At 37.0% G+C, this 72,089-nt stretch overlaps 1 protein-coding gene and 1 pseudogene across 1 annotated transcript; one reads left to right on the top strand and one right to left on the bottom strand.

Annotated features, from left to right (window-relative positions):
• The first annotated feature begins 30,183 nt into the window (after positions 1 to 30,183).
• Positions 30,184 to 42,094, top strand: LOC123459405 (mineralocorticoid receptor-like). Its single transcript, XM_045146021.1, is given in 3 exon segments — positions 30,184 to 30,278; positions 30,280 to 32,029; positions 41,997 to 42,094. Coding segments are annotated over 3 exon segments (1,905 nt in total). The 5' UTR covers positions 30,184 to 30,221.
• An 18,263-nt stretch (positions 42,095 to 60,357) lies between these two features.
• On the bottom strand, positions 60,358 to 60,844 carry LOC105944605 (annotated as a pseudogene).
• Positions 60,845 to 72,089: the final 11,245 nt, after the last annotated feature.

The raw sequence follows: 72,089 nt of genomic DNA, 5'->3' as shown, positions 1-72,089 counted from the left end.
GAGTAGCCTAGCTGGAGGGGTGGAATTGGAACTCCAGAGACTTGTTGCTGGTTAGAGTTATTGTACTTGGAGTTACAGCTTGATGTTTGCCCTGGTTGTCTTAAGTCATGTATTGACTGAATGTTTCTGTGATATTCCCAATGTCATCTTCTGTAGTGTGAATGTGTATTCTGTGCCATTATGGTTTTTGGGGGGATTTTTTTTTTATTATGGCTGTTAGAAGATCTTGGGATATGGGGATGATTGAACATCATTGGGATTGATTAAAACTATGGGGACTTTTAAAGTTGAAATGGATGCATTGTATTTTATATCATGTATGGTTATCTGTTTATGGGGCCAGTGGTGGAATGTGGTGGTTTGATTCAGGTGTCCCCCATAAACTTCTGTGTTCTGAACACTAGGTTCCCAGCTGTTGGGACACTTGGGAATTAATGCCTGCTGGAGGCAGTGTATTTTTGAGGGTGGGTTTATGGGTGTTATAGCCAGTTTCCCCATGCCAGTGTTTGGCACACTCTCCTGTTGCTATTGTCCATCTTATGTTGGCCAGGGGGCGATGTCCACCCTCTGTTTGTGCCATCGTTTTCTCCTGCTATTGTGGAGCTTCCCTTCGAGTCTGTAAGCCAAAATACACCTCTTTTTCCCAGAAGCTGCTCTTGGTTGGGTGATTTCTACCAGCAATGTAAACCTGATTGCAACACTCTACTATATATTATTTGGAATTCTAATTTTTTTTTAAACTAGGTTGTAAAGTATCTCACTTTTAAAAATAATATTTAATTTATAACATTCTTGACATATTTTCAGTAACATTTTACCAGTAAATATTTCTTTTTTTTCATCACTCTTCAAAATAATTGCTTATCCAAATTGACTTTCTACACATTATTCTGGAATTACTTCCACAATAGCAAAATAAAATAATCATTATTCTGCAATTAGCCTTATATTCAAATAATTGCACACTGGAATTATAAATAGATGTCTTTGATTTGACATGAAAGTCAAACAAAATTACTTATGCTAATGTGAGATAGGAATGATTTACATTGGATTTGAAATCTAATTTAATTTTCTATGACAGTGGTGTAACTATAAGTCAGCAAATATTTTAGCAATGTGGGGAGAAATATAACTTAAACTGATTTATAAAGTACTTTCTTTCTCAAAAATAAAAGGTATGCTAATTCTTATTTTAGTGCTAACTATGTAACTACACATTAAATAGCATTTATAAATTAATAGTTTTAAGAAAAGAATGATATATTAATTTCTTTGACTTCTTCAAGTAGAATATGTATTGAAATTTAACTTTGAAAAATATTTTATATTTAAATTTATGAGAGAGAGAGAGAGAGAGAATTTGCACACCAGGACCTCTAGCCACTGCAAATGAACTCCAGACACATATGCCACCACGTGCATCTGGCTTACATGGGTTTTGGTAAGTCAGGTAAGCAACTTCACTAACCAATTTCTCCAGCCAAAAATTCAAATCATTAGTGAACTACATTCTTACAAGTTTGAAACACTATTAATATTTTGAAAATACTTTTTTTCTAAAATTTTTATATAATTTGAATTTTGGCATAATTTAGCTGAAAACGTTAATAGAAAACATATGTCTTAATGCTATTTCCACTGATTTATAATATCATGAAAGAACTTTGACTAGGAGTAGGATTCTTGACTAATGGAAGGTAAAAGCCAGGGTGATTCATTGTGTCCTTCAAGTAGGCTTTCTTCATAACTTCAAAAGAGCTCTTGGACAAACTTGAGACCTGGAAACAAGAGCAGTGAGTGTTGTAGTAGTTTTTATTCTTTTTTTTTTTTTTCAATTATCTGTCTTTACTAAACTCTGTTGCTCTTCAGTACTTAACTTCAAGGTCTTTCATATTCCATATAAATTACCAGAAGAAAGAAAGAAAGAAAGAAAGAAAGAAAGAAAGAAAGAAAGAAAGAAAGAAAGAAAGAAAGAAAGAAAGGGGGAAGGAAGGAAGGAAGGAAGGAAGGAAGGAAGGAAGGAAGGAAGGAAGGAAGGAAGGAAGGAAAGGAAAGGAAGGTAGGAAGAAAAGGAAGGAAGGGAAGGAAGGAAAGGAAGGAAGGTAGGAAAGGAGGGAAGGAAGGGAGAAAGGAAGGAAGGAAAGGAGGAAGGAAAATGAAAGGAAGGAAGGAAAGAAGGAAGGAAGGAAGGAAGGAAGGAAGGAAGGAAGGAAGGAAGGAAGGAAGGAAGGAAGGAAGGAAGGATACTGCAGAAAACCATCTAGTGAAACTATGAAAACCAGCCAGCAGAGAGGAAGCTCTAGCTCAGTTCAAGCCTGACTTTTCCATGTCCTGCTACTGGAGTGTCTGCTCATTTTGAGCAACAGAGAATGATTAGATCGTTCTGGTGACAATGAAGCACAGTGTCAATAGCCTGTATTTAGTGAGTGGCTTTGGAGCAGCTTTATCCTCAGGTAACTTTATTCAAAGTTTTTTTTTTTTTTTAACTTATACTTTAATTAGCTTAAAGAGTAGTAGGTTTCCTTATGAACTTATCATTCATCTTTAGTTTTGGTAAGCACACTCTTACTTCCATAACCTCCTATGCATTTTATACTGAACCAATCTTGCATAAACCTTTCTTTCCCCAGTATTCATCCCAAATGTCATGTCATGTAATCAGTTGCCCCAATCCTATCAAAAAAGCTATTGTTGAGCTGGAGAGATTGCTTAGCGGTTAAGCACTTACCTGTGAAGCCTAAGGACCCTGGTTCGAGGCTTGGTTCCCCAGGTCCCACGTTAGCCAGATGCACAAGGAGGCACACGCATCTGGAGTTCGTTTGCAGTGGCTGGAAGCCCTGGCGAGCCCATTCTCTCTCTCTCTCTCTCCCTCTATCTGTCTTTCTCTCTGTGTCTGTCACTCTCAAATAAGTAAATAAAAGTGAACAAAAAAAATTAAAATCAAAAAAACCTATTGTTCCCTTCCCACACAACTCCTTTCATTATTTCAGGCCTCTACACTTATTCTGACTCAAACATACAAATATGAAAATTAAAAGCACATGAGAGAGAACATATAAGTTTTGTCTTTCTGGACCTAGGCTCTACCAGTCAGTAAAATATTTTCCAATTCCATCCATTGTATGAAAAATTTCATGATATTTTTTCGTTACAGCATCACATTCTCATTAAACATTTATCAGTTGATGGTCATATAGACTGAAAAATTATTTAATAATTGTGAATAAAGAATCAATGAACATTAATGTGCAAGTATTTCTATATTTGGTTGTTTGATTTTTTTTATTATTTAGTTTTTTTTTAGTTATTTGGAGATTATAGATATTAGGCCTTTGCTAATGGTATATCTGGAAAGCTTTTCTCTCATTCAGTGGGTAATCTATTGGCTCAACTTATGGTATGTTTGTCTATGAAAAGGCTTTTTAGGGGGTTGGAGAGATAGATTAGTAGTAAAGGCATTTGCCTGCAAAGCCTAAGGACCCAGGTTCTAGGTTTACTTATCCAGGTCTCACGTAAGCAAGGTGCACAAGGTAGCACATATATCTGGAGTTGGTTTGTAGAGGCTAGAGGCCCTGGCATGCCCATTCTTTCTCCCCTTCATGTATGAGGAATAAAAATAAACTTATCTACCATGAACTAACTATGTGTAGATATTAAAAAAAAAGAAAAAGAAAAAAGTATCCTTTTGGCTTCATGAGTTCAATCCTATTGGTTGAGTGATTGTTTAATGTCCTAGGATACTGTGGTTTTGTTCAGGAAGTCTTTCACTGCTCCTATGTTTTGGAGAGTTTTTTTAATCCATTTTCATTTGACATTTGTGTATGGTAAGATGAGTGGGTCTAGGTGCACTTTTCTACTTATGGTTATCTAATTTCCCCACCACCATTTGTTGAAGATGTGTCTTTTCTCCAGTGTAAATTATTGGAGCGTTTGCCAAATGTCAAGCAGCTGTAGTTACTTCACCTAAGGTATGAGCATCCAGTTCAGCTGCATTGGCTTATATTTCTGTTTTTTGAGGAAAGTACCATGCTGTTTTGATTACTATGGCTTTGTAATATACCTTTAGGTTGGGTATGGTGAGACATCCAGGGTGTTTATTTTGTTGAGGATATATTTGGATATCCAAGGCTTACTGCCATTCCATATGAATTTGGCAATCATTTTACAGGAAAATGCAATAAATGCCTTCACAGCTAAAACAGAGAGATCTCAAATTAATAACCTAAATATCCACCTAAAAGAATTGGACAAAGAAGACGAATCTAACCCTAAGAACTCCTGGTAGAAATAAATAATCAAGATCAGAGCAGAAATTAAAATTAATGAGTTGGAAACTAAGAAAACAATTAAGAAAATTGATAAAATGAAGGACTGGTTCCTTGAAAAAATAAACAAGATTGATAAACATCTGGCCAATTTGATCAAACAAAAAGAAAAGAGAAATCTCAAAAAAATCAGAAAAGAAAAGGGAGAGGTCACAACAAATATCAATGAAGTTGAAAGAATCATCAAGACTTACTTGCAAAACCTCTATTATACCAAATTGGAAAATCTGGAAGAAATTGATAAACTCTAAATGCACACCTACTACAAATCTAAACTCACAGCAGATTAATCTCCTAAACAACTGTCACATCTCTTGAGATGAAAAGTAATTAAGAGGCTTCCAAAAAAGAAAGGTCCATGACAAGGTAGCTTCTTAGACAAATTTTTGCAACTCTTTATTGAATTACTGAAACCATTTTTTTTGTTGTTGTTTTCAAAATGTTTCATGTAGTTAGAGAACAAGGAATACTGCTGAGCTCCTTTTATGAAGCTAGCACCACCCTAATACCAAAACCACACAGAAATACAACAAAGAAAGAAAACTATAGGCCTAATTAACTTAGATGAAAAGATCCTGAACACAATCCTTGCAAACAAAATTCAACCATATATCAAAACCATTATTGAGCTTGATCAACTAGGCTTCATCCCAGGGATCCAGAGATGGTTTAACATATGGAAATCAGTCAACATAATCCACCACATAAATAAACTTAATCATGAGAACCACATGATCATTTCAATAGATGCAGAGAACACCTAAGACAAGATACAACATCATGTCATGATTAAAATGCTGGAGAGAATAGGCATGGAAGGTATATATCTCAACACAATAAAAGCTATATATAAAGCACGTAAAGCCCAAATAATACTTAGTTAGGAAAGACTTAAGTAGTTCCCACTGAGATTGGAAAGGAAACAGGGAGGCCCACTCTCACCACTGTTATTCAGCATAGTCGAAGTCCACCCTCAAGCAATAAGAGAGGAGAAAGAAAGGCAAGAGATACAAATTGGAAAGGAAGAAGTCAAATTGATCCTGTTTGCAGATGACATAATCCTATACACAAGTGATCCGAAATTCTCAAAAAATTCTCATCTTTTGTTTATTTTTATTCATTTATTTGAGAGCAACAAACAGAGAGAGAAAAGGCAGAGAGAGAGAAAGAGAAAGAGAGAGAGGGAGAAGAGGTGCACCAGGGCCTCCAGCCACTACAAATGAACTCCTGATGCATGTGCCAACTTGTGCATCTGGCTTATGTGGGTCCTGGGGGATTGAGCCTCAAATTGGGGTCCTTCCGCTTCACAGGCAAGCACTTAACCACTATGCCATCTCTCCAGCCCTCAACACTGAGACTTTTAAATTTGATTAATTCTTACAGCAAAGTGGCAGAATACAAAATCAACACACAAAATTCAGTAGCCTTTCTACATGCAGTGGACACATATACAGAGAAAGAAATCAGTTAGGCTCTCTTATTTATCAATAGCCACAAAGGAATTAAATATCTTGGAATAATACTAATCCAGAGTTAATATACTAAATATGCTCAAGAAAGGAATTGAAGAGGACTTGAGCAGATGGAAAGAATTCCCATGCTTCTGGATATGTAGAATTAACATTATAAAAATGGTAAGTCTATCAATAGCAATATACAGATTTAGTACAATACCAATATAAATTCCACATCATTATTCACAGAGATAGAAATAAATGATCTCAAAATGGCAACAGTTATGCTTCTTCACAGTGTGGATCATTTTATATATTTGGGAAAAAAATGATGATTTTCTTTCATAGTGGTACAATAGCTGAGGTCAATGATAAGTGTTAGTCCAGTGTTAGTTACATTATACTATACTAATGCATCCACGAGTTCTCTATAAACTGTGGACTTCTTTCTTTCCAAAATTGCATGTCACATGTGGGATGTATGCTGATGATACAGAAGATGCTTTATTTTTCAGTGTCATATGGATGGAGTATCATATTTTTCATGACACCAGCATTCTGTATATGATCTCACAATACAGTTTGCTATCAGCTAACAAAATTGGCATTGAAAGTCACCTTTAAAATAATATTTCATTTGGACAGAATTGTAAGCCCTCTCACAGATAGAATTTGTTGCACTATTATAAGATGGCAGTATATTATCCTTCATATAAGTAGACTACCAAACACTATGCCACAGAGATGTCTCTTTTCATTCCCATAACTATAGAGAAATCAAACCCTGAAAGCCATACAGGCCTAGAATATCTGGAAAAGTGTCACATGTGGGCCCACTGAAGCCTGGGTGCACTGTAAACTGCACAAGCTATTGCTTCTCTTCCTATTGTTAGAGAACAGAACCTGTTTCTTGTTTATGCATCAAACAAGTGTTTTGCATGGAATGCTGTGTGGATAAAAGAAGAAAAAGTTAATTCTTTGATAATGTTACAACAAACCTTATACCTTGCAGGATGCTTTTGGTTGTATTAGTTGGTATTTTGGAGACTTTTCTTAAAGGGCAATGGGCAGTGGGCACAACACAAATATATATTGGCTAATAAGCAATCTCATTCATGATTTTGTTCCCAAGCAATAGAGGATTTCTGCTGTGCTTTTATCACTAAACATATAATACATAAGTAATCTATCATCTCAATGGGAAGCAACTGAAAAAACTATCCAAACACTACATTCAATTCTCATTACATAATATCTGGCCACTATGAAGTGGTTTTCAAAATTGCTATAGCACTGCTTCCCCCTACTCTATATACTATAAAAAATGGGCACATTTTCTTCACAAGCCCTCAATATTATCTGGTGAAATGTTCCAGACACAAGTGTCCTATATAAGGTGGAAAAAGCTTAACCCTAAAACCATTGGCTCAAGATGGGTAGTCCCAGGTTCAAAATGTAGTTAACCTTCACAGTGAGCTGTTTACCATGGAGAACCATGAAGTTCATAAAATAATGCAGGTCTTTGCTCATTACACTTGATTACCTGCAGAGCCAAAAGGTAAGGCCCTATTGCTAAAGACCAAGTAGACTCTGGCCATGGGTCTCCTCAATACCATGCTGGAAATGAGAGGAAAACCAGTTCCCTTTCAGAAAGTCCTCATAGTGTAGGAAAATGCTATGGTAATAGCTGGGGGACAATGGTCACCAAGAGAGTGAATAATCAGGGGACCCTGCAAGCTACAAAATCAACCAACCTGGCAAATAGTACACACTTGTGCAATAGTGGTACATAGCCTTTACAGGTAACTATCTGTTCTCACATTGGACATGAGATCTGCTCAGTGGAGGAGAACTCACATCTGCTACTGGAAACCAAGTCAGAATCCCATGACCAAGAAACTTTCAGACTCCTAAGGAAGCCTCCACTGCTCTCTGAATAGGAAGAGTGAGTTTACACACCAAAACCTTTCCAATAACTATGCATATCCCCGTTAATCTGAGCTACTCTCCCTCTTGGTTGGAGAGTTTGTTTTATTTTAATGATGGCAGAGAAAACAGGACATTTGAGATCCACCAGCATGAGAAAGAAAGATAGCAGAAGACATGTCACATCTGCCACATCTGTGGGGGCCAAAGAGAACTTGCAGAGGAAGCTTCCCACTGCTAGCCTGGCCACCAGGTCCGGGGAAAGGCAACAGACACTGTGATCAACCAAAACACATCAAACCAGAAACCCAGAAGCTACAGAGAATTCAACATCAATCCAGACTGCTAAGAGACCCATGAAGGCTCAGGGACCGATGCAGAAGAGAGGTAAGGAAGACTATGAGAGCCAGAGGGTGAGTAGAAATATCCCAAGGCACAGTCATTCCCTCCTCTCCCCATAAAGACAAAGAAAATGAGATTGGGTTGGAGGGGATATATAAGAATACACTTTATATAAAAAGAAATGAAATAAATAAGTTATAAAATAAGAGATACAAGAGATATTTTACCAATTGTCCTGAATAGCAAGGGAACATGATATATCAATAGTCACAGCATTTCAGCACGTCTGGAATCCTGGGTCAGCATTGTAGTCGCTCAGTGACACCAGATAATCACAGTCAAGGTCACTATTCTGCTTTCTATTTTAAAGCACATTCTAGGGTGGCTATTTTTCCCCCCTTAGTCTTATTTTTACTTAAAAAGAACACACCAAATTTGGGCTTGTTCAGGTTCCTAAGCTCATAATCAATTGAAACAATGAGGTGACAGACATCTTGGGTTTATTCAAGTTTATTTATTTATTTATTTATTTTGGAGGCAAGCCCAGAAGAATGTCTTTTGTTATGAGAGAAAGAGAGAGAGACAGAGAGAGAGGATTGGCATGCCAGGGCCTCCAGGCACTGCAATCGAGCTCCAGATGAATGTGCCCCTTGTGTGCATGTGTGACCTTGCATCACTGTGCATCTGGCTTTTGTTTAACTTGGAGAGCTGAACATGAGCCTTAGGCTTGGCAAGCAAGTGCCTGAAATGCTAAGCCAGCTATCCAGCCCTTGAGTTCAAGTTTTTTTTTTTTTTTTATTTTATTTGTTTAAGAGCGACAGATAGAGACAGATAGAGGGAGAGAGAGAGAGAATGGGCGCACCAGGGCTTCCAGCCTCTGCAAACGAACTCCAGACGCGTGCGCCCCCTTGTGCATCTGGCTAATGTGGGACCTGGGGAACCGAGCCTCAAACCGGGGTCCTTAGGCTTCACAGGCAAGCGCTTAACCACTAAGCCATCTCTCGAGCCCTGAGTTCAAGTTTTTAAATTTATGATTAATTAAAAAGTTGGGGGGGGGTCAGAAAGAAAATGTCTTATAGTCAAGAGTTTTCTAACCAGTATTTCAGGTTTTTACTTGATTCAGCAAGTTTTCTCAAAACAGATCAAACTACTTTATATGCATAATATCAGCTCACTTCAAATAGCATTAGTAAATATTAATACCCCTATTATGCATGTAAAATTTCTTATGCTCCCTCACATTCTGTCTTTAATTTTGATGCTGGTAAGTTGAAATCTTAGGTTTCTGTGGAAAAGAAAAACTCTCAGATGCCCTAAGTAACTTAATTTTATTTTGAGTTTTAACTGTCCTCCATATCCTCAATCTGATCTCTGCCCTGAAGAACTTGGCTCCTCTGAGATTTCTTTTAACAATAAATGGGAAAAGTACTCATCTATTCTTGTCTTGCCAAAATGCTGAGTCTCAACATGAGTTCTTTTTTTTTTTCCAAACCTTTATCAATGATGTCTCTGATTGTTTAAACTTTATGCCATCATGATCCGAAGTCCCAAATGAAGTTTTCATTTCTTTTGTTTCAGCTGTTCAGCAATCAACTTCATTCCTTATCTTATCTTTCTGCTAACACCTGATAAAGTTTAGTCAATGAAAGTCCCAAACACTAATTTTCTCTCTTTTTTTTTTTTTTACTTCTTTCCCTTCAGCTGTAAAATAGACACACATTCTGCCTCATAAGACATTTCTGTTATCAAATACACTGCCTTTGTTTAAGAATGACATTGGCTCCACCCCAAGTCACTGCTTTCTTAGTCCCAACTTAAAATGTGTCAGCAATGATGGTCTTGGATTTACAAATATGACAACATACTCTTGAAATCAGTGTCCGCATTATGCAATTGCATATCATGCTATAACATCACAGAAGTTGAAAATGTAGTGGTTTAAAATAAACATAAACTTTCTGCATGTGGCTGTCATGTCTTTGGTTAAGCTACATCCTTCAGAGTGACACCAAGTCCAAAGGTATTTGAGCAGTGGTAAGCTACTATGGTCATAGGTAGCTATGGTGATAGTTAAGAGAAACCACAGAAGTTACGTCAATGACTCTCATTTATTTGGTCACTAGATGTTAGAACGTGAAACTAAGGGACTTGTAATTTCATGTCAGGCTGTATTGTAGGAAAATTTCCTCTTATCTCTTGGAAACATTCCTTTCGTATAGTATTCAGTATAGCTAACTGATCATTATAAATTACTTACCTGTTCTCTGAGATACAGATGAATTTCAAAGACTTACCTGTCTAACAATCTTATCATTATTGCACTCAGGGGCAAGTCTTGCTCAGTGAATCAATCTGCCTCACAAATATATTTATTCATTATTTAACTTGGCAGTAAAAGGCAGTCTATGAACAGAAGCACATTTGGTCAAGTGTGGAAAATGAGTGACTGGTGATTGGTAGACGCTAAAGAAGACAAGCAGTTTCCCCTTCAAGGCTGGAGGGGATTTTGTGAAAGATGTGATAGAAAGGATGTAAGAGCTGAAGGATGTGAAATATTGTGTGGAACAACAGAGTCCAGACATGAAAAGGCAATTGTGCTCACGAACTCATACCAAATGCTGGACCCACACTAAAGCTCCTACACATGAGAGGGCCAATGATCATTGTCTTAAAGATGCGGGAAGGACTTCATGAAGCCACACCCCTCCCTAAATGAGGGAAGGAAAGTTGTCAAAGGAGAGTGACTTGTTCTTTTCTGTGTAATAGCTGTAGGGAAGTGATGAGGAGTATAGTGAGACTGAGGGACAAGGAAGGGTAATGTAATCACTGTGCTTCACATATGCATAGAATGTAACAAAACAAGGGCTGGAGGGATGGCTTAGTGGTTAAGGCATTTGACTGCAAAGCCAAAGGATGCAGGTTTGATTCCCCAGGACCCACCGTTAGCCAGATGCACAAGGCAGCTCATGCTTCTCAATTTCATTTGCAGTGGGTGGAGACCCTGGCAATCTCATTCTCTCTCTCTCTCTCTTCCTCTTACTCTCTGTCAAATAAATAAGAAAAAAATTTTAAAAAGTTACAAAACAAAATATATCACTCATTCAAACCAGATAATGTAAACTATGGTGACTGACTAGCAACAGGATCATGACTCAAGAATATAACAGGAAAGTCATGTGCTAGGGTTCTACCTCAGTTGTATAGTACTTTTCAGGGTCTTTAGACCATTTCCATGAAGGCGTCTTGGGTGGCTAATCTTATAGATTGCAAAATATAAGCTGATCTGCAAAAATTTAGTGTCTGATACAAAAGAATTGTTTTGTAAAGATGCAAATTTTACTTCAAATTGCTTATCCTTTTCTTTTAAATAAAACTTTTTAGCAAAAATAGCTTCAAATTATTGCACATTTTAATATTTAGCCAAATATTATATGTTGATTTCACAAGAAATTGTTGCTGAATTGCTATCTTTTACAATACTCCTGTTAACTTTTACAATTTCTCCAGGATATTATAAAAAATATTGCAGAAGAAACACTTCAAAAATTTTATGATACTTTATGGAGATATTGGACTTAACCAGATAATTAGAATAGGGGTTTTTAGAAGATATATTTACATATGACTTTGTGAAGCATGACTTCATTTAGATCAGAAAATTGTTCATGTCAGTAATATTCAAAAATATAGTTTGTTTCAATCTATGTTGCTGAAGAGGATCTGATTTTTCTTCTTAATTGCTGTTCATTTACTTTGCTAAACTAATCATTCTCTTCTGTGTTGCATCTGATAAACATTGAGATTATGTCTTTGACACTTGAACTACTTCACCAACATTTTATTTTGCATCAGGCAACCTCTGTGGCTATTGTTGATACAGTCTTTCTCCCCACCCACCTTTCTTCTAAAACTGATGCTGCTAATGTACTTATATAGTACTAATTAGTAGATACTAAATCATATTCATCACAACTAATTCTTTTATGTGTATTTTATACTTATTAAACTCAATCACAGAATAAAATACTTATTTTTTTTGATTTTCACACTTTTAAAAATTAATTAATTAAAATTGTTTTGTTTATTTTTATTTATTTATTTGAGAGCAACAGACACAGAGAGAAAGAGGTAGAGAGAGAGAGAGAGAGAGAGAGAATGGGCATGCCAGAGCCTCCAGCCACTGCAAATGAACTCCAGACACATGTACCCCCTTGTGCATCTGGCTAACATGAGTTCTGGGGAAATCAAGCCTTGAACCTGGGTCCTTAGACTTCATAGGCAAGTGCTTAACTGCTAAGCCATTTCTCCAACCCAAATTTATTTATTTTTATATTAATTAGTTTTGTACTCAGTGAATACAGACAAGTTGGTACCATTGTTATGCTCTTCCATGTCTTAACCACTCCCTCTAGACTCCCTCCCCTTTTGTTGAGGTATATGGCTTATGCATTGTGGAGTTAGCCCACGGATATGGGTAGGAGAAATGTCTCTGTGTATCATGACCCAACATGTGGCTCTGAAAATTCTTATTGAGTGGCTCAGTCTTTAGGATTATTGGATTCATTCATTGGATCTATCAAATTGGCCACTACTCTAAGATTTTACACTCTGGTATGGAACTAAGAGCATAAAGTCAGGGAATGATGAAAACATGAGTAGGTAGGTAAGTAAAGAGATGAGGGGATACAAACTTTGAATATTAGATCTAACATTTTACGAAGAATAAAGATCCAAAAAAATTTATATGTGTGCTTTCTTATTAAATTAAGATAGCTTAGAATACTTTAACCATTCACATATGCATATTTTTATTTTAACTATGTTCCAATTTTTGTATTCAATTGATTTGTTTCCCTTTATCTTCTAGAATCAGGTAACATATTTTTCAAAGGCTTCATTTTTTTCTTTATTTTTCTTATTACATAAATATTTCAGAGGGGTAGAATATACCCTTATAAAATATCATGAAACCTTTGAAGTGAAACTTTAAGAATCGTGTCATCTATAATAACCTTTATGTTCTCCTGGGAAAATGTTATAGGTTGATGACTTCTTTGGTCACTTTTCAAAATCCAAATATTCACCAATTCAAACATGTGGAATATTAATTACAGTTGTTACATGTAAAGCATAAAAAAGACAGAAAATGGCTGGAGGGATGGCTTAACTGCTAAGATGCTTGCCTACAAAAGCAAAGGACCAAGGTTTGGTTCCTCAGGACCCACATTATCCAGATGCACAAGGGGGCACACACATCTGGAGTTCGTTTGCAGTGGCTGGAGGCCCTAGAGTGCCAATTCTCTCTCTCTTTCTCTCTCTCTGTCTGTCTCTCTGTCAAGTAAATAAATAAATAAATAAAATATTTTAAAAAGACAGAAAACCCTTCCTTTAGACAAGCTTTTACACTTATCTGTGTGAAAGTGGAAGAAAATAAATATGAGGAAAAGAAACAACTCTGAAGTATTGTTTCTGTTGGTGAGTAAAGAAGTTAGGAAGGGGAAGAAGAAAAAGGTGACAGTTCTAGAACTAAGTGTCATACTGTCATACTAAAATATAGAATGAAAAAAGTAGGTCCATTCAAGACTAAGATTAACGAGAGTTTGTTGTTGATCCTAGAGATTATGCCTCTGTCAGTTGGATAATCAGCAAATATTTTCTCCCATTCTTTGGGTAATCTATTGGCTTTGCTTATTGTATGTTTGTCTGTAAAGAAATTCTTCAGCTTCATGTGATCCCATTCTTTGAGTGACTGTTTAAAATAATGTGCTACTGGGGTTTTGTTCAGGAAGTCTTTTTCCATTCTTATATCATGGAAAGTTTCTCCTATATTTTTTCCAGTAGTATCTGAGTTTCTAGTCTTATATTGAGGCCTTTGATCCATTTGGACTTGAGTGTTGTGTGTGGCGAGATGTGTGGATCAAGTTTCAATTTCCTGTATATGGTTATCCAGTTTGTCCGGCACCATTTGTTGAAAATGTTGTTTGTTTGTTTGTTTTCCCTATATTGTTAGGGCCTTTGTCAAATATCAAGTAGTTGCAGTTGCTTGACTCAAAGTTTGGGTTCTCAATTCTATTCCATTGATCTATACTCCTGTTTTTATGCCAGTACCATGCTGTTTTTATTACTATGGCTTTGTAATATAGCTTTAGATCAGGTATTGTGATGCCTTCAGAGGTATTTCTTTTGTTGAGGATTTGCTTGGATATCCAAGGTCTTCTGCTTTTCCATATCAATCTTTGTGAAAACAATGTAGGGATTTTAATTGGAACTGCATTAAATCATTATATTGCCTTTGGTAGGACTGCCATCTTCACAATGTTAATTCTGCCTATCCAGAAGCATGGGAGGTCTTTCCATTTTCTCAAGTCCTCCCTAATTTCTTTTTTGAGGGTTTTTATGTTTTCCATTGTGTAGATCTTTCACTTCCTTCATTAACATTGTTCCAAGTTATCTTTTTGTTGTTGCTATTGAAATGGGACCATCTCCCTTATTTGTTTCTCAGTATCTGTGTCATTTGCATATAGAAAGGCTACTGATTTTTGCACATTGATTTTGTATCCTGCTACTTTGCTATAGTAGTTAATCACCTTAAAGTGTTTGGGGATGGAGTCTGTCGGGTCTCTTACATATACAATCATGTTATCAGTGAATAGAGACTGGTTTGATCAATGGCTACAAGAGGGTCTATACCTATTAAATTCTCTATAAAAAAATAAAGGTTGGGGCTGGAGAGATGGCTTAGTAGTTAAGTGCTTGCCCATGAGTCCTAAGGACCCCAGTTCAAGACTTAATTCCCCCGTACCCACATAAGCCAGATGCACAAGGGGGTTCATGCATCTGGAGTTTGGTTGCAGTGGCTGAAGGCCCTGGCATGCCCATTCTCTCTCTCTCTCTCTCTCTTTCTGCCTCTTTCTCTTTCTCTCTCTGTCTGTCTATTACTCTCAAATAAATAAATAAAAATAAACAATACATAAATAAATAAATAAAGGTAATCCCGTTTGTCTGGTGCTAACTTTACTTTCCGTTGGAGAATCTGCTTCTCTTTTTCAGATGGATGCAGACCTGAAGGAGAGAACCACTCCATCATACCTCAAAAGGACCCCAGCTGAAACTAAGAGCAAATGGTGAAACAAGCAAGGGTGCTCTTTTCTTGGTGAACCAGGTACCAGCACAAGGGTGATGGAGATCAACACATAGAACAATCAACTCCTACAAATCAAATATCCAGAGACACAGAGGCTCCCAACACCTCATCACTGAAGCTGACCAAAAATGAACCCAACATGGCTCAGGGAAATTTTGCGGAAAAGGGGGCAGAAAGAATGCCAGAACCACATGTTGGGTCATGATTTGCAGAGACATTTTTCCTACCCATAACTGTGGGCTAACTCCACAATGCTTGACTCTTTTCTCTGGCTCTCCAGAATCCCCACTCCTGTTTCCTCAAGGCCTGATCCCCATGTGCTTAAGAGTATGTGCAAGTGGACTGAGTAGCCCCAAATTCCCAGTTCCCCAGGTACATTTGTTGCACTTGTAATCTCCACAATCTGTGCATCTATGATTACAACACCATCATACACCAATCCAGTTCACACTTTAAACAGAATATCCACTGGATATCCTATAAAGACTAATACTTGCTTCTCCCTCAACAGAATAAAACATTTCCCCAAGATGGGTAGACCACAATACAAAAAAGAACAATGAAAGTCAGAAAACTGAGAGATCTCTGTCAAGATTGCCTAGTCCCACAATGGAAGCCTCCAATAAAATCATAGATAAATCAATACAAACTGAATGCCAAAATGAAAGCACAATAATCAATGTGACGCTGATCAAAAGAATTGCTGAACTGGAAGCAAGCCTTCAAAACAAATCAACAATTGCATAAATGAAATTCAGCAGAATTGTCTCTTAGAGCACTCAGCATTTGACACTAGGCTTAACTTAATTGAAGAAAACCTTAAACATCTCAAAAGATACATAAATGAATTGAAGGTGAGTCATTGAAATGCAGATCTTAATAACCAGTTGATTAAGCTTAATGAATACTTGTTCAAACATAAGCATGGATTCTAGGAAGCATCAAGAAAATCAGACCATGAACTGCAATTGTTCCTTAAAAACAGAGGTGGACATGATACAAAATAATACAACAGAAAACAAATAACATAGAGCTTTTAAAACCCATTCTACAATCCCTTACTAACAGAGCTACTCAGGTGGAAGACAGAACTTCCAAACAAAAAGAAAAGACAGAAGAAATTGATTGGGAGTCCAAAAACTTTGGTAAGTTCAAAAAATGATGAACAAAATACAAAGGAACTGTGTTTTTCCCTAAATGGCCAAACATCCAGATTATGAGTATACCAGAAGAAAGAGATGCCCAGGCCAGAGGCAAACAGACCATATTCAACAAAAGCATTGCAGAAAAATTTCCCAATCTCTCATAAAAGACCTCAGTTAAAACTCTCAACAATTAAAACAAAGACAGAGTGCTAAAAGCAACAAGAAAGAAACAACTCATTACATACAAAGGCAACCAATCATAAATTCAACAGGGAAATAAAAGAGCTCAACAACAACATAGATCAACTAAACCTTATGGATTTCTAAAGGAGTTTGACCCCAATTCTATATAATATACATTCTTCTCAAAAGTCCATGAAACTTCTACAAAACAGAGCACATAGGCCATAAAGCATGCCTCTGTAAATTCAGGAAAATCAAAGTAAGTTCATGCATCATATGAGATAACAATGCTTTAAAGCTAGAAATAAAGAACAAGAGGCTCCTCCAACTCCTGGAGACTAAACAACACACTTTATACAATGGATGGTTTGTGGAAGGAATCAAAAGTGAAATTGTAAAATTCCTAGAACTAAATGATAATAAAAACACAACCTACCAAAACTTATAAGACACAATGAAGGCAGTCCTAAGGGGATAATTCATAGCACTAAATGCCTTCATAACAAAGACAGAGAGATCCCAAATTAACAAGCTAACTGTCCACCTAAAGGCATTGGAAAAAAAAAAAAAAAAAAAAACAAACAAACAAGAAGAATCCAACCTTAAGAACTCAAAGTGGAAAGACATAATTAAGATCAGAGCAGAAATTAATGAATTGGAAACTAAGAAAACAATTTAAAAATTGATGAAAAAAATAGCTTGTTCTTTGAAAAAAAAAAAACACAACATTGATACATGCTCGGCTAATTTAATCAAATGAAAAAAAAGAGAAGTCTCAAATTAACCAAATCAGAACTGAAAAATAAGAGGTCACAACAGACATCAATGAAATTGGAAGAACCATCAGGTCTTACTTCCAAAACTTCAACTCTAAAAAACTGGATACTCTGAAAGAAATGGATGAATTCCTAGCCACATACCACCAACCAAAACCAAACTCAAAGCACATTAATCTCATAAACAAGCCATCACTTCCAGGGAGATTTAAAAGCTAATTAACAACAGTCACTTAAGAAAAGTGTTCAACATCCCTAACCATTAAGGAAATGCAAATTAAAACAACTATGAGATTTTACCTTACTCCAGTAAGGATGGCAATCATTTAAAACAAAACAAAAAAAATCCAAGAAAAAAATGTGTTGGTAAGGATTTGGGAAAGAGGAACCCTCATTCCCTGTTGGTGGGAATGTAAACTTGTACAAGCACTATGGAAATCAATATGGATATTTCTTTCTTTTAATATTGATATTTATTTATTTATTCGACAGAGAGAGATGGAGAGAGATAAAGTGATAGAGAGAGAGAGAGAGAATGGAACACCAGGGCCTCCAGCCACTGCAAACTAATTCCAGATGCTTGCACCCACTTGTGCATCTGGCTAACGTGTGTCCTAGGGAATTGAACCTGGGTCCTTTGGCTTTGCAGGCACAATATGGAGATTTCTGAAAAGGATGAACGTAGACCTACCAGAAAGCCCAGTTATTTCCTTACTGGACATTTATCTTAAATATTCCATGCTTCACTACAGAGATATTTGCTCAACCATGTTTATTGCTACTCGATTCATCATGGCTAAGAACTGGAAACAACCCAGGTGCCTGTGTCATTGGATTAATTGGCAATGAAGCTGTGACAAATTTAAACAGTGGAATTCCACTCACATTAAGAAAAAACATACAATGAAATTTTTAGAAAAATGGACAGATTTCGAAGAGATCATATGCAGTAAACCCACACAAACACAGAGAAACAAGCGCTGCCTGGTGTCACTTATCTGCAGTTCCTAACCTGGACCTGATGGAGTTGTAGACATACCTGATAGGCAACTCAAGGCCCAGACAATATTGGTGGAAGGGATTGGGGAAAGGGGAAGGGGAAGGAGAGGTTTTGGAAAAACAAACTAATAACTATATCCAAACTTAACTGGTACTATAGAAACCTTCATCCTTGGAGATAGACTAAAAAATAGAATACTCAACAGGAGTAAGTGGGGAGCACCTGAAAATAAGGGCCCTGGAGAGGGTGGAATGAAACCTAAGCTTATTTCTTTTTCTTTTAGTCTGTGGCCTGGAACTCTCAGTTCCTGTTGCTACCTATAATGATCTGTTGATCAGGGAGACTTTCGAGGTTCCCCCATACAAGACAGGTTTCTGTCCAAGGACTTCATTGCCTGCCTGAGGCAAAAGAAGAGACCCTGTTGCCAACCACGCTATATGCTGCTGACACGGAGCATCGAGAGACCTGGCTGGAATCCAGAAGAGAGCCAGTCCTAAGACAGCCCATCTAGTGCTGGACAGGGCTACATGAGCTACTGGGAGGAAGTGGCCAACAACAGCCTCTGAGCAGCCAGATGGCTGGGCCACTCAGAAGAAAACACCATGACAGGATGTAAACAACCGTGTAATAGTGGTACACAACCTTGTTGGGTAACTAATAGCTTTCTGACTGGCTAAGGAATCTGCTCAGTGTAAAGGAACCCATATCTGGAATTGGGAACCAGATCAGAATCTTATGGAGAAAAAGGTTATGTTCTTCAGTGCCAAGCTCTCCCTAGTCTTTGGCTTAATGAGAAAGATTACATACATCAAATTCTCCCTAAATTAATGTTTATCCCGTTTAAACTATGCTGATCTCACTTTCCACTGTAGAATTTGTTCTTTTTCACAAGGTAGCGAAACCCAAGGAAGTAAACTAACCCCACTTAGAAAATGAATTGTTTTATTTTATTACTCATTATTAAGAAATAAACCTTTTAATGGAATATGATTTATATTTATTTTGCCCAGTATGAAAGTTATATAAGACTTGTATATATATTTTATTGTTGACCTCTAATTTTCCTTTGGAAAGAACATGCTTTTTAAGATTGGTAAGTTTTATTTCTAATTTATTTTTACTGCATCTATTTGCTTTGAAATAAGCTATTGAATGTAACTAGTTATGGAAAAATATTTGGAGAAACATACACTTAAATGTTTACACAATAAATGTACATAAAAAATCCAGTCAATTGCAAATTAGCTTATAACTGGCAATATGCTCCTATCTTTGGTATTCTGTATCATTTGGTCATTTGAAGGTAATTACAAAACTACTTTTCACAGTATGAACTGTGACCTAATTAGAACATTTCTCTGGGCAGCTACAGCCTATGTAGTGGAAAAGAAGCTGAAAACTGGACTGATGAACTAACTAAGTCGCTGTTAGAGTTAACTGATGAGGAACTGAAGGAAAATCCCAAAGAGATAGCTGTCTAAGGGAGACCCAGAGGGTTGATAAAAGGGAAGGACAGTTTAGACTAAAATAGAGTAAAACAGAGCTCATAGTTAGGGTGACCCAACTACAAGATCCATATACATGTTGAGTCATAGGCATGTTTTGAAAAAAATTGTACTGAGGTATACAGACTGCACAGCTTACTGTTAACCAGCTGCCCACTTGCTTGCTGACCCCTCAGCTATGAATACTATAAAATGAAAGTAAAATCTTTATTTAACACTGAAGTTACTTTTGGAAGTGATCCCAACTTTGGAAATAAACTTCTCTACTTTCCTCAAATACCCCCACCAAATGACACAATTTTCCTTAATATGCTGACTGCCTGTGTTTTTCTAATAACTTTTTAACTTTTTCAAAGTTTAATGTGATTAAATACTGGGATGAAAATCTTTCATAGGAAAAAAATTCAATGAAGTCCTCCCCTGCAAAGGGTGAATGTATGTATAAGATTTGTGAAAATAGTACAAAAATTAGCAGGCAAAAGTAAGTTTTATGAATAGGGATATGGATAAAATTAAACAGTTGATATATTTTTCTCAAATATAAATTAATGAGAATTTAAACAAGTCAATTTAATGGCTATGGTTTCAAAACTCAGTGTAACATAGAATTGCCTATGTAAATATTTGTAAACTTAACTTGTAAGGAGTGTTATTTCCTAGTGAAGTAACAGTTTAGATAGTTCTGAGGCTGTTACATAATTGTTAATGATTTATCTTCAAAGGGAATTATGTAGAGAAATATCTAATAACATTTGAAAAGGATCTCATGTTATCACATATGCCCTTCATCTTTTTATTCCAAATTTAACCTCAATCTTCATAGTTCTATTTTAAATAATGTTGTCGATTAACTTTATAATCACCACTACTGTTAGAGATATTTCCTTCTAGAGCATTTTTCATGAATTAATCTCTTCTTCAAAGGAAATACTTCATTACTCAATTTCATTCATTTGGCAAACTGGAAGTTATCCAAGATATTAAGAACCAACTTAATAAATTGGTTTTCATAAAATTGGTGGAAGCTATTATTCTAGTTCTTTTGATATCAGAGAGTGTCTTTTTGTGTTAGTCATTGGAAAATTAAATATAGCCAAGGCCAGAATTCAAGCCATGAAATTAAGATAACTTAGTATTCAGATAGCAAAAAAAAAAAAAAAAAATCCTCAAGCCAGGCGCAGTGGTGCACGCCTTTAATCCCAGCACTCGGGAAGCAGAGGAGGTAGGAGGATTGCCGTGAGTTCAAGGCCACCCTGAGACTCCATAGTGAATTCCAGGTCAGCCTGGGCTAGAGTGAGACCCTACCTCAAAAAAACAACAACAACAACAAAAAATCCTCATAGATATCCTTTGTATATGTATTGTAATTGCTGCAAAAATTTATTAAATGTAAACAAAGTAACTACTTATTACTCAAGTTTTACATGTAAGCCAAAATTTTCAAAATGGAAATAACAAAATATTCTGTTTCTAAATATAGATGAATATTAGGTATAGACATAGCACAATTAAATCTAATTTAAAATTAATTTATTATTTTATTAATTTATATTTCTGAGCATTTTTATTTGATAAAATTCTGTTTAATACATAAAAATTGAGTAAATTGTATGTTATGTGGGTTAGATCAGTAAACTGTTACAAGAACAATAGTTGCTGCACAATTTATTCATAACTTTTTCACATTTTTCTATAAGGTAGTTTCCTTTTCCAAATTAGAAAACAGGCTAACAATTGAATTAAAAGCAGTAGCTTTGAAGTCAGGTAACCATGAATTCAAGCCTTAATGACTATAATTTTCTGAACTATAAATTCAGACCAAAGTAAATGAATAAGACTACCAGCATATGAAGCATGCTCATTTTGTTATAATAATTTTTATTCTTACAGCATAGCATAAGATACTTACATATAGACTCATCTGGTGGCATATTGTTCCTTGATACTGTTCATAGGCAGGGTTATCCATTTATGTTATTAAATATGGACATATTTTGTATGTAAACATCACATGCTGGTACCATCCTTTCCCTCCCCACTGCCCATTTTCTGAAGAAGCCTCCTTTGTTGGGGATGCAGTTCAACCCCGTGGGGATTGTGGGTCATGCATTGTGGAGGCAGCTGTCAGTTATTGGGGAGGGGCAATGTCCCTTTGCAAAATATCCCAACTTGTGGCTGTAGCAATCATTCCACCACCTATTCTGCAAAATTCCCTGAGCCATGCTAGAAGCCTTGTAAGTCTACTTCATTGATGGGCACTTAGGAGCATCTGGATCTCTGGTTTGGTAGGTGTTGAGTGTCCTCAGGATCTTTCTCCATCCCCCTTGTGCTGATATCAGCTGAAAGAAGTAAGCAACACTCTTGCTCATTTCTCCATTTCCTCTGTGGTTTCAGCTGGGGCTGGGGTGGAGTGCACTGGGTAATTATCTCCTAAGATCCAGTTCCCATCTGAAAAAGTGAAGCAGATTCTCCAGTGGCGAGTGAAGCTGTGCTGGTTACATGGGATAACAATTATTAATTTAGAGAAAATTAAAAGGCTCTAGATACTCTTATAGTCTAAGGTTAGTGGGAACTTGACAATGGAAAGCAGAATCATTACCTAGATGAGTGAGATCACATGGCAGTTGTCTTCCTGTGATTGTGTGATTAACTTAGAATGATTTGTTCCAAGTTCTACATTTTTTTCTACAAATTTCAATGTGTCATATTTTCATACTGCTGAGTAGAATTCCAACATACCATATGTTGGCTATCCATTCATCCAATGATGGACACCTGGATTGATTCTGGTTTTTAGCAGCTGTAAACATGGTTGAGCAAATATCTCTGAACTGAGATGTGGAGCTTTTAGAGTAAATGTGCATTAAGGGATTAACGGGGTCTGTTGGTAACTCTATATTCATCCTTTTCAGGAGTCTCCAAATTGATTTCCACAATGGTTGTACCAGCTTACATTCCCATAAACAGTGAATGAGTGTTCCTATTTCTCTACAGCCTTGCCAGAATTTGTGTTCATTTTATTTCTTTAATATTTGCTATCCTTACTGGGGTAGTGTGAAAAGGCTTCCTGAACAAAACCCTAGTAGCCAAGGAAAGTGAATAAGCACTCAACCAATGGGCTCTCATGAAGTTAAAAGGTTTTGCACAGGCAAACATACCATAAGCAGAGCCAATAGAATATGCAATGAATGGAAGAAAATCTTTGCCAGCTATAATACTGACAGAAACCTAATACCTAGAATCTACAATGAACTCAAAAAGTAAACAGTAAAAAAACCAAACAACCTACCTCAAAAGTGGGGCAGAGAACTGAACAGGGAGTTCTCAGAAGAAGAATTACAAATGACAAATACATACTTAAGAAAATGTTCAACATCCCAAACAATTAGGGAAATACAAATTAAAACAATTATGAGCACGTTTTATATATAAGCTATATATAAGTATGTAGATTTTTAAAAGTTTTTGAGAACATTTGAAGATTTTGTGTTTCACATTATACCACTTGAGGTACTAAAAGACCATTTTTTACATTATAGTATTACTTTGCATAAATATTAATCTGAAATGTTAATTCCTGAATATAAAACTATTCAAATTTTATTTTTTCACAGTTGTACCCCACTAAATTTGAAGTACCATGCTATTCAAACTTACTCTACTTTGGCCTAATATAAGGAAAGAAAGTACTCTTTGATTTAAAGACCCAAGATCCCAATGTATTGATGCCATGAAAATGCATTGGGAAAGCAAGGATGCAATCAGAGTAGTTGGCCCATCATCCTCTCCAACACCTTGTCTAAGTCCAGTTAGACTTACATCTTCTCTTATATCTCTCAAGATTCTGTTGTGTTTTCAACCAGTTTTAAGTAAATGCATCCTTGAATTTTCTATGGTATCTTCTATCAACTTGATTATGTTGAAAATGACCAATATTTAAAATCATTCCTTACGTGTCAGATATTTTGATTCAATACATTATCTATTTATGTTTTAAATGTCCCTAAAATGGGACTTCCTATTGTCCTCATTTTTTTAATGATAAGGAAAGTGAAGAAATAAAGGAAGGTAACTAATGTTGTACAGATAAATAGCCAGTAAAATGCAGAGCCAGGTGCTGAATGGGGTCCATCTGGCCAGACCCAAAACTATCTCTCATATTTTCACAAGCCAGACACAATAGAATATGATAATTTGGTGGAGTTCTATAACCTAATGAGTTGAATGAAAGCCAGATAGTTTCTCCCCCTGTCTCTTAAGCAGAACCATATTTAGATGAGTAACAATGTGAAGACGGTTGAATTATAAGTCATAGAGAGGGACATCTTTGTATTTCAAACTTCTATTAGGATGCATGCAAAGGGAATGACAAGTTGAAAGTTATGATAACAGAAGTTGTCAACTACCTTCTCATTCACAGAACAAAATAAATGAGTCAAAGTATCTTAAGGAAGGAAACAGACCATTTTTAGCTGAAACAGTTCTATAGCATAGAGTCCATCATGGTGAAGAGGGCATGGCAGGACCAGAAACCTGGGATTATATTATCATATCAGCAGTTGAGTACAGAGAGATGAATGTTGAATGCTCAGCTAGATTTTTTTTTTTTATTTTTGAGGAAGAGTCTCTCTGTAGCCCAGGCTGACCTAGTATTCAATATGTAGTCTTAGGGTGGCCTTTATCTCGTGGTGATTCTCCTACCTCTGGCTCCTGAGGGCTGAGATTAAAGTAGTCCAAAACCATTCCTGGCTTGAGATATGTTTATATATAGACCTTATTAAACATTCCATGCACACAGCCAATGTTATGGTGTTGCCCATAGTTAGAGTAGTTCCTCCTACCCCAATTAACATAATCTAGATAATTCCCCATAAACATAATAGAGATTTGTTTTCATGATGATTCTAAACTGTCTAGTTGACAAATACAGACTCACCATTACTATACATTTTTGTATCTGTTATAGCAAATGGGAGACAGGGTCTCAATATATATACCTTTGCCTAGACTGGAAGTGAAGAGTCTTTAAACCCAGCTTCCTAGGTACTGGAATTACAAACCTGCATGGGCATATAACCCCCATCAATTGCATCATCATTTTTTATCACTTGTAATTGATTCCAAATACTAATCTTGCCAAACATGTCTCTTTGTGTCTCCAAGGCACTCACTCATATTCTTCATAAGATAGTTGTTGGTATTCCATTACAAACATATTTTATGTTGCTTGGGATTAAATTCAAGGCCTTCTGCATGCTATACAATTATTGTACCTGAGCTTCATCTCCATCCCTCATAATTCCCATTTATAGAAAAGGCCACAAAAGACCACTGCATAGATGATAACTGATATGCAGGCATTGGGTTATCCCTTAAGAACATGTTTCAGTGATAATAGGCAAAACTAATTCAGTGGCATTGTGGTAGTTTGAATAGATGGCACTCAATATATTCCGAGTTTTATTACTTTGTAGTTTGCATCTGCAGCCACCTGGCTGGAGGCAGTTTCACTGGGTGGATTTTAAGGTGTGGAAGGGGGCTTGAGATTTCAATCTAAATTTATGCAAAGTGTGCTGTGCCATGTGGCTTTTGGCTTTTTACTTGTGCTTCTCTTTGTTTGGACCAGTGAAGGCAGGCCAGCTTCTTCTGCCATTAATGGAACTTACCCTGGATCTGTAAGCTCCAGTAAATATCCCTTCCTTCATAACTGTGCCTGGTCTGGAAGTTCATCTCAGCGAACCTGAAGCTGTCTGCTACAGGCATGGACAGATGAAGAAAGGAGAAGTTGAAACTCATCCAACTATAACATATAATCAAAAGTAATTGTCAAAATCCAGCCATCAAAACTGCCATTGTTCAGTGGTTAAAGGCATTGCTTACAAAATTTGCAGGCATAGGATTGATTCTCCAGGACCCACCTATAAGCCAGATGTTAAAAGTGGCACCTGTTTGTTTGCAGTGATAGGGGCCACTTTCTCTTTCACCCTCTCCCCATCTCTCTTTTTCCTTCTCTGCTTGAACATAAATAAATAAAAATATTTTGAAGAATAAAAAGTTAACGGTGCCCACGGTTCACAGTTTGAAATGAGCATTTTTCCTATTCGTTTTTATTTTATTTTAATGTTTTTTATTATTATTTTAATGTTTATTATTATTATTATTATTATTATTATTATTATTATTATCATTATTGCCATTAACAAGATGTTTCATTATGGATACATCATGTGTTGGTACCTTCTTTTCCCTTATACCTGCCATCATTCCTTTGGATACACTCCTCAGTGGGATGAAGGTATTTCCAATGGGGATGCAGTTTACACATTGTGACAGTAGTAGTTAATTATTTATTTATTTATTTTTGTGGGGAGGGAATGCCTCTGGGCACAATGTCTCAACCTGTGGCTCTTACAATATTTCCAACCCCAATTCCACAAAATTCCCTAAGCCGTGGTGGGTGAGTTTTAAGTGTACTTCAGCGATGAATTTTTTTTTTTTTTTGTAAATTTTTTATTTATTTATTTGAGAGTGACAGACAGAGAGAGAAGGACAGATAGAGGGAGAGAGAGAGAATGGGCACGCCAGGGCTTCCAGCCACTGCAAACGAACTCCAGACGCGTGCGCCCCCTTGTGCATCTGTCTAACGTGGGACCTGGGGAACCGAGCCTTGAACCGGGGTCCTTAGGCTTCACAGGCAAGCGCTTAACTGCTAAGCCATCTCTCCAGCCCAGCGATGAATTTTTAGGAGCCTCTGGAGCTCTGCATTGGTAGGTGTTGAGTATCCTCAGGGTCTGTCTACTACACCCTGGTGCTGATTATCAGGCTCACCATGGAAGCGGCACTCTTGCTCCCGATTAATCTATGGTTTCAGCTGTAGCTTGGCTGAAGTGCAAGGCATAGTTTTTCTGTTAACTTCTTTCTATCTTCTGAAAAATAAGTACAGATTCTAAATACCATATCATCACAAAGATAGATAAAATAATAATCATATATATCTGACTTTCATCAATTTTTAAGTGTTTCTTTAGGGTCACTTTTTAAAATTAAAATCACATTTCCTCCATAAGCCAGAAATAGTTTTTCAACTATCACCAACATATGGGAGTGTTTGTTTCCCTGAATCTTTCCATGATTAGTATTTTTGAGAGGTTTTATAATATGCCTAGTGAAAAACAATGTCTGAGTAAAACTTTAATTTGCATTTATCTTGTTTTATGAAAATCGATTTCATGCATAAGCTAACAGTGATTTGACATTTCATATACTTTTCTGCAGTCTCTTATCTCCAGGTATTGGGAAAGAGTTATTGACTATTTTTATTCTATGCATTTAATATCTCTTTATTTATATTGGGTGAATAATTATATCTGAGTTTTATTTCTATAATCATTCAGACATGAACATCTTGCATATTGAATACTTATTTAATTGGGTATATAACTGGATGTTGCTGAACTAAGCAGAGAGCTCTGTCAGTGAGTATTTGCCAGCAAGCAAGAGTCTAATCTGCAGGTAGAATTCGGGCATGGTGGCACGCATCTGTAACCCCAGTTCTGGGAAGGCAGAGGTAGGAGGTTTCTTAACATTTTGAGTAGCTTATGCAGCTGAGTTGGTGAGCTCCAGCTATACCACGCCGAGGATTGAAACAAGCATGTTGTGAGCCATTATGATAAATCAAGACTCTGCTATGCCTCAGTGCTGTCTGACCTTCTCATCCTGAGAGACACAGCACCTCCTCCACAGTGAGACAGTCCTAGTTTTCTTGATAATTCTGTGACACGCCTTCCGCATGAATGCACATCTCCTTATGAGGAAGTATCACTCCCATCCATTTCACACCTCTGGGTACTATAATTAGAGTCTGATTTAAGTGCCTGAAGGAGCCATGAGCTTTCATATGAAGAGCTGAAGGGTTTTAAAATTCTGGATAATGATTTGGAATACTTACTGATAGTTTGGGAAGAGAAGTTAGAATATATTTCATAAGAAATGTATGAAGAAATACAGATAAACTTCACATTTTTAGTGCTTATGTTAGCAAATACCAAAGGATCTTGTTTGTGCATTTGCTGATCTTAACCTACTATACTTAAAGTGCTTTTACAATAAATGAAATGCTGATATTATGGATTAATAAATAACACATTGATATAGAATGATGAACAAAATAAAACAACTGTAATGATTGATAAAAATGATGGATTGCATTTATCAATCATTGATACTTGTCTCCCTTCTAGAGCACTCTCCCATGACATTGTGTGGAGCACTAAAAACTTTCAGAGGAAATCGATTTAAATATTAGACTGGAATTTAAGTAAATGAATACCACATTTATAATGTCCTTTGGATATTGCTATTTGGCCCTCATTTTGATTTCAATCTCTGTTATTTAGTCTTAAATGGCACAAATGTAAGTGTTCATATCTGATTTGAGTTTTCTGTCAGTGTCTATGCTCCATACTTTGGTGGAGCTATGTTTATGGGTTTCACTCATGTTTTAGCCAAAAGTATGTGTTCAAGGCATATTTATATTAAAAAAAAATATTGCATGCTGTAGAATTTAGCTTGAGGTATCTTCTTAAATAGATTACTAAACAGTAAGTAAAGTTTAGGGTAGATCCTACAACTTATCATCTGAACAATAGAATTTCATATATTGACAACAAAATTTCTGTCCCTAGCTCTTCTTCTGCTTCAGCTATAGAGCTCCAATGTCTAGAGTTCCCTGTCTCTATCTTTCTTACAACTCTTTGATGATATTCAATATAACTTATGCTGGAAGTTGAATTCCAAAGGTTTTCTATCTACACTTTGACTATGAATGGATCCACATTTTTGAACATAAATGAAAGCGAGTACCCTCAGTGAAGAAAAATTAATTGCTTTTTAATACAATTATCCCATATTATAATTTCTACTTCTGAAATCAAACTATATAATGTGAATGCAAGGAATATTTATGAAATTCAAGCAAAACATACAATGAATGATTACTTTTAAGTCACAAGGACTCACACTGTAAATATTAGCAACTGCTCACAAATGGGAGCAAAGAGTGTCTTTCACGATGTTATAGAGATTACTGAACTAACTATATAGTGCCTCTACATCACTGTCTCATAAGATAGGGTAATTCTATAATGGAAACATATTAAATATAGGAGAGCCTTATGAATGAACAAGGAATATGTTCAATTTTTGATAGATCACAGTATTCTGTTTGGGGTAGTAGACTAAGCTCCAATGAGTGTTCTTTGTCATTCCAATGCAGAGAAACAAGTACCATCATTTACGGCCCAGATCAGTAGAGCATCACCACTGAAGACCTAAACTTTTCAAGGTTATCCCTATGAAGAACAAACTCTAACAGAACTGAATGCAATAGGAAGAGAATCCACATCAGGGCATAGATATGATGGCTTGAAGAATAATTATACTCACTGTTTACATGGAATTAAGTCAACTTTATTACAAAACACATGAATTACACAGTAATTTAAGTTTAAATGATGCACGAATTTTGTGTATCTTAAAGGCCCTAGTGCCACAAGAGCAGCAGCTACTTGTGAATCTCTTGCACTTTCCTTGAAGAAATCACAACATATATAGGAATATGCAAATTCACAATTACTTTCAAATGGATTTGGCAAACAGTATCCTAAAACAGAAGTTTACCATGGCTATTTCTTGCTGTGTACTTGTAGCAGGATGTGAAGTTCTTGTGCTTTCTGTCAATTAGGCAGCATATGCACACAATTGTTTCTAAATACCACACTTTTTAATTTTCAATTTTTAATTATTTGCAAGAAGAAAAAGAAAGAAAGAAAGAAAAATAGGTGGCCTGGGCCTCCCACCACTGCAACCAAACTCCACATACATGCACTGATCTGTGTAGCTGGCTTTACTTGAGTAATGTGGAATTGAACTTTTTGCTTTGAAAGCAAGTGTCTTTAGCCACTGAGCAATCTCTCCAGCTCAACACACTTTTTAAATAGTAAGATTCCGACTCCCCCCCCTCCCACCACCCTCTCCGGGCTTTCGCCCGCCCCCCTTCCCTCCCTCTCTCCCTCCCTCCCTCCTCCCACTTTGGCCCGCCCTGGCCCTGCCCCCCACCCCTCGTCTCAGCTCCTCTGCGCCCCGGGGTGTCATTGGGCCCGGCAGACGCGAGCCAACTTCAGAGCGAGCCCGTGCTGTCACCTGGCTGCAAGAGCGCTGCTGCCTTGTCTCTCCCCGCTGCAGGGAAGAGCGGCCCTCGCTGGCTTGGATGTGGTTGGATGTAGCGGCGGGGGGGGGGGGGGGGGGGGCGGGGGCAGAGGGGTGGCATCACCATCTGCTGCTAGGGGTGTCGTGGCGCTGGCAGGCGCCGCAACAGGTAGACGGCGGCGAGAGGAGGACCCCCGGCCGCCCAGGCAGAGATGGAGACCAAAGGCTACCATAGTCTCCCTGAAGGTCCAGATATGGAAAGACGGTGGGGGTCAAGTTTCTCAGACTGGAGAACCTTCTTCTCTGGGGCCTACAGAGAGGACTGATGAGAATAAGTACATGGAGATTGTCGACGTAAACTGTGTTTCCGGTGCTATTCCGAACAACAGTACTCAAGGAAACAGTAAAGAAAAACACGAACTATTCCCCTGTCTGCAGCAAGACAGCAGTCGGTCTGGAATTGTAACATCTGATGTTAAAACGGAGCTGGAATCTAAAGAACTCTCGACCACTGTGGCCGAATCCATGGGTTTATACATGGATTCTATCAGAGATGCTGAGTACACTTATGATCAACAGAACCAACAAGGAAGCATCAGCCCAGCCAAGATTTACCAAAACATGGAGCAGCTGGTGAAATTCTATAAAGAGAATGGCCATCGGCCTTCATCTCTGAGTGGTGTGAGCAGGCCTTTGAGGCCCTTCATGCCTGACTCCGGATGCTCCGTGAATGGTGGGGTCATGCGTGCCGTTGTGAAGAGCCCCATCGTATGTCATGAGAAGAGTCCCTCGGTCTGCAGCCCTCTTAACATGGCATCTTCGGTGTGCAGCCCTGCTGGCATCAACTCCGTCTCCTCTACCACAGCCAGCTTTGGCAATTTCCCAGTGCACAGCCCCATCACTCAAGGGACCCCTCTGACATGCTCCCCTAACATCGAAACCCGAGGCTCCCGGTCGCACAGCCCCGCACATGCTAGCAATATGGGCTCCCCTCTTTCGAGCCCCTTAAGCAGCATGAAGTCCCCAATTTCCAGCCCGCCAAGTCATTGCAGCGTCAAATCTCCAGTCTCCAGTCCCAACAACGTCATGCTGAGCTCCTCTGTGTCCAGCCCGGCAAATGTCAACAACTCAAGGTGCTCTGTGTCCAGCCCTTCCAACACTAACAACAGATCCACGCTTTCCAGCCCCACAGCCAGCACTGTGGGGTCCATCTGCAGCCCCATGGGCAATGCTTTCAACTATGCTCCTTCTGGCTCCTCTGCTGGAGCCAGTGCCAGCCGCGATGTGGTATCCAGTCCAGACACCCACGAGAACGGTGCTCCCGCAGTCCCTTTCCCCAAGACTGAGGAAGTCGAGAATGCCATCTCAAACGGTGTGACTGGCCACCTCAACATTGTCCAGTACATAAAACCAGAACCAGATGGAGTTTTCAGCAGCTCGTGTCTAGGGGGAAATAGCAAAATGAATCCCAGTTCTCCATTCTCAGTACCAATAAAGCAAGAGTCAACCAAGCACTCGTGTTCAGGTGCCTCTTTTAAAGGGAACCCACCAGTAAACCCGTTTCCATTCATGGATGGCTCGTATTTTTCCTTTATGGATGACAAAGACTATTATTCCCTGTCAGGAATCTTAGGACCACCTGTACCGGACTTTGATGGTAACTGTGAAGGCGCTGGATTCCCACTGGGGATTAAGCAAGAACCAGATGATGGGAGCTATTATCCCGAGGCCAGTATCCCTTCATCAGCCATTGTTGGTGTGAATTCGAGTGGTCAGTCCTTTCACTACAGGATTGGTGCTCAAGGTACAATATCTTTATCACGATCACCAAGAGACCAGTCTTTCCAACACCTGAGTTCCTTTCCTCCTGTCAATACGCTAATGGAGTCTTGGAAATCACACAGTGACCTGTCCTCTAGAAGAAGCGATGGGTATCCGGTCCTAGAATACATTCCAGAAAACGTATCAAGGATGGATTTGCTGCTAGTACCTGAGGGGCAGAAGCGAAGAATAGAAGTCTGTGAGCCCAGCCCAGCTGCTGCGGTCTCATACACTGATAAAATATGTCCTTTAAAAAATGTAATTCTCAGGCTGGAGAGACTGCTTAGTGGTTAAGTGCTTGCCTGTGAAGACTAAGGACCTCAGTCCGAAACTTGATTTCCCCAGGACCCACATTAGCCAGATGCACAAAGAGGCGCATCATCTGGAGTTCGTGTGCAGTGGCTGGAGGCCCTGGTGCGCCCATTCTCCCTCCCTCCCTCCCTCCCTCCCTTCCTCCCTCCCTCCCTCCCCCATCTCTTTCCTTTGTCTGCCGCTCTCAAGTAAATAAATAAAAATAATAAAAAAAGTAAATAGTAAGATTCCTACATATTAACATAAGGAAGTAAGATTCTCTGTTTCAGTTATAACTACTCCAAAATAGATACCTTGGTGTAATGTTGCCTAGAAATCTGAAGCACTATGCATGTTACCACACATAATCATAATCAGTCATAGGATGCATGCACTCACCCACATGTGTTAACAATGACCGTTAATAAATACTCAAATTTCTGTCAATAAAACTTTTATGATCACAGAGAGTGGTATAAATATCTAATGTCTCAGTTCTAGTTAGGAATCTCTATCACAGAAGGAAACACTTTTCTTTCTTTTTTTGTTGTTTTTATTAAGAATTACTTAGTGTGGACACATCATATGTTGGTATCATCTGTTCTTTCCTCCCTGCCCCTATCCTGCTGAGATTTTTCCTTTGTAGTATTGCTGATATTCCCCATGGTACTGTGGGGTTTGAATTGTGAGAGTAGTAGTTTGTCATTTGGGTGTGGGGGGGGGGAGATCAATGCTCTGGATGGCCTCTAAATTGTGCCTCTTCTGATAAATTCCCTTTCTATGTCTACCTGTCACTCTCAAATAAATAAATAAATAAAAACTGAACAATTTTTTTAAATTAATAAAACCAAGGATTTAGGTGCTGTCAGTCTAATATGGTAGGTCCTAGTTTTTCTTCTTCTTCTTCTCCTTTTTTTGTTTGATCTTTCCTGTGAAGATAATCTCCATTTTCTTCTCTGAAGCCAAGTGGAACAATACTCATAATCATTCTGTTTAGCCTTTGGGACAGTAGTCTTTCCCTTAGGGAAACAACTCTGATGTTGGCTGCATCTGAGGTAAAGACATAAAGATATATGGCCCATAGAAGATAGATTAGATAGAAAGATATAGATAGATAGATGAAATATGATAAAAGGGTAGATGATAGATAAATAGATGGATGATAGATAGATAGATAGATAGATAGATAGATAGATAGATGATACAAGTGTAGATGATAATTAATAGATATACAGAAAATAGATATATAGAAAATAGATTCCATTTCTGGGAGCACGAGTTGTGAACACTTTTATATTAGGTTATTGACCTATGACAAGGATATGGTGTGGCTAATATCTAGGAGCAATTGCCAATTTGACTTTTGAAAAATCAAGAAATTTTATTCACAGAAGAGTGAGGAGGTTAAGAGAGGGCACAAGAATTTATAGAAAACAATATTGCACTCCCCCCCACCCACATTAAAGATGAGGCAAATGGGCCACAGCAGCACCCTTCCTGCCCAAGTGTGACTAGCACAGACAACTAATAATATAAATGTTTTATAGTGCTCAACTATTCATGCTGAGAATTGCATGACTTCAACATGTATTTCGTATGACTTCTTGCAGAGAAAGCCTCGGAATCCCCTTCTTGCTGAAATTAGCTGAAGATGTTGTCTCCACTGGTATTACTTTAGATAGATACATAAATTTATTAAGCTCTGTTTATCATCTGTGTGTGACCAATGCTCTTGTCTTCCCTCTTGAGTCCAAGGCAATAGGTGTCTGTATTATTTTTATAGATTTTATTAAATTCAAATGAATTATTTTTGCTGATGAGGAAATTTCTGTTTAATGAATTTTATGGAAACATTATACTAAGGAAAGTAACATTATTTTTTAAATTACTATCATTTTTATTAGTTACTGACATACTCAGTTTGTAAAGAACACATGGTGGTACCATCCTTACCCTCATCCCTGACGCCCCCCTCCTGCTCCACAGGACTCTCCTCACTGGGGATGCCAGTTATCCCCATGGGGATTGGAGATCATACACTGTGGGGGTAGCCATCAGTTATGGGGAAGAGGCAATGTCTCTATACATAATATCCCAACTTGTGGCTCGAATAATCTTTCCACCCCTTCTTCCACAAAATTCCCTGAGCCATGTTGGATTCATTTTATATCTACTTTAGTGATGCACTCTTAGGAACTGTATCTCTGGTTGCAAAAGAGTTGACTGTCCTCAGTATCGATCTCCTTCACTCTTATGCTGATATTACCTTCACTGAGAAAGCAGCACTCTTGTTCATTTCCCCAATTCCTCTATGGTTTCAGCTGGGGCCCTGGTGATGTCTGATGGGCCATTTCTCTCCTGTGTCCATCTGATAAAAAGAATCAGATTCTCCAGTAGAGAGTGAAATCAACAGAGGTTAAATGGGATAAACATTGTTAGTTTAGAGAGAATTTAATGGGAATAGGCCTTCTTGTCTCCCAAGATTGGTAGAAGCTTGATATGGGAGAGCAAAGTCATTATCTGGGTACAATTCTGACTTGTTTCCCAGGTCCAGATATGGGTTCCTTTCCACTGAAAAGATTTCTTAGCTAATCAAGAGCAGATGGTTACCCACCATGGCTGTGTGCCACTATTGAACTTGTCTGAGCATCACATCAGGCTGCTTGCTTTTGTGTAGCGTAGACCCTCAGTTTCTTGGACAGATGTTGTCCACCTTCCCCAAGTAGCTCATTTAGCACCTTCTATCACTATACTGGATAACTTCCTGAGAACTGTCTCTCTTCCAGATTCAAGCCAGGTCTCTCCATGTTCTGCACAAATAGCATATGGTGTCTTCAGCAGTAGAGACTTACCACTAAACTCTGGTGGGTAATCATGTACTCTGGCAGAGGTCTGTCTTCTTTTGTGAACTCTTGTAGACCTCTTTGATCAACATCTAATTGGGAGTGTTAATTGCACCCAGGTACTGTTTGTTACAGACCAGCACCAAGGGAAAAGAAAGAAGATAAAGAAAGAAAATATAGAGAGGAAAGAAAGCAAAACAGAAACAGGAGGACATTAAGGTTAGTCTTCACCATACTGTCTCCAAGGTCCTTTGATTCACGTGTTTCCTCTAAGGACCAGATGAAGGTTCAACCTTATTGCCTGTCTTTCTGGATATAAGATTTTATGGTACCAGTTGTATTTGGGTTCAATTTGTGCCCACCCCCCCGCCACACACACGCCCTTCAGCCCCATCCTCTTTATTATCTATTTCTTGAGATTCCTATTAGGTATGTCAGCATCTTGGACTGATCCACGTTAGGAGCCACAGATGAGTGAGGCCATGCAACAATTATCTTTGGATGAGTTTTCTGAGTATGATCTGCTCCAGGTTTGACCATTTTTCTCCAAATTTCATTGTGCCATTTTTGTCTAATTGCTGAGTAGAATTCCATTGTGTAGATATACTACATCTTGGTTATCCATTCTTCCAGTGATGATCACCTGGGTTTATCCCAGTTCTTAGCTATGAATTGAGCAGCTATAAACATAGTTGAACAAATATCCAGTAAGGGATTAACTGGCTCTGTTGGTAATTCTATAGTCAACCTGTTTAGGAGTCTCTATATTGCTTTCCATAGTAGTTGTACCAGTTTAAATTCTCACCAACAGTGAATAAGGGTTCCTATTTTCCATATCCTTGCCAAGATTTGTTTTCATTTGATTTTTTAGCGTTTACTATCATTACTGGGGTAAGATGGAATCTCATAGTTGTTTTTTTCCTCTTTTCTTCATACTTGTTTTAATTTGCATTTCCCTGATTGTTAGGGATGTTGAACATTTTATTAAGTGTGTGTTTGCCATTTGTATTTCTTCCTCTGAGAACTCCCTATTCAGTTCTCTGCCCTACTTTGTGAGGAGATTGCTTGATTTTTTTTTTTTATTGTTTAGGTTTTTGAGTCCTTTGTAGATTCTAAAAATTAGTTCTCTGTCAGTTTTATACCCAGTAAAATTTTTCTCCCATTCTGTGGGTAGCTCTTCTTATCATATATTTGTCTGTGAAAAACTTTTGAGCTTCAAGAGATCCCAATGGTTGAATGATTGTTTAAATTGGGGCTTTGTTAAGGAAGTCTTCTCTCAATCCTATATGCGTGGAAGTTCCTCATATTTTTCTTCCCGGTTAGCAGAATCTCTGGCCTTCTATTGAGATCTTTGATCCATTTGGACTTGATTTTTGTGTATGGTGAGACATGTGGGTCTAGTATCATTTTTCTGCATATGGTTATCTAGTTTGCCCAGAACTATTTGTTGAAAATGATGCCTTTTCTCCAGTCCACATAATTAGCATCTTTGTCAAAGATCAAGTAGATGTAGTTATTTGACCTAAACCAGATCCTCAATTCTGTTCCATCAGTCTATATTTCTGTTTTTATTTTTATTTTTTTTTGCCAGTACTGTTTTTTGTTACTATGGCTTTGCAATATAGACTTAGATCAGACATGGTGATGCCTCCAGAGGTGTTCCATTTGCTGAGAATATTCTTGGATATCTGAGGTTTGAGAAAACAAGAGAAGCAGATAGGGACTGGGTACTTAAGAGGTCTTCAACCATTGCAAACAAACTCCAGACACATGTGCCCTCTTGTGCATCTGGCTTAAATTGTTCCAGGAAAAACAAAACTGGGTACTTTGGCTTTACAGTCAAGTCCCTTAACCACTTGCTAAGCCATCATTCCAGCCAGAAAGTAATTTTCTATCAGATGGCAATGATATCATTGTAACTCAGTCACATCTCATTTAAGAAGAGTAAATCTGGGCTGGAGAGATGGCTTAGCGGTTAAGCGCTTGCCTGTGAAGCCTAAGGACCCCAGTTCGAGGCTCAGTTCCCCAGGACCCAAGTTAGCCAGATGCACAAGGGGGCACATGCATCTGGAGTTCTTTTGCAGTGGCTGGAGGCCCTGGCGCGCCTATCCCTGGCGCGCCTATTCTCTCTCTCTTTCTATGCCTCTTTCTCTGTCTGTCTGTAGCTCTCAAATAAATAAATAAAAATAATTTTAAAAAAAGAATAGGAAATCTACCAGGTCATATAGCCATTAACATTCATATGTAGCTTCACTGTCTGATCTCTGAATGGTCTTTCAAGTTTATTTCTAGAATGAGAGAAATGAGAAATCCTTTGATTCTTCTAGAGGACTTCATAGAACAATTGTCTCAGCCTTCATAAGTATATTAATTTATTGAGCCACTGGTGGGTTGGGGGAAAATCCAAAGGAATTGTAAACACTTTGGTCTTATTCCACTAAGGCATTTTTCATCTGATAATTGCCACCTTACTCATTATGTTTTCAATGATTGAATTTGCATACTATGCCCTAGAGCTTCAAGAATAGAAAGGAGATATTTTCCGTATTGGAAACTGAAAGCAGGGACTTTTGAACACTAGGCACCTAGTCTACCAATATCTCCAGACCTTAAAATATAATGCATTGCAAATGGGATGAATGAAGAGAAGACAATTTCAAAATAGTGTTGTAAAATTGGACATTGAACCAGATTTGTTAGGAATGAGAAAAACAATTCCAGTTATCAGAAATCAAGTGCTTATTGAAGTGAGAATTAGCATGCCAAATAATATAAGAGGAATGAGACATACACAGAAAGGAAAGGTGACTGGTTCTATTTTTACTAGAGCACTTCAATAGAGAAAATGTTAACACTAGTTTGAAAATATCCAGCAGAAATAGGCAACCAACATTTTTGAGCTTCTACTGCAGAGTTCCAAGTCCCTCCAGCATTCATCAAAATGTTACATACTGGGAGCAAGGGTTCTTTTCTGAAAGATAACGTTTGAAATGTAGTTTTACTTTCCTTATTTTCCCCACTCTCTAAATGTGCTCCTGCAATTTTCTGTTGAGAATTTCAACTTGAGCTTGAATGCTTGTTCAATCTAAGTTTTCCCTTCAGCAAAATGGCTTAAATGATATTTCTTCCCCCATGCTGCCATAATCTTTATGACAGATAAAGGGAAAGTTCAGTGTATTGAGCAAATGCAATATGCCATGCTTTTTTCATGTTAACTCACATAATTCACTCCAAAACGCTCTATGAGGTGAACATTATTTTCATCACAATTTTACACTTGAGGAATTTATGGTTTATATAGAATAAATGACCTTCCTTGATTGTAAAACATAAATGATAATGCAAATGTTGCTGATGTTTTTGCTGAGCATTATTTGATGCCTCTTTCATCCTCCTTTACATTAATTAATTAATCTACACTAGCATTATTAATCTCAGGTATTTTCTCCTTTTGGACCATTAAGCATTTCTAGTGTGTTCACAATTGGATGCCCTATGAGCACACTTTTCTTCTCTTTTGTGTTTTAAACAGAGATCCATGGTCGATTAGTTTACAAAAGAGCATAGATACAATATGGAACTTCTCATTTTAATGGAGTAACCAAACAGTGAAAGGCCCTGCTGACTAAGGCATTATATAACTGGACAAATTAAATTTGAAAATGCATTTAGATTGCTGTTCAGCGGCAAGGAAGTGCAATGATGACTTGTAGGTTCCCTCAATTAGAAAATAAAGCATGAGGGTCCAGACACACAGGTAGCTTGATGCTCTGGACTGAGATCTTCCCTCCAAAATTTAAATGTTAGATCCATAAAATGATGGTATTTTGAGGAAGGTCCTTGGAGAGTAATAGCTCAATAGTCCATGAGTAGAAAACCCAGAATAGAACTAGTGTCCTTCCAAAAAGAAGCAGAAGAGAGTCAATAGTTTGCTTCCTTTCTCTATGCTCCTGAAGTGTGGGAGTACTATGAGAAGATGGCTCCCATTAAGTCTGAGGCAGGTCTCCTCCCAGATACCATGTCTGAAGGTGCCTTGATTTTGGATACTACATTCTCCCAAACTTTAAGAATAGTTGATAATTTCTTTCAAAAATTTGTATCTCCCCCTGTTGCCTAACTATCCTGCCTTTCTATTCCTAGGGATCTACTCCAATAAAATTATATGTGTTTACCCACAAAATTTCTTATTGATATTCATAACAGCTTTATTTGTCAAAAGTGTACATCAAAAGGTGATCTCATGAATAAAAATTAGTCATGAATGAACTTTCAAAATTAAAAGAAATAGGGGCTGGAAAGATAGCTGTATAGAAAGTTAGAATGATCATTTTATTATTTGTTAATATTAAATTTTATTTGCTAAATGAACCATATATTAAAACATTTTGTTTTTATATGACTTCCAGATGTCTCTTTATACTCTGCTGCCTATAAATCTGTGTGTCTTACTGAGGTAAATGAATAATTGTCCCAGGAAAACTTTGCCTACTCTGAATGGTTGTGATAAAACAAATCAACCTGTTGCACCATTTCCACTCTTATTTAAATTCATCAAGTGGCACATACTCCATTTATTCAGAGACATACTTTGTCAATTTGATTGCCTATCTTGTTGGTACAGCTGCTTGTTTTCATAACCCAGTTGCGTATTTGAGTATTTGAACCTAGGGCTACATGACTGATACTGTTCATTTGCCAACGACTCTCTACTTTAATAATTGAAGTGACTAGGATATAAAATGTGGGATTTGCAAACACTGTTATCCAGTGACCAGCCTGTGTATTGGTACATTAATTAATAGTTCCTATAACAAAGTGCTTTAGTGACAAAGGTGGAACTATAGGAACAAGTATTTTTGTTAACGCATATGATTCATTTTGTTGGCACCTGTATAATATAGTTAAATATATGCATAAAGTATGTTAGTCTATATCCTCTATTAAATGGAAGTTTTAGTCAGTACATTTAGTTGTCACTTTTCTGCATCCTAGGAATTTCAAAGGGGCAGGCAAAAGATACCATTTACAATATTTCTTAGAAGTAGCACATTATAATGTGACATGGAATTTTCCTAGTTGTTTTTTTCTGTCTTAGCAAGGTCACCACAGTTGGGGAGCAAATATTTTCACGTTTATAAGATGGCCAATTAGCATAAATAATTAACAATTAGCTTAATACATAAAGTAATACTTACTGTGACATTTTGTGAAAAACGTCCATCATATGTACTTTGACATTTGAATTGAGGTTGCTTTTCCATAGAACAGGGTATTTCTGTAGTTTGACAAATAAAATGGATATTCTTTTGCTGATAAGTAGCCAAGGAATTTGTAGTTGTAAAACATTTTTCCTTGAGAATATATTTAAATTTATTATTTATATTTAATTTTGTGTTATGCTTACTTCATCAAAACATGCCTGATACCGCACATGTCAGTAACAGGACACTTAAAAAACAAGCTGGGCATCACACCAGGTTATTTGTTGCTAATTAGGTGAAGCAAGAATTCTCCTCCCTCTGGGCTAGTGGTTATAGTGCTGAAAAATGCTTTGTAGCCTGCTAGGGGACAGAAGTCATCAATAGGCTTACCCAAGTGTGGATATTCAAAGAGGTGCCCACTGGTGTAACAGGAACGTAAATCTTATGGGTATAACCAGTTGCTCTCTGACTGGATTTGGGACCCATGCTAATGGAGAGAATTCATGCCCAGTACTGAGCATCTAGTGTAAAACCTTTGGCCGGGATGGTCAAGAGCAAGCTACTACTGTTGATTGACTAAAATGAGATACTGTGTCCATCAAACTGTCCTATAATATTTATATTGATGCAAATAGGTTAGTGTTGTTCTGACTTTGGTCAGATAAAGTTCTTTTTGCAAATGACAGTGACTACTTGAATGACTCAAAACTTTCCAATGTACTGAGAGTAACTGACTGGTTAGTATTAAGCACTTAAAGACACAGCTATGCCTTCTAAGGCTCAGGGAACATTGGACAAGAGGGAGAAGAATGAGAGTGAGAACCAGAGGAAAAGGAAGAGCACAGTGTTTTTAGGTGATGAAGTTGCCCTTCCTTCATGACCTCACAGTGGCTGTCACTGCCTCCATAAAACCTCTACATTATAAAGCTAGTCAACATTTCAAAACGGATGATAAGGAGGACAGACAAAAAGAATAATCACAGTAGAAGAAGTCCTAGGTGGAAGGAAGGAGATAAGTGGAAGGAATGAGATAAGGACAAAAGAAAGTAGTGGGGTATTATTATGAGCAAATAGCATTCAAGTTAAATTTTATATTAAATAAATTTAAAAAAAACAACATCCGGAAATTCAAGTTTGTGTATGTGATATACATGAGTACATGCATTTTCACATACATATGTTCACCTGTTTGTGTGCATATGCATACACCATAAAAGTATGTATGTTTACATGGATAGGCCAGAGGTCAATATCAGATATCTTTCCTCAATATTTTTCTAATTGGTGTACTGGGTAAGGGTCTCCCATTGAAACCCAGGGTTTTTCAATTTGATTAGACTAGATAGCCAGCTTACCCTGGAGATCTGCTATTTTTATCTCACAAATTCTGAGTTTTAAGATAGTTTGCCATACGTGCCCAGTATTTAAATGATGGTTGGTGACCCAAAATTAAGTGTTTATTTGTTTTAGGTGAGTGTGATAAGCAGCTCTCTGTAAAACCATCCTGAGTGCTTATTTTTGTATGGAAGTGCTTTATCCAATTTGCTGCACATATTAATTTTTTTTAAAAAACAGGAAGCAAACACTATCTTTCAACACATTATTTAAAAATGTATGCACATATCTAGTTACTTACTTTTCCACTGTGCATTCCTTGCTCATATATTTCATTAAGTAAATGAGGTTTATGTGTTTTTAAGCCCATTATTAGTGGAAAAATAATATTACTCAAATGTGCAGCTTATATCCATAGGTTGTATCCAGGGAACACAGTATGTTATATAGGTCTTACTGTTAACGTTTCCATCACACTGTTGACTGGTAACTGTAGTTGAAGTGCCGCTGTCAAGCATCTTTAAAGAGCATCATATCACGTATCACCAGCCTGAGGAAAGATTGCAATTCAACATCAAGGTCAATTTGTACTGAACATAAATTGCTTAATTAAGTCATAAAGCAAATAAACCATGAGGTGAACCATTCTAAGGTAAGCTTTTCTTCCTTTCTTTTCTGATTTTAAAATAAAACACATTTTTCTCCTTAAGGAATTATATGGTTTGGATCTACGTACATCAATGGTTCAAATGCAGAGACTTGTTAACTCATATGGTCCTGTGAGGCCTGAACAAACTTCATGGTGGTATTGGAGCATCTGAATAAACTCTAAGGAGGTTGTTAGATGTAGGTACTCAGGCCCAGCAAAGTGAGTTGTGGGATGCCACTCACTCAGGTGTTATTTGTTTCCTGGCTCATAATGTGATTCTGGATTCTCCCATGCACACCTGTAATGATATGCTTTTCATATCATGGGATAAATCCATGGAAGACCCTGGTGCTTTATGCGATACAAACTTCAAAATGATGAACTAAATAAAACATTTATAAGTTAGTCACCTTGTGTCTTATTACCTCAGTGTAGAACTAATATACTAGGAAAGGAAATGTTTGATGAATTTTACCTAGTGCAGTGATACATTTCCATGCATAATATGAACAAAGCTTGAAACAATAATTTATTTAAATCTCATTTTGAAAATTTATTTGCTATAAATAAATTTGAAGCAAACTTGTAGTTTAAAGCATTATGTAGGCCTTTATTTAAGCCAAATGTTTTTGTTTTAAAGTGATAAATGGAACAGTAAGAAAAACTGTTCAATTCTAAAACCCTGATGAGCTCTACTTGAGATAGTCAGAGATAACTTTGTAGACAATTACAGATTTGGTTTATTTTTAAATAATTTTCTAAGTAAGCTAAATAGACAATTACTGATTTGGTTTATTTTAAATCATTTTCTAAATAAGCTAAATATTAGAATTCCATAGATAATGAGGAAATGGATAAAAACACATGGAAATTTTCTCTTGTATGTAGGAATCTTGGAGCTAATTATTCTATGCTCAAATCACTGAAATGCTTAAAATGAAATATAGCAATTTTTTTAATATTTCCATTTATTTATTTATTCACTTATTTGACAGAGAAAGAGGGAGAGAGAGAGTGAGAGAATGGGCGCACCAGGGCCTCTAGCCCCTGCAAACGCACTCCAGACATGTGCGCCCCCTTGTACATCTGGCTAACATGGGACCTTGGGAATCCAAACTGGGTCCTTTACTTTGCAGGCAAATGCCTTAACCACTAAGCAATCCCTCCATAACAAAATATAGCAATTTTTATTAGCTAAAGTAGCAAACTAATGTCACAGGGCAAAGTGTTTTCCCCAGAGAGAGAGAGAGAGAAACAGGTAGAGAAAAACATTACCTCATAAGGTGGAGTCTCTCCAGAACACACTAAACAAAGGAGGCTGATAGGAGGGAAAAAATGAAAAGCTCCTCTAAGGACACGTCTGACATATGAAAAATCTAAGCAACTCAAATACAGGAAGTACCACAATGTTTACACATTGAACATCTTAGAAAATGTCCCAGAGAGACAATTAGAAGGAAACAAATAAATATGAATCTGCATTTAATTAAAGAAAAATCGCCCTCATAAGTAATTAGTAGACTGTTATATACTAGAAGAATAGACTAGTGAAAGATATATTTCAAGCAACTCATGGTCTAACCTACTTAGCAACAAATAACCTGGTGTGATGCCCACCCAAGTGCAATAGTGGCACACAGCCATGGTGGGGAACCAACTGCTCTTGATTTGGCTAACTGATCCCCTCAGTGGTACGGGACCCATAGCTGGAGCTGGGAAACAAGTCATAATCATATCTAAACATAAGACCACTCTTCAATATCAAGCTACCATCAATCATGGGGTAAAGAGAGCCTACACCTATTAAACTCTCTATTAAAAAAGTAAGTGTTATGCCGGACGTGGTGGCGCACGCCTTTAATCCCAGCACTCGGGAGGCAGAGGTAGGATGAAAGCCATGAGTTCAAGGCCACCCTGAGACTACAGAGTTACTTCCAGGTCAGCCTGGACCAGAGTGAGACCCTACCTTGAAAAACCAAAAAAAAAAAAAAAGGAAGTGTTATCTCAATTTTCCCGGTGCTAACTTACTCTCCATTGGAGAATATGCTTCTCTTTTTCAGATAGATGCAGATCCTAAGGAGAGAGCTGCCCTATCATACCTCAAAAGGGGCCCGACTGAAACTAAGGAAAATTGGCAAAACAAACAAGGGTGCTGTTTTCCTGATGAATCGGATACCAGCACAAAGGGGAAGGAGTCCAACACAGAGTAAAATCAACTCCTACCAAACCAGAGAGCCAGAGCCTCAGAGGCCCCTAGCAACTCATCACTGAAGCAGACCAAAAATGAACACAACATGGCTCAGGGAAATTTTGCAGAAGAGGGGGCAGAAAGAATATCAGAGTCATGATATGCAGAGACATTTATCATACCAAGAACTGTGGGCTAACTCCACAATGCACGAACTATTTACATCAACAAGGAGGTGACATTGGGAGGGGGTAGGTCATGAATGAGTCTAAACAATGGTACCAAACTGCCTGTATTTGCTACAAAGAAAACTAATAAATTTTAAAAAAAGAAATGTACATAAAGCAAAAAAAAAAGATATATTTCATTAAAGTCAGTAATTTAAATCAAATGAAAATACTTAAAACAGCCTTAAAAGAACAAATGAAACATTTGAATAGGCACATCTGCCAAAATGAAGTATATAAATAGCATATTAACAAGTGAAAATTTGCATAGGACCAATTTCCACCTTTGAAAATAATGTTAATTGTGTGCTTATCATATATGGCCTTGTATATATGAAGGGAAATTCTTTTATACTTAGTTTTGAATGGATTTCTTATTATTTTTGATAACTTATTAAATACTTGAGCATATATTGAGAAGATTATATGTTATTTATCTTTATTATGTTCTTATGCCTAACAAACTTACTGATTTTTGTACATTGAAACGTTGTGTATCACAGAACTCAACACTTTCTAATTGCTTTTTATGATCTTTTTAATGTGCTATGCTATTAAGTAGATAATAATTTTATTATTTTCTACCAATGTTATTTGGAGACGTTTTTCTGTGAACTTCATTTTATTTTTGTGTGTTCTGAGTTTGCAATCAGAATAGCATTGGCTTCATGGGTTGCATTTAGCAATTTTCTCTACTATTTTGGAGAAATTTTAAAATGATTGGCTTTAAATTCTCTTTTCAGTGTTTGTTAGAATTCACTTAGTGAATTAGCTTGATATCATTGGGATTGATTCAATCTCCTTGTGCATTATTATAATGATTTCAATTAGGTGTCCCCCATAAACTCATGTATTATGAATGCTGGATGTCCAGCTGGTGGCAATTTTGGAATTAGAGCCTTTCTGGAGGAGGTGTGTTATTGGGAGTGGGCTTACAGCATTATCACCAGCTTCTTCTTACCAGTGTTCAGCCTATTCACATGCTGCAATGTTGCATCTGCCAGAGAGAGATGATGTCCAGCCTCTTGTCATGCTATTCTTTCCCTGACATCATAGAGATTTCCCTCGAGCCTCTAAGACAAGTTAACTTTTCTCCCATTAGCTGCTTGGTAGGGTGCTTTGTCCCAGCAACAAGAAGATAGCTGCAACAATTATCAATGAGTTCAGTAATGTATGAGTTCACAATTTATGCTTATCATATGTTACATATTACACATTGCTGACATGCTAATGTTTATCCCTCCACTTATCAACATTTTGATTTGTGTGGTTTATATCCAACATATATTGCACTAAAGTTGGGGTATAGAAGAGAATAATACCATTTATATTCTGAGGATGGGGTACTCCTTTCCTCTAACTAGTTACTAAGATTCAACGAGAAAGTTACTTTCCTCTTCTTTTCATGACTAGTAATAAGGAAAATCCAGACAGTGTTCTGGGCAAAAATACAGGCTTTGGAGTCAGAATCTAATGAGTTTAAAATTTAGTCTTAGACAAGTTATTTAACATTGAAAACTCAATTTCCTCATCTATAATGGATAATATAATTCCAAGTTTACAGGCTTCCTGTGAAAATTTAATGAGAAAATATATGTAAAGTGCTCAAAGTAATGTTTTGAAACACCATATACAATAAGTGTTTCTTTTACATTTTCTCTCATCTAAGGAATCATGGTTATTTATTTGACTGAAAGGACAAATAACATCAATTTTGCCTGCAGTGCCTTGAGTGGATAAATTGAGTTTCCCAAATTGCCCATTACTCTACTTTATACTGGATCTACTTGATATAAATTACAAATATAAACAGATTTTCAAAAGTCTAGAAAAATAATTTAATGTAAAATATATTTTAGAAAGTGTTGGGCCTTGAGAGGCCAAGGTGTGAGGCCTAGTGGAACTTCCTGAGCCTAGCTAAAGTTTGGTGATCTGCCTCTGGCCAGCTATAACTCCAGCAAGACGCCTAATGGCTTCTGGCCTGCTACTTCTGTGTAGGAGTTGGAATTCCAGTGTGCGTGTGCTTGGGACCAATCATCTCAAAGTTCGTTTTACTATTGGCCCTTACCTCTCCCCCATCCTAGAATCCCCACCTTTGTTCTCAACATTATATAGGCAACCACCTGTAACAATAAAGTGAGATCCTGCTTCGACAAGACTCCCAACTCAGTGTGGCTTTTCTTCGGTGACTAGGAGAGATTCTGAGTCATCCAACGTTCACCCTCTTCCTCAACCCCTTGGGAGGAATCAGTGGGCCTGCTCCCTCCTCAGCACTACCCACTGGGGAAGAGCCTGGCATTTGGCACCTAACATGGGCCTCCCCGGCTGCTTGCAGTACAGTTGCCCATACGACCTTAAAAAATTGCTCAGCCACCTTCCCCATCCCTGACCAACTTTTCCCAATGTTTCCTCTGGAACTTGCATTTAGTTCCCTGCCTTCCCCTAATAATTCCAGTATAGGTGTGGGCTACATTCATCCTTCCTTCTGTACTTTTAGCACAACTGAGCCCAGTGGTCAACACTGCCTGCTTTCTGGAATGATTTATGTTTGTGAAGGCGGGATGGCCTATGACTTTCTGCCCACAAATAGGATGGGCCTTTGTGCCCCAGCCACCTTAATCCTAGATATAGATATCATTCCTGGAAGCTAGATCCCCTGGCTGAGGTAGTCCTACAAAACAGGAGGGGACAAGACCTATTAACAGCCGAAAAGGAAGGCATATGCTTGTTTTTACAGGAAAAGTGCTGCTTTTAGGCCAATAAATTGGGAATCATCCAGGACAATTTTAAGAGGCTCCAGGAAGATTTGGAGAAGAGGCAGTGGGACCTCCAGGACAACCTGCTGTGGATGGGCTTACATGACTTCTTACCCTACCACCTCTCTCTACTTAGGCCCCTCCTTACCCTCCTCCTTATCCTCACTGTCAGGCCTTGTGTAATACAAAATTACACAGTTCATTCACCAGTGGCTAGAGGTAATAAAACTCCATCAGGTTGAGATACATTACCACAGGCTGGCAACTCAGGAATTAAGTTCCTCAGATGACCCACTACCACCTCCACTGCCTTCCATGTGACCAATGCCAGATAAGATCTCAGACTGACTGAGACAACCTAAGATAGGCCATGGAGTGGGTTCTCAGCGAGCTAAACACATGGTACCCAGTGACAGGAAAGATCCCCAGAGGGGGACAATCTAAGACAGGGGCCATGGTGTAATGCTGTTACAAAAACAAAAGGGGGAGATGTTGGGCCTTGAGAGGCCCAAGCATGAGGCCTAGTAGAATTTCCTGAGCCTAGCTAACGTTTGGTGAACTGCCTCTGGCCAACTATGACTCAGCAAGACGCCTAGTGGCTTCTGGCCTGCTACTTCTGCATAGGAGTTGCAAACGCTTGGGGCCAATCATCTCAAAGGTTGTGGTTTACTACTGGCCCTTACCTCTCCCCCCATCCTAGAATACCCACCTTTGTCCTCAACATTATATAGGCAACCACCTGTAACAATAAAGTGAGTTCCTGCTTCAACAAGACTCCCAACTCAGTGTGGTTTTTCTCTGGTGACTAGGAGAGGTTCTGAGTCATCCGACATTTACCCTCTTTCTCCACCCCTTGGGAGGAACCAGTGGGCCTGGTCCCTCCTCAGCACTACCTGCCGGGGAGGAGCCCGGCAAGAAAGAAATGAATAAAATGAGAAGAAAATTTAGGAAGAATGATGGGGTGCTTAAAGCAACTTATATATAGGTTTTTAAATTTCATTGTGGCATTAAATAATCTTTTGGTAATGAGGAATTATAAATTTTTTACCTCATTTGTGAAAAAAATCAGATTAGCTTAAATTTTTAATAGAACATTTGGACTCAGTGTAATTCAGATTCACCACCAATATTGCAAAGTCCCTCAATAAACTGTTGTTTAAGTTTACAGAAGCATCTTTGACAACATAAATAAAAATAAACCCAATATCTCTCCTAATCACATACTTTTGTGTGAACCAATTATGAAAAAAAAATCTTTGTATTCACTATGAAATCATTCAACTTAGTTTTGAATAAAGTGATAATTTAGTTTTTCATGAACATAAAATATAATTAATATTTTACATGTTATTTTATTTAATAAGTAGTATCATCTGGATATTGCAGAACAATGACTACTTCAGCATCGTGCACAATAACCAAGTTTTGACAGTTACTTTTGTTTCCTGTAATTTTTCATTGAAATGCAAAAACTATTTCAGAAAAAAAAGTATACAGAATTTTATTTGTTGTGTGAGCATTATTCCCATATACAATTCAATAAATGGTGTAAAGTTTTGTTCTAAAAAACTTTTCAATTTTCTTCAGTGAAAAATCCATATAGTATACTGAGAGAAAATATTAATATCCATCTGTAGATACTGAATGAATGAGTCCTCAGTAGAGATTAAATATAATCCTTAGTCAACAAAAAGACAGTAAGATATCTTAGAAAGTTTTTAGACTATAAGAATGAGGAAGCTGGAGAGATGGCTCAGTATATATACACTTGTGATGGCTTCCAGCCCAAGTTCAATTCTCCAATACCCACATTAAGCCAGATACACAAAGTGGCACTTACATCTGAAATTTGTTTACAGTGGCCAGAGACGCTGGTACACCCATTCTCACCCAAGTAATTAAATGAAAAGGGAGAGAGAGAGAGAGAGAGAGAGAGAGAGAGAGAGAGAGAGAGAGAGAGAGAGAGGAGTTTAAAAAACTCCAAAAACATCTCTGAAAAACACAATTTCCAATCTATTACTGCTAGATTATGTAGTAAGCTACCATGAAAAAATTCAGTTTTCTAGTCTTTTAAAACTTGGTCTTTATAATTTCTCAGCAATATCTTCTTTGAATGTGCCAGTCTAGGTTTTAAGCTGTGGTTATATCTCTATCTTTCTAGGCTGCTACTCACATCTAAGCATTTATCATCAGCTTTTCATCACAGCTTAGAAGGTCTTTCACTTCATTGATGTGAGCTACTCAGTGTTGTATGTCTTCTCTGAATTCCTCTGCATCTAGCCTGTGGGTTCTAAATAATCGTCATCCATTACTAGCATTATTCACTGGTATCTCCTCTTTCTTGGATGTTCTTCTAGTCTCTATTCTCCTGGAAATATGGGAGGGTATAGAAAATTGACATAGTTCCTGGTCTGTTCATCTCTTTTCTTTGCTGTGTGGGTGCAGAGAACATTCAATAAAAGATACACCAATTTTTTGAAATAGCCATAAATAATGCTATGAGAAAAATAATATAAGAGCATGTGATGGACATGAATAAGCAGGTTAATGCTAACAAAATGATGGAGGTATCTAAGTTGTGGTATTGCAGAGTAGGCCAAACTAATATACAATAGTTACATAAGACTGTGGAAGCCTGATTTAGCAAGGGAGTAAATATTAAAACACTGAAGTGAAAGTATTCCATTTTCAAGTATGGGTCTATTACAAGGTTAAAATCCTAGGATTGTTTACAGTGATATTTGAATAGTCCTCTGTGACTAATAGATTGGGACTGCTATAGTAACAAAGTCACATGGACATGATCCACATGGCTTATATAAATATTATAATGTGCTATAGGATGAAATACTAAAATTCAGACCACATTTTTCTGATATAAGATTTTTTTTGAAAGAGTGAATTAGCAAAAGTAAGAAGAAAGAGGATTAAAAAGAGATATAATGTATCCACAGAAAACAATACAGCACATATCTTCTAAGTTATCTTTCAAAATTTCCCCCCATGCCAATGAAAATTTAGTGATTTTAGGATTTTTTTTTTTTTGCATGAGAAAACATCAGCATTTTAGGTTTTAACAGAAAACAACTTCTAACTAATTATTGAAGACAGACTGAGAGAGGCATTTTTAATCATCTTCAGCCAGCCCTGGGAATCAAAGTGTACTTAGCTATAATCCGTATGCTCACACTGACCCTGTTTTTGCCTTTGGAAAATCGTTTAATCCTCCATCTTTATTTGCTGTTTGTAAAATGAAGATAATAAGGCCCTATTAGTTAGAAAAAACTATTATCTAAACCTGGATAAACTGACAAAAGTGTCACACATATGGAACTGATTGGTGAAATACATTATTCTGTAATATATTCAAGTAGCATTTTCAAAAAAAAACTAAAGTTAGGTTTCATAAAATATGATGAATAATGACTCATCATTTAATCACAGAGATCTTGCTATTCATTCCAATAAAATGGAAGGCCTACAGTCCTTAACAATCTATGAACAGGAGTTATGTTTTAGTCACGTACAAGGCAGCAATCTACTTCTAACCCCAATTATTATATTTAGAAACTGCCTGTCTTCTGTAGAGATAAACATAAACTTTAACAAAGATGAGTCAAATAAAAGAAAAGCTATGTTCTGCTCAATTCAATTTAACCATTTTATTTCTATTCAGAAAAGTGCCTGATTACATACCTTTCCATGGCAAGAGGTAAGTAATGATAATTTTCACATGGATTTCATAATCAGAACTTCAGCACATTAACAGTAGATTTTCTAATGATATTATTAATCACTTTTTTTTTGGAACTAAAGAACAAATTTTCAACATGAGTTACTTAGCCAGGCCACATATTTCCAAGAAATTAAAACAATCCATATTTAAAATTTAATATTATTAAGAACAAAAATTAATTATACTACAAGACTATTGCGATTGTCAAAATTTTCTGTCAAGTCTCATATGTGACTTAACCCACTTACTGCTTGCATTTGCCATGTCTATGATGTATAGTTTTACTAATGCTTTGACATGGAGATATAAAGGAGAATTATCTGTCTAGTTCATAAGAACATTGCATGTCTAGTCACAGTTGCCTAGCCATTGATGTGAACACTTGAGAAACATAAATTAATTTTCCTAATAGTCCTATAATTCCTAAGAGCATTTCTACAATTTCTCAATCTAATAGCTAAGAAATTATGACAGTAAGACTATTCCAGAGTTTAATATTGAACCCTTAGTGAATGGGTACATTAGCAATAAACTGAAAAACTATGTTATGAAACTATTTTCCTAACAATGGCACTCAAACACAATGCCATTTTTGAATTGATGGTAAGGTTGTTTTTTTTTAAAATATTTTTATTTATTTGAGGGAGAGAAATAGTGGGAGAGACAGAGAAAGATAGGGAGAAGGAAAGGGATAGAATGTGTGCACCAGGGTCTCTAGCATCTGCCAACTTACTCCAGACACATACACCACCTTTGTGCATCTGGCTTAGTTGGGTCCTTGGGAATCAAACCTGGGTCCTTCCTTTGCCTTCACAGGCAAGTGCCTTAACTGCTAAGCCATCTCTCCATTCCCCATCACTAATGGTTTTAAAAGTGTGGCCCTTCAGTGAGTTCTCTTTCACAAAGACTTTGTTCACTTAACCTGCATTATGATATACAATGTCCATAGGGAAAATGTCAAAAACAATGAATATAAGCAAATGACTTTGCTCACATTGCACAATTATCCAAACTTGATATTTTTGTAAAACACAGTATGCCATAATATACAGAATTACTGGGAGTAATTAAATTACAGATCTTAGTCCAGCATCTCTTTTTATGATTGGGATCAGGGTTTGAGGACTCTCTGTGAATTAGGATTGGTTCACACACTGTCAACCTTTGAAAAATGAACTTTAAACTAAGGTGGTTCCATGTCTAGTTATCAATATAATAGTTTCTAAGTTCTCATGTTTACAATGGAAGAAACATATACTTTTCAGGAGCCATTCTTTTTGTGAGAATTTGGGTAAATTTCTCTAGTTATTTTTTTTTCTTTCTTTCTTTCTTTCTTTCTTTCTTTCTTTCTTCCTTCCTTCCTTCCTTCCTTCCTTCCTTCCTTCCTTCCTTCCTTTCTTTCTTTCTTTCTTTCTTTCTTTCTTTTTCCCATTCTCCAGTTGTCTCCTATGGCTCAGGTCTTCATCCTTGTTGGGTTTTCTGTGGGTGAGTTATCTCTTCTTCCATGGACAGTGATTGGAGCAAATTAAAAAACAAAAAAAAAAAAAAAACCTGTCTTTCCAATAACTATGATTGCTTACCTTTCCTCTTTTATTGAGATTTAACTTGTTGAAAAACACAAGAAAAAATTTTAACATTGTAACCTACTCTAATGTGTTGAGAATCCCCAAACCAGGCAATCTCACATTTAAGATTTTTTCCATTTAACCTTGCTTATGTGATAGTTTGAATGGATGCTCCCCAATACATTCAGGAGCATCTTGTTTTTTCCATCTTCCTGGCTACAGGAGGTATCACTGTGTTGATCCTGGGGTCCAGCCCTAATGCGTTATTGGGCATGGATCCGAATTCCATGCTAAGATATGCAGAGTGCTTGAGCTCTGCCTGGAGATCCTGGAGTGTGCTTGTTAACAGTGCTGATAGGGGTATTTCTCTCAGTGTTGACCTGTGAAATGAGGACAGCTCCTTTCTCCATTATGAAACTTCCACTGGATCTATAAGCTTCAAGTAAACCCTTCCTTCCATAACTGTGTTTGTTTCGGAAGTTAGTCCTGGCTGCATTATGTACCTTCCCATGTGGATTTAGGTCTTTTGGAACCTTTGTTTTGCAGGAATGGGCATGGACTTGGAACTTGCAGCAGAGGATGCTGTCCAGAGTGGTGATCCAAGTTTTATGGAACAGTCTGGTGAGAGTTTGTATATGATAAGTGCAGAGAGAATTGTATTTGAAGGCTAGGTTTATGAACTTTCTAAAGGGAAAGATAGATTGCAGAAAACTTGGCTGGAACTGTACTGCTGGCATAGGGCTGGCAGTGTTCTTATGCACTGAGTTCTATCAGGGTTAAATTTGTAATGGACTTATGCACTTGGCTAAAGGAACAGGACAAAAAAATTTAACATTTAAAGTCTGAAAAAGTTCAAGCAAGATTAAGATTACTGTCACTGAGACAGGTTGCTAAAGCTGCTATTGTTAGAGAAATATTACCATGGTTAAGGTAGATCTACAAACTATTTTACATTGAAATAATGGAAAGTATGCCTGAGGAAAGACAGAATGGTAGAAATGAAAACTTTTTTGAAAGGAGACAACTAAAAAGAAGGAGGATGTTCTTTATTTTATTTCTGAATTAAGAATATGGCTGTGTCCTGCCCACCTAGTATTGGTATGGGAAACATGAAAAATGCATGAAATGGGACATGAAATACACGTGGATCCAGGAGCCACCGCTGAGACATGGCCTATAGGCAGGGCATTATGACCCTGATAGGCCAGTAGAGCCATTGGAAGATGAACCATGCTTTGTATGGAGACCCAAGGATGTTTTGGGTAGACCAGGACTGTGCAAGGGCTACCATGGTGCAGTGTGACTCTAGATAGAAGTTTCCTCTGGCCATTGAACTTAGCTGGGGGAGAATTAGAAAATATGGGGATTTTCAGCCACTGTTTATGATATTGGACTTGAGCTGCAGATATTTGGTGTTTTCTTGATAGCTATTAAGTTTGCAGTGGTCCACTGTCTCCTTGTTATGCTTTACAGCATTTGGAAATGTTTACTCTGTGTCTTTATATGTTGAAAGAACATAACTTGCTTTGATAATGTAGGACTCACTGTTAAGACACAGACTTAAATCTCAAATGAGAGTTGGACTTTGGGATTATCTTAAAGACTATGGGACCTTTGAAATTGGACTATAACAATATACAACATGAGATGGTTATGTATCTGTTGGAGGCCAGGGGCACAATGTGGTAATTTGAATAGATGTCCCAAAATAGATTCAGGAGTTTGTTAAAGCTTCTTGGATTTCTATCTACCTGGGTATTGGAGGTATCACTGGGTGGATCCTGAGGTTCAGCCCTAAAGTTTTACTGGGGGGCGATCTGAATTCTACTCTAAGATGTGCAGAGTACTTGAGCTGTGTTTGGGGTTCCTGGAGTGTGCTTTCTTATGGTGCTGTGGTAGTATTTCTCTCTACATGGACCTGTGAAAGGGGGTCAGCTACTTTTCCCATTATGAAACTTCCCGTTCATCTGTAAGCTTCAAAGGAACCTTTCCTCTCATAACTGTGTCTTTTTTGGAAGTTGATCCCAGCAAAATAAAGCTGACTATAACATCTTTATATGAAGAAGACCACTTCATGATGTCAAAAACATGTTAGTATCAGTCAGGACCCACACAAAATTATCTGTGACTATGTACTATTTTCTCCAAATACATTATAGTTGGCATAATAGGTTAAACATGAAAATCTATCAATCTCTAGTCTTAATAAAACAGCATTCAGCATCTAAGTACAAGAAGTCTAATCAGCCCATGTACCTGTTCTATCCTGGTTAAACCTGTCTTCTTTCCATTGTCTATAGCTGTATTTGGTACTATTTGCTGAAAAGAGTGTAAAGCATTTTATCAGAGAAGCTGAATTTTCTTGCTAATACCACATGAGGAGAGGGAAACAGCAGGGCAGCCATTCTCTTGGTTGTTATTTAAGCATAGGTGTGTTTATTCCACATTTCTTTTATTTTCCTAACTCCTCCCATCATTTTTATTGTCCCATCTACCCATCCCCTTTCCTTTAAACTCCTTTTCTTCAGTAGTCCCTTGTGTTTTTTGATGCATTTCTCAATCCTTCCCTATTCATGATAGGATATTTCTGGGCCCAATATTGTGTAGGTCTTGCTAAGGTAACAACATTCTCTCTTTCTCCCTTTCATAAATTTTATTTTTAATTAGATAACACACAGGTTAGTTTCTATGTGGCTTTTTCATTATATCTTTAGTTTAGGTTGGCCTTCCCTTCTCCATCCCTAACTTTTTACTTCTTTTACCATTTAACTTTATTTATTTGTTTATTCATTTATTTTTGTCCTTCCTTTTATTATTAGATATGAACATATTATGTATGTAAACATCACATGTTGGTACCATCCTTTCCCTCCTTCCTTCCCCTATTCTGAAGAGGCCTCCCTAACTGGGGATGGAAGTGGATTGTGGGTCATGCATTATGGGGGCAGCAGTCAGTTATGTGCCTAAACCCATAGCTGGTACTAGAATCCAAGTCAGTACCCTATATAGACCAGGGTCATAGGCTCCAGTGAGAAGATCCCAGTAGTTTTTCAAAAGAGAGGCTACACCCATCAAATTCTTCTTAATTAACTATGCTTATCCCATTTAGCTTATGCTGTTATCACTTTTGAAGGGAGGATCTCTCTCTCTCTCTCTCTCTCTCTTTTCTTTTTTTAAAAAGAAGACATTGCAAACCAGGGAGAACCAAAATCCGTCAATATGACAAAGAAAAAGATAACTGAATCTTTATCATGAAATGAGCTACCACCTCTGCATCAGCCAGGGTCCAGGTGAAATAACAGAATTAGCAAATTAAGCATGAGTGTTGTTCTTATGAGGAGCCAGTCAACCTGAGTCAGAGTGATGGAGACAGACACTGAAGACATTCAAAACCTATAGCACCTTGGCAAATACAACTAAGCACGTTGAGAAGGGCCCTCCTGGAGTGGTGGTGGAGAGAAGAATGGGACCAGCACGTGATTTGTATATACAACAAAGTTTCTAATAGCAGAGGCCCATCATTGAGAAAAAGGCCATAAAGGAGGAGGAGAGGGAAGGTCCTAAGGGGATGGTACTACACACACACACACACCCCCACACGCACATACATCAGATCACAAGGAGGGGAAAGGCAAGGTCAGGGGAAGATAATATATAAAAGAAGAATTGGGGATGGCCAATCAAAATTCAAGATATTTTGAATAAGACATATGAAAATCTACCTTCTTGAATAATGACACATCCAGAAGCCATAGATTGTTACTAGAAAAATTTCAGTGCCAGGGATGGGATGGAATACTTTCCAGTGAGTTGTTGGCCAGGGTGGTCCCTGTTACCTCCAAAACATTATACACTATCATCAAGTCCCTTGGTTTCCTGTGAGAAAGAGATGATAAGACCCTATTCCTAAAGACTTCAAATGCCTGAGCAGCAAAATAACTGAGAAATCAAGCTGGTGCTGAGAAGAAAACCTTCTCCCTATCACCCAGCCAATTGAAAGCTGGAAAAGGCTTCACTGTATTCAGCCTTATGGGAGATAGAAGTCATCAGCAGTGAAAACAATGGGCAGTGGAAGCCGCAAGTTTGACCAGGCAGGCCAAATGACTAAATGAGCGCAATAGTGGCATGTGTGCTCTGGGGGAAACCAACTGTTCTCTAATTGTACTGAAGGCCTGCTGTATAGGAGGAAATACATGCCTGTTACTGAAAACCTAATCAAAATCCTATGACAGGGGTGATCATCAGCCTTAGAGGTATAATGCCTGTTCTTGTCTGGATAAATGCATATGTTACTCTCATCTGAAAGCACTACACTTAATGTTCATATTCATATATTAATGCTGCTCTCACTTCTGTTTAGAGCTTTTCTTTTCAAATGGTGATGACCACTGGGATGACCCAAAAGGCAACATAGTGCTGAGAAGAAGGGACAGAGGAGTGTCCAGCACTGAAACACCTCATACCCTCCAAGGCTCAGGGTCCACTGCAGAAGAGGTGGCAGAAAGAATGTAAGACCCACAGGAAGGGTACCACTCCCTACATACAACTGTCCAGACAGAATTTGGCCTCAATATCCAAGACTTCACAGTGCCTAGCAATACCTACACAAGACCCTCATAATGGGAGAAAAAGATGATGCCATCAAATTAAAAGACGGACTAATGGAGAGAGGGAGGAGATATGATGGAGAGCAGAGTTATGAAGGGGAAAGCAGGGAAGAGGAAGGAAATAACATGGTTTGTTGTCTTTAAGTAGAGAAGTTGTCAAGTAAGAAAAAAAAAATACACACACACACACACACACACACACACACACATATATATGGCTAAAGAGATGGCTCAGCACTTTTGATGCTTGCTTGAAAAGCCTAATGACTTGAATTCAACTCCCCATTACCCAGGTAAAGCCACATGCACAAAGTGGCACTTGCATATGGAGTCCGTATGTAGCAGCTGGAAACCCTGGTATACCCATTCTCTCTGCCTTTCTCTCTTTTATTATTAGTATTTTTTTTAAATTTATTTATTTGAGAGCGACAGGCAGAGAACGAGGCAGAGAGAGAGAGTGGGCGCACCAGGGCTTCCAGCCACTGCAGACGAATTCCAGACGCGTGCGCCCCCTTGTGCATCTGGCTAATGTTGGTCCTGGAGAATCGAGCCTTGAACCGGGGTCCTTAGGCTTCACAGGCAAGCGCTTAACTGCTAAGCCATCTCTCCAGCCCGTTAGTTTTTTTTCAGTATTGACAATTTCCATAATTATAGACAATGAGCCAAGATAATTACCTCCCCTCTACTTTCCCCTTCGCAAATGTCTGTCCATAATCTCTCCTCCCTTCTCATCACTCTCCCTTTTATTTTGACGTCACCATCTATTATACTGGTATTTTGTAGGTAGTGTGGTAATAATAATAGTAATAATAAATACCTTCTAAGTGTATGTGGTGGTGGTACAAACTTGTTATCCAAGTACAAGGAAGGGTGAGGTAGGTGGAGGTAAAGCAGGCCCACTTGGGAAACAATGAGAAATTCTGCCACCAATGCAAAAATAAATAAAAAAATAATAAAGCAGTAAATAAACAGTAATTTAAAATAAAAATAAAATAAGCAAACTGATACCAAACCTTATACATGGTATTTTTCTTCCTTCTGAATAAAGTCTATTTCTTAATTTATTGGAAATTTAAAAGATAACTATAATATTAATTACAACATATAGTAGTTATAGTGTTTCATGTACATATTTCAGCTAGAAATATTAACTATGTTTATGGTCTTAAAAATTCTAGCATTAAGCCAGGTGTGGTAGCACATACCTTTAATCCCAGCATGAGGGAAGCAGAGGTAGGAGGATCACTGTGACTTCAAGGACACCCTGAGACTACAGAGTGAATTCCAGGTCAGCCTGGACTTAAGTGAGACCCTATCTTGAAAAAACAAACAAACAAAATTCTGGCATTATGTTCCTTTTGAAAGGAAGTTCAGTAACAGCTCCCTGGCTGAAGGGCTTATAAGTAGCAGAGCTCTGTGTAACAAGATAGGACCACCTTGTCCCATTTGTCTTTCCAAAAGAGAAAGATGATATGCCTTTATCTAAAGTGTTCTAATGAGGGTAAATATCCCAGTGTGAATAATTTTCTCAAAGAAAAATTATCAGCTTTGATGCTTTAGATAAATTTATATTCTTAGGTTGGTTTAATACCAGTGTTAAGCATTGAGCAAGCATATTATGGTTTTTAATGGCTTCTAATTCTATATGTTTTGTTTAGCACTTTAAATTATTTATGGTTTTCTTGTTCCGTTTTATGTTGGTTCAACCTACAGCAATTGAACTAGATTATACTGACAAAACTAAATTCTCATGTGTTTATATAGTACTTATAAGCATAAACTTTTGTTTAGTGTTTACTAAATCATTCTGAATAGCCACTTAGGTGTACATTTCTCCATTAGATGTTTTGGGATTTTAAAAAGTAAATGATAAACAAAGAAAAAGGTAATTTTGCTTCATTTCCATGTATATTTGGTTAATTGAAATGACAAAAAACCAGAAAAGCAAATATGCAGGAATATGTGTGTGTATATATATATAAATTATATTTTATGTAGAATATAGAAATGTGTATGCAATTTCAATTAAAAAATAAAGAAAATGTAGGAAAAAGTAAAATAGTTTCCTGAATGAATAACATATTTGTAAAAGTTGGGAAAAATTTTAAAAGAACAAACAAATTTTCATTTTATCTATATATGCATGTTTACGTCTATAGAATATTCATATATACATATGTATTTCTAGAATAGAAGACTAGAATCACATATCAACTGCAATCAATAACTATGAATTCTGTTATGCAGATACCATTTAATAACGTTTGAGGAGATGAATAAAGTAACAGGAGTTAATATGGGAAAATATTCTGTGTTGGTCTTAAATACAATAGCTTATACCTTTAGAAGTAGGGTATGGGCAGAGATTGCTCACAGAAAGTATAAAATGAAGACTTGGCCAGATGAGGACAAGGTTAGACTGAGGTGGGCAGATGCTTCACAAAGGACTGCAAGCTGTGACCAGAGAAAAGAGGTAAGAAAGGGTGCTTTTTTGAAAAGTCAGGAGGGATGATGACCTGGCTGGAGCACATTGATTGCTGCATTGATTATGATGATGGTGGATTCTTTATCTTATAAAAGTTATAAACCAATGCTTTTTAAAAATTTTGTTGCCTATTTTTATTTTATGCTTGGTTAATTTTTTTTATCCTATTTAATGCTTCCCCTTTAGCTAAACTAAACTGCTGACAGTGAAACCTGAAGGAGGATAATTGCCGATTGCATATACCATGATGAATATAAAATTATTTTAACATTTATTATTAATTAATTAATTTATGAGACAATGAAAAAGAGGCAGAGAGAGTAAGGAGTGCCAGAGCCTCTAGCCACTGCAAATGTACTCCAGATGTATGTGCCACCTTGTGCATCTGACTTTATGTGGGTACTGGTGAATCAAACTATGGTCCTTAGGCTTTGTGGACAAGCATCTTAAAATCTGAGCCTTCTCTCCAGACATATATATATGTATGTATACAATATACATATATACATGTGTATTATATATACACATACATGTACAAATATATATATTTATTATTTATGTAATATATATATATATGTATATATATATATATATACATTTGTAGTTTTATTTACATTTATTTTTATGCTAAATTTACTCCCATGTCATAAATTTTTGTCTCCAGTTTTTTTCTGAGATATATTCTCCTGTGCAATCTCCTGTTCTGTTTTAGGAACAATCTGTTCCTTTTCAGTAAGGATCATCTTAATGTAGCAGGGAGAGCTCATGTAAGGGTTAATCCGACCATGAACTCTGTGAGTATAGTGGCACATTTTGGGTGCTTTGTTCACCTGGATCTGTTCAGTGACTAAAGTGTCTACACCTAAACCCTTAAGTCCAGCATTACTCTCTGCATCTTTAAGGATGTGTATCAGACATTCAGCACTCTTTTTTGGCCCATTGTCCCTGTGTCCAGCCCCAATGTTTAGCCTGGGCACACCTACCAACTCTACCATTGTATTGCCTGAATGGCACACTCTGCTTTAAAGTGACATCTTTCAGATACTTGGTGGATTTTTGTATATGCATACCCTTGATGACTTGGGCAGTTTCATGGATATTCTCAAAGTGAGCGTGAAGATTTGAACCCCTTGATTTTCATGTTCAGATAGAGCTTTTTAAAAAATTTATTATTATTATTATTATTAATTATTATTATTATTATTTGAGTTGTGATCTCACTATAGCTCTGAAATGATTTCTGGATCCCCATACTGACTTTGAACTCATAATGATCCTCCCATCTTAGCCTCCTAGTGCTGGGATTAAACTGTGTTCCATCCCACCTGGGTCCTAACAGTATTTTTATTTTCTTTGACTTCAATAAAAATGTTTTTATAGATGAGGTCTTACCACATATTTTAGGCTGGCTCTAAACTTCTGTGCTCCTTCTGCCTGAGGCTTCCCAATGCTTGGGATTAAAGTTACCACCACACAGATTCACAATCTTTTTTTTTTTTTTTTAATATTGAAGTGAGTATCTATAGCAACATGCTTAAATTGTTGTATGCTCAATCCTGCAATAGAATAAAGCATGTAGGGGTAAAAATAACTGAATTTAGATGGATACATATTAACAAAAACTTGAGCCAAAGAATAAGGTGTATAAAATTATGCATGCTAGATATGTCACTTTTTACTTAGTGCCATAACAAATTATCACAATCTTAGTGAATTATAGCAGCACATTTTAACTTACAGTTCTTTAAACAAAGGTTCTGTAGCTGGGTTAAAACCAAGGGTTATGTTAGGATGTACTTATTTTCTGGTGCTCCAAGGAAGAATATTTTCTTGCCTTTTATGGCTCCTGGAGAATGGCTCAATTTCGAGGCTTGAGGTCTTCTTTGCCCTTTCCCAAAGGCAGTGATGGCCTACATTACTGTTCACATATTGTTTTGCCAGTTGTATAAGCAATGCTGGAGAATGTGGCCTGCTCTTAATGACTTGTGCTCTAGACTAACTTGAGCATTATGTTCTGGGTGAATTTATTTATTCATGATATGGATTTCATTGTGATTCAAAGTTCTTTGTTTCCAATGTGAGGGACTGAAAACATCCAGAATTATTGTTTCTACATGCCTTTTGGCTTGTAATCCTGTTTACTATAGATATTTATTATTTCTTTAAAATTCCAAGACATGTGAAATTTATAACATCTGTCTTAAAGAAGCATTACTATGTAGCAAACTATAAGAAAATAAAGAGTGTCTGAGAAGAAGACTCATAGGTAACATGCTTGGTATATACACAAGCATGAGAACTCAAGTTTGAATCTTCAGCCACGATGTTCAACACTGGCCATGGTGTCTAATGCCTGTAATTCCATGTCAGGGGCATGGAGACAGAAAAATATCCAGGAATTGCTGATTAGCTATTCTTGCTGAATAAATCAACTCCAGATTGGGTGAAAGGTGACTCCAGATAGAGAGCAATACAGCAAAAACCTGATGGTGACCTTTGAACTCTATTTGCATATACACACACCCATGCACAGTATATACATATTTTAAAATAATAAGCAAAGTAATAATCAGTTCAGGATTAATACATTGTTTACCCTAGAGGAGAAAGAGAGTGATGGTACATGGCTCAGATTTAGAACACAGACGCAAGAGTACTAAAATCAGCTAAGCTAGGACATACTGGAACAAAAAAATTCTGTCCATAACAGTGCTTCAGTTGCCTTTCAGGAAAAGCCTCCAGAATTTACTGAAACATGACACAAAACCATCTTTTCAAGAATGGACATGTGTAGAAAGTACATTTCCTATCCAATGACCATTGTCATTACAAGCTCAAAATCTCCTACAGAGAATGTCCCCATCCTCTGCAAAATAAGTAGAGAAGAGGAATCAGAGTTGACTTCCAGTGGAAAAAGACTTTAAAACTCCTCCTCTACTCTTCCAATCAACCAAGTAGCTTGTGCACTCTCAATAAACATTCTTCGACGAATGTGAGCAAATGCTGGTGGGAGCTCTGAGCACATAGTCCAGCTTTTGACTTCTTTGAATGATTAATAAGATTCATTTTGATGAAGCTGGTCCCCTATTGGCATCTACATGTGTTCTGAGGACAGTCATTGTTCATTTTGATTTCAACAGTATTTACAATTGGCTACCTTTTCAGCTGTATAAATAGTGCACAGTCGCTTGTTTGATGACAGCATGTGGCCTCTGTGAACCCCAAGAATTTACAAATACACATATAAATATGATACCTATAGTGTAATAGGAAATACTATGAGTTCTATAATAAAAATTATTCATTTGGTGATGTGGGCCTAGGAAGATGGCTCACTTGTTCAAACCACTTTTGTAGTTACCTTCTTGTTTCTGGCAGAAAACACCCAATCAAAGTGAGCTTGTGGGAGGAAAGGGTTTATTTTGGTTTACAAACTTGAGGGGAAGCTTCATGATGGCCTGGAAAAATGTGGCATGAGCATAGGGTGGACAACAGAAGCAGAAATGTGTGCCAAGAACTGACAAGAGGGAACTGCCTATAACACCCATAAGCCAGCCCCCAGTATCATACTTCCTCCAACAAAACTCCACCAGCTAGGAAGTAGGAATTCAGACCACATCAGTTTATGGCTGTAATTTAAATCAAACCACACAACACGCTGACCCTGGCCCCGATAAACTTATGACCATCCAAGATGTAAAATTCAGTGCATTCATTCCAACTTTATAAATTCACATAGTTTTTAGGAATACCAACAGTATTCAAACATTCCCATATTCCAAGGTCTGTTAGTTCTAAAACAACAACAACAACAACAAAAACGTATTGGCACAGAATAAACATGCAAACTGTACAATATGGCACTGGACATAGTGAAGAAAGATTGAACCAATACAAGATTTAAAACAATAGGGCAAACATCAAATTTTGTAACTCTACATCCACTAACTCTAATGAATGACATGTCTTTGGAGTGCCCAATCCTGCCTCACCAGTTATGATGCTCCTAATCCAAGGAAAACTCCATCCTGAGCCTATAGCTCTCTTTGGCAGTCATCCCATTGTCCGGACACCTCTACTGGGTCCCCAGTGTGACCCAATCACCCTTATGTCTCAATTGGGCCTCTATATCAGAGCTTCCAATAGCCCTGCCTCACATTGCCATGGCCATTTCTAAAATACCAAGGAAAACAAACAAACAAACAAACAAACAAACAAACAAAAACTGTATTGCAAATACAATGATGCTCTCTTTCCTCTATTTGTTATATGCCATACCAGGTACACGACTTTGATAATCCAGTAGAGATTAAATCTGGCTTTAAAAGGCAGGAATCTCCTTCAATATTCAGGCTCCTTACCTTCAAATGAATCCTTTTTCTCCCCTCTCTGTACCAGTGAAGAGGAGCTGGCCCAATCTCAGTGGTGTAATCTGTCAAATAATTGCAGGTTAATGGGCACAATGTCACTTTCAGTACCATATCCACTCAAAATAGTTTATTTCTATGCAACACAACCCTTGACAAGTTCTCAAGACACATGCAGAGTGCAAAAGCTTCTCACACAAACTACTTCTACTCTAGTCTTTTTTTTTTTGTTTTTTGGTTTTTCAAGGTAGGTTTCATTCTAGTCCAGGCTGACCTGGAATTCACTGTAGAGTCTCAGGGTGGCCTTGAATTCACCACGATCCTCCTACCTCTGCCTCCTGACTGTGCCACCATGCTGGGCTCTACTCTAGTCTTGATAAAGTTCTTTCATTCCCTTACAAACACAACCTCATAGTCCATATATGTGCACAATCTTTCTGCAGTCACATCTTTCAACTCTAACAAGAATGGCCCATTAATCTCTGCCTTCAGAACTGCAAGGCATATTTTAGAACAAGGTACCAGATCTTTTCACCTTCCTCCCACAAATCTGCTCCAAATGGCCAAAAGCCACACAGTCTTGTGTCTAGCAGTATACCAAAAGTCATATACAGAAGATGTGTCAGCACATGTGTGTATAATCCCAGTGCTCCTATGTGAAATATGAAGTGGAGAAAGGAAAATCACCAGGAGCTTGAAGTCCCAGTATCCTTGCAAATGCAAGTGAGCTAGACACTTTCTCAACCAAGATGGAGGACAAGAACCTCCACAGGTGTATAGAGCATGTGTGTGCTCCCTATCCCTCTCTCTCTCTCTCTCTCTCTCTCTCTCTCTCTCTCTATATATATATATATATATATATATATATATATATATATATACATATATATATGTGTGTGTGTGTGTGTGTGTGTGTGTCACATTTTTATATAAAAGAAACCTTATAATTTATACTTTGCTTAAAACATATGTGATACAATTTATAATATCAATTAGTAAACAAAAAGTGAACAAAACATTTGCTCATCTGTACATTAGAATAACAATATTATAAAAAGTTATGGGGATATAATTCAAGAGTTGAAAAAAATGCAGCCTGAGGGAATCATTTACAGTTGGGACATTTTATAATTTTGAAAGCATTATTAACCTTAATCTAAAAAAAAAATAGGAGCAAATTATTACTGAGTAGTCAATATTAATAACAACAAATTTAAGACAGAAAGAAAGTGTACAAAGCCAGCAACAAAGGCAAAATTACTTACAGAGCTGGCTTGTGGTTGACTTCTCATAATAAGCAATAGATCTCAAAATACTATGAAATACAATATTTAATGAGCTGCCTTAAAATTATTTATAGTTATGAATTATATATACAATACCATTTTTCTTCAATAAAAAGTTATATAAAAGATGAATTTAGACAACAAACATTGAGAAGCCTTTCAGTTTATATATCATGCCTCACTTGTGGATATCACACATAGTATACACAATGTAAACTGTGGTTTGGTAAATACTATGTCAAATTATAAATCTCAATGACTAATATCAGAATCAATATACATGTTGGTATTGATGCACATATTGATCAATGATCTTTCATGGCACAGCATGTCACCAAAAGACTTTGTAGCTAAAAATTATTATTTTGGAAGACTTAACTGGTCAGATGACTGCTTGCTGTGGGACTAGCTTTCCTTACTGGGTATCAGTGTAGAACTACATTTTGCTGCACTTGGCTGGTCACTATTTGGTAGTAGATAGGCTGATCAGGTTGTGGGAAGAAGGCTTGGCTTGGAGAATTAGGCTCTCATCCATGTGATCATACACCAATAAGTTGGTGAAATTTGCTTCTATGGAAATCAGTGTACACCACAAAGTGAGGAGAGACATCTGGGCCTCTTGAAGTCTTAACTTACATGAGATCCAGTGACATGTCTTCCATATTCTCTTGAGTAAAGCAGATCATATAATCATCATAAAGTTGAAGAGAGAGATTTTATCTCTATCATACATGCAAAAACCATTTTACTTTGCTAAGGGTTTTGGCATGAAGCCTAGCGGTACATTCAAAAAAATGTTTTCAAGGAAAATACAGAAGAAAAGGGTTATCACTTTATGATACAACATGGATAGTCTAAATGAAATTATCTGATCCAAATGTCTTTAACACACAATATATGGATGGAAACATAATTTTATATTTTAAGCTACCATCTAAACCACATTATTCCTACTCTTCAGAAAATCATACTAAGTACTTTTACTTTTAACACTGCTATTACATTTTTACCTGACATCCCAATCTGTGTCATGATTCTACATTATAATAACACCTTCTTGATAGCATTGAGTATAAATAACTATTAGTTTAGTTCTTCATATATTTCAGCACTGCACTGAGCAGTTAATGTCTACCAACTCCATGAGGAAGATATCTAACTTTTTTTAAACTTTGTGATATAATTAATCATGCAGGCAATAATAAGAAACATGTTTCTTCAGATATCTAGTAAGTGGTGGATATATGGATAAATGTCAGTTTACTTTAAGAACTATAAATACATTTTGTATAGAATCAATACTATCAAGAGACTAAAACTATAAGATTGTAGCTTTTGCAATTTAATTTTAATGCTGGAAGATATTTCTGAGTGTTACCATAGATAATAATTAAACTGAACTGCTGTAAAACCAAAAGAAAAAGAAAAAAAAACACATAAAAAAAGAATGTGAGAAAAGAAATTCAGAAAAAGTGAACATTTTGACTGTCAATAAAGAAAATGAAAGAAGGTTGATCATACAAAGAATAAAACGAGAATTGATTTAGTAAAAGACATCACATTACAAGCTACATAGGAAGGACAGTCATGTTGGTTCAAGTGGTTTATTGTTATTGTTGCTCCATGAAATAAATGTGTAAATGTATTACTTAAGGCAAAAATCTGATCCCCACTACAGTAATTATAAAAGTTGTTTCAGTGGTTAAGAGACCTTTATGCAGAAGCATAAAGTTCCTAGGAGACCTAAGAAAAGACTCCAGTTGGATTCTGATGGCTCACGTAAACAGCTGGGGGTGTCCACTCAAATCTGTCATGCTGGACAGCAGAAATACTGGAATCACATGAGCAAACAAACAAATGAACAAAATATTCTGAAAGGTCAGGGATCAGTAAGACAGTCCAGTTTAAACACCAGATTGATCGATGTATCTAATAATATTGCAGTTAATTAGAAAACCCAAGCATTAAATTAATCCAAGATGCAAAAATCTCTACATTAAAACACAAGAAATACAAAAAATCAAGACAACATAAATCTGCCAGATGTATATATCCATCAGAAATGACCTCTAGTGAGACTGATTTAGATGGAAATGCCTGATATATCAATGGCCTCAAAGCCCAGTGAAAATACACAGGTTTACTGAATGGGTTAAAGCAGGATCCTTCAACTTGTTGCCTCCAAGAAACTCACCTTTCTACAAAGGATGGATTCTATCCTAGGGCGAAAGGTTTGAAAATGGTGTTTCAAGCACATGGGCCTAGAAAACAAGTAGGGGGTCACTATCTTAATATCTGGCAAGGCAGACTTCAGACAAACATTAGTTAGGAAAGATAAGAAAAGATCACTTTGTATTTATTAAAGAAACACTCCAACAGGAGGTCAATCCTAAACATATATGTACCTAACATGGGGGATCCCAATTTCATCCAACAAATGCTATTAAAATTAAGGTCCTAGAAAACACTAAACACAGTTGTAGTGAGTGACTTAAACACCACACTCATCAATTTACAGGTCATCCCAGCAAAAAAATAAATAAACAAGGTTGCTTCTGGATTAAGTGAGGTCATCGAACAAATGGACCTAACGTATCTACAGAACATTTCATCCAAATGCTGCAGAATACACATTCTTTTCAGTAGCACATGGAATATTCTCTAAAATAGACCAAATAGACAAAGCAAATTTTAAGAAATTCTGGAAAATTGAAAGAATTCCTTGCATTCTTCGGATAACAGTGGGATCAAACTATAAATCAATAGCAAGAAAAGCTACAGAGTATACACAAATCATGGAAACTAAACAATACCTTACTAAATGATGAATGGGTCAATGAAGAAATCAAGAAGGAAATTTAAAAAATTGTAGAATAAAATGATAATGAGAACACATCATGCAAAAACCTTTGGGACACAATGAAGGCAGTCTTAAGAGGGAAATTTATACATTTAAGTGCCTATATTCAGAAATTGGAAAGGTCACAAGTAAACATCTTAATACTTTACCTTAAGGCCTTGGAAAAAGAAAAACAAGACAAACCAAAAATCAGTAGAGAGGAAGAAGTACTAAAGGTTAGAGCAGAAATTAATGAAAGAGAAACAACAACAACAAAAATCCAAAGAACCAATGAATAAAGAGTAGATTCTTTGAAAGGATAAACAAGATTGATTAAACCCTTAGCAAATCTGACCAAAATAAAGAGAGAAGAGACACAAAATTATAAAATTAGAGATGAAAAAGGCACCATCACAACAGATACTGGAGAAATTCAAAAAAAAAATCATAGGGACATACTATAAGAATATATACTAAGTTTGAAAATCTGAAAGAAATGGATGATTTCCTTCATTTATATGGCCTACCAAAATTAAGACAAGATGAGATTAACCACTTAAATAGACCTATTGCAAGTATGGAGATCTAAACAGTCATAAAAAAGTTTCCAAACTAAAACAATTCCAGGTCCAGATGGACTCACTGGTGAATTTTACCAGACCTTCATGGAAAAGCTAACCCCAATGCTTATCAAACATTTCCATAAAATAGAAAAGGAAGGAATTCTACCAATCTCATTCTATTAAGCCAGCATCACCCTGATTCCAAAACCAGGCAACGATACAACAGAGAAAGAGCAATGGAAGGGGACACCTGCTGTTCAGCTCTGGCCACAACAGGTGAACACATCTTTCATCTGGTAAGACATGGGCACATACTCATGTGTACACCACACAGACACCTATGCACTCTACATTACATGCCAAATACACTACATCATACCACATACCACATAAACAAAAGTAATGTCAAATTAGATTGCTTAAATTCCTTACGTGATAGACAATAAGGTATTAGTGAGTGGAAAAGTACAGAAATGGGAGGAATATCAAGTAAATTTCAAGAAATTAAATTTACATTACATCTTTAAATTATGAAAAATAATTATTTATATGATAAGACTTCATTCCTTATTTAAATGTTATATTGAAGACAACTTTGTGCAGGTAATTTCTTAATCACTCAAGTGTCACATGGACATTCATCTGAATAGGATTTATTAGTAATGCCACTATTTTTCTTAATACATATTTTTCTTAAAAGGCATGGAAGCTAAGGTTTCTCTTTTGAGGACTTAAAATAATTACTCCAAATATCTAACAAAGGAGGCTAAAAATATTACTTCATATTAAGTATTATCACCATGCTGCTGTGCACAGATTCTGATTTTACTAATTTACTTCTTCATTTATTCAGGTTTCCTCCTGTTGTGTTTTATTCTGTTTCCATTATGTAGGATGAATTTATAGGTAGTAATGCAAATCTGAAAATAGAATGTTTCCTTTACATTGTTTAGTACAGTTAAATGTCCTACTTTTATTAGCCTTGATAACTTAAACATCATATTTTTAAAACAAGACAGTGTTGGAATTAATATTAAATTATTTAAATATTTGCTAATTCTTTCTAACCAGTCAGCTCATACATTAACAAAAGTATTCAAGTTGAAAATTATAAAAGTCTAAAATATGGCCCATTAATGTCAGAAGCTTTCATTTTTTACATCCTCAATAATATAATGACAAAATAACTTATGATCCAATTATATACCTTAATCTATTTTCTAAAATAATCATTAATTATACCTCTTAAATGACTCAACTGAATTGCTTTGCTTTACTTTTTTTCCCTGTTACATTGTTTTAATAAACATTACAAACTAGTGCTATTTAAAATTCTGTTTTTCTCAGGAGGTTCTGAATCACTTAGACATAAAAACACTTCAAATAAAAGCCCTAGTGTGGAGTCTTGGGTAAAGGATTCTGGAACACAGATTTCCACAATTACCTTATCTTTGTAGTTTCCAAGGTAACAGCACCTTTTGGACACTTCACAGTCTAGAGTGGATCCTGGCTTCCATGCACACATGCTTTACTATGAGTCTACTTCATTTAAAATTCACTTAAACTTGTCTCTTTCCCAAAACACCTGTGTTAATTCAAATAACTTTTCTATCTTTTGGGACTCCTTTTGTGTCCTCTACTTTGCAGAATACTTACTGTAATACACAGTAAAATGTACATCCTTTATTTATACAGGTTTATTATTTCTTGTGCTCATGTCCTGATTGGGCTAGGACAGATTTTGGTTGTTAATTAAAAAATGAAGGGAATATACTCCTTGAATACATTTCAGTATGATTAGTTTTAAATAAATGATAAAAAATAGAGGGGGGAAAATATGAAAGGTTCCTAACATTTACTTAAAAATTGAAGCACTTTAGAAAATATGCATGAACATTTGTTTTGTTTAATGCATAGAGTGATTATTTCATTACAGGACAGAAAATGGTAAGTAATACAAGTTATACATCAAAGATGTCAAATCAATGACATAAGAAAATTGTATGTAATACATATGTAATATTTAAGTGTCTATAAATGTAATATATTTTGATGAAATAGTTATTTATATTACTTAAAAGATTTTTTTAGAATGTTCTCATGAATTTTAATTATTTTTCTTTTCTTTTTTTTAATTTTTGTAGTCAGTGAATACAGTCAAATTGGTACCATTGTTAGCCTCCTTCCTGTACTCACCCCTCCAAGGGACCCTCCTTGTCAGAGTATATGGGTCGTTCATTGTGGGGGTAAGCCTTTAGTTTTGGGTAGGAGAAAATGTCTGTGTGTCATGACCCAACGTGTAGCTCTGATATTATTTCCACACTCTCTTCCTCAAATTTCCCTGAGCCATGTTGGGTTCATATTAGGTTTGCTTCTGTGTTGAGATCTTGGGTACCTCTGTTTCTCTGGATATATGATTTGGTAGGGGTTGATTGTTCTCTATGACTTTTGCCTTCAACATAGTGCTGGTTTCCGGTTCACCAAGAAAACAGCATTCTTGCATGTTTCCCCAATTATTCTTAGTTTGAGCTGGGGCCTTTTTGAGGTTTGATAGGGTGGTTCTCTACTTAGGATCTGTGTCTATCTGAAAAAGAGAAGCAAATTCTCCAACAGAGAGTAAAGTTAGCACCAAGTCAATATGATAACCATTGTTTTGTTAGAGACAGTTTAATGGAGAGTGAGCTCATTTTTGGATACAGTTCTGACTTGTTTCGTAGCTCCAGCTATGGGTTCCATTCCACTAAGCAGATCAGTTAGCCAAATTGAGAGCAATTGGTTTCCCACCATGGCTTTGTGCCACTATTGCATGTGTGTATGAGCATCACGTCAAGTATTTTGTTGCTAAGTAGGATAGACCATGTGTTGCTTGGACAGATATTGGTCATTATCTCCCAGTTGCTCATTTAGCACCTTCCAGCACTAGTCACACTGGGGACTGACTCTCTTTCACTCCATGATACATGCCAGCAGTGTATGGTTTCTTCAGCAGTAGAGTCTTACCACTAACTTATGGTGGGTGGTGGGTCATCAAACTCTCTGACATAAATTTGTCTTTTTTTTTTTTTTTTTTTGAGACCTTGTATGTCTCTGTGATCAAAAGCTCATTGTAGATGATATCCACCTTGTAGCAGACAGATTCAGGTTCACTGAGATGAACTTCCAGACCAGGCACAGTTATGGAGGAAGAGATATTTATTGAAGCTTACAGATCCAGGGGAAGTTCCATAATGGCAGAAGAAGCTGGCCTGCCTTCATAGGACCAAACAGAGAGAGAGAGAGAAGTACAAGCCTAAAGGCCAAAAGCCACAGCACACTTTAGGA

This window comes from Jaculus jaculus, chromosome 3 (genome assembly GCF_020740685.1).
Source record: "Jaculus jaculus isolate mJacJac1 chromosome 3, mJacJac1.mat.Y.cur, whole genome shotgun sequence".
NCBI classification, from domain to species: domain Eukaryota; kingdom Metazoa; phylum Chordata; class Mammalia; order Rodentia; family Dipodidae; genus Jaculus; species Jaculus jaculus.
This window is presented reverse-complemented; position numbering and strand designations above follow the sequence as displayed.